The sequence below is a fragment of the Dysidea avara genome, chromosome 4 (genome assembly GCF_963678975.1).
Source record: "Dysidea avara chromosome 4, odDysAvar1.4, whole genome shotgun sequence".
NCBI classification, from domain to species: Eukaryota; Metazoa; Porifera; class Demospongiae; order Dictyoceratida; family Dysideidae; genus Dysidea; species Dysidea avara.
This window is the reverse complement of record NC_089275.1, coordinates 7413098-7472705: the sequence shown is the minus strand read 5'-3', so window position 1 is coordinate 7472705 and position 59608 is coordinate 7413098. Positions and strand designations below refer to the sequence as shown.

At 37.8% G+C, this 59608-nt stretch overlaps 4 protein-coding genes across 12 annotated transcripts; 2 read left to right on the top strand and 2 right to left on the bottom strand.

Annotated features, from left to right (window-relative positions):
• The first annotated feature begins 10837 nt into the window (after positions 1–10837).
• LOC136253495 (D-aspartate oxidase-like) lies at positions 10838–11881 on the top strand. The gene has a single exon (XM_066046169.1). The coding sequence runs from the start codon at positions 10838–10840 to the stop codon at positions 11879–11881; it is 1044 nt and encodes a 347-aa protein (XP_065902241.1).
• A 311-nt stretch (positions 11882–12192) lies between these two features.
• On the top strand, positions 12193–30421 carry LOC136253227 (tripartite motif-containing protein 2-like). The gene is made up of 2 exons (XM_066045853.1): positions 12193–12244; positions 28042–30421. Exon 2 carries the CDS (start codon positions 28576–28578, stop codon positions 30241–30243), a length of 1668 nt encoding a protein of 555 aa, XP_065901925.1. The 5' UTR covers positions 12193–12244; positions 28042–28575; the 3' UTR covers positions 30244–30421.
• A 3871-nt stretch (positions 30422–34292) lies between these two features.
• LOC136253494 (D-aspartate oxidase-like) lies at positions 34293–35856 on the bottom strand. The gene is made up of 2 exons (XM_066046168.1): positions 35787–35856; positions 34293–35703 (listed from the first exon to the last, which is right to left on the bottom strand). Exon 2 carries the CDS (start codon positions 35346–35348, stop codon positions 34293–34295), a length of 1056 nt encoding a protein of 351 aa, XP_065902240.1. The 5' UTR covers positions 35349–35703; positions 35787–35856.
• Positions 35857–41371: 5515 nt separating this feature from the next.
• Positions 41372–48230, bottom strand: LOC136252939 (uncharacterized). 9 transcript variants are annotated; one of them, XM_066045525.1, is made up of 14 exons: positions 47891–48230; positions 47685–47775; positions 46387–46504; positions 45438–45458; positions 45330–45384; positions 45139–45281; positions 44964–45091; positions 44872–44910; positions 44768–44806; positions 44677–44718; positions 44567–44623; positions 41676–41720; positions 41562–41621; positions 41372–41506 (listed from the first exon to the last, which is right to left on the bottom strand). In XM_066045525.1, exons 7-14 carry the CDS (start codon positions 44989–44991, stop codon positions 41454–41456), a joined length of 363 nt encoding a protein of 120 aa, XP_065901597.1. In that variant the 5' UTR covers positions 44992–45091; positions 45139–45281; positions 45330–45384; positions 45438–45458; positions 46387–46504; positions 47685–47775; positions 47891–48230; the 3' UTR covers positions 41372–41453. The 9 variants fall into 9 exon arrangements, with proteins under 9 accessions (XP_065901597.1, XP_065901593.1, XP_065901596.1 ...); XM_066045521.1 differs by having other exon boundaries at positions 45330–45458; XM_066045524.1 differs by having other exon boundaries at positions 45330–45452.
• Positions 48231–59608: the final 11378 nt, after the last annotated feature.

The window sequence follows — 59608 nt, the reverse complement described above, 5'->3', positions numbered from 1 at the left end:
GTGGGCCTACTTTGTAAGTTGCTTGATTTGCAATGTCGAGGGCCTCTACAGCAGTTTTACCCAACTTTGCCACTGTTCCATTAACACATTCTTAATGCTTGAGAAGTTTAAGTAACAATCCTTTATCACTATCCTCATCAGTTCAATACACATCTTTAGATCTATTGAGAAGAAGCTTTCTTGGTGTGATCACTAACATATGCACGTCTACTCCTTTAGACATCGGGCTGAGGTTCTGAAGAGGGATGGTCTACTGTTTTCAAACTGTTACAGAGACATCTTTGTGTTTAATTGTATGTATGTTGTACGCTCTTTAGATGATATTGTAAAAAGAACTCTGTATATAAATGAATCAGCTTCACTTATCTGAACACTTTTATTGGTACACAGGCATTCAGTCCAACTGTACATTTAGTATTCATCACAGTTATAGACAAAGCAAATAGAAGGGTGTTGTATATACGTTAAAAGTTTACTTGGTTATGTGTGAGTGACCCAGTCCTAGTAATAATAATACTAATATACTTGTAAATCAATTACTTTTTTCCTGGGCACATCAACAGAGCTGCCTGTCCAGTAATAATAAATAAACTACTGAGGGACAAATTACATAAACATCGGTCAGTGATAGCTACGTTCTACAGTGATGTTTCATTGTACTGGCACAGTGGCACTATAAACCGGCTGGGCTAATACACCGCCAAAATTGCATTTTGATACGAGTGTGTAACTAATGGTGATTTACCTCTCTTCACTAGTTTCAACAGTCAGTTCAATGGCTACAACAAGCGCTACAAATGAAGTTCGTTTGCTGGGTAAGTAACCACGCTTAATTAAGTTGGAATTCCTACAACTTATTTATTTATTTAGGTTTTATGGTGTGAAAACACCAAAGGTCTGTTGGTAGCAACCAACAGCATAAAGTACAATTATTACTAACTATTTAAATTACATAGTAATTATTAGTTGGTAATTGGAGGTTTTGTTTGATGACATCTGGAACATGGACATAAGTAGTGTAGAGTGCAGTTTATCAAAGTTTCTCAGAAAATGATCCCACAGATACAATTTCTGTTTAGATTTCAACAAACAAACTGACATGTTTAAGTCTAGAATTGGCATGGCATTCCACAGGGATGGTAAACAATGAAAGTAAGAATGTCGTGATAACCTTAACTAATTCGTGTACAAACTTGTGGTTTGTGGTATATTCACTAATGACATTACACAGCTGGCATAAAATGGTACGACCAAAAATAAAATAACACACTAAAGATATACAAAATCAGACACACAAACACATAGTTGCTCATAGGGTGATATGCAAGATCTTTATCTATTACTGATGTAATTTTGTCACCAACAAACTGTGATGGAAGGGGAAGAGCACACCAAATCGAAACATAGTGCATGACAGACATAAGGCAAAGTGAAAGTGTTCTGCATCTGAGATGAAACAATCTGTTAGTATGCAACTAATTAAAACACTGAAGGAAAAGGAGAACAGTTACCAGATACACAACACAAATTACAAAAATAATAGAAACCAAAACAATACACACACTGTCACACTCAGCCCAAGACTCTACCTCTGCTTACTATGAAACAAACATTACTGAAGCTCAATCAGTTGCAGACAGAAGAGAACACAACACACACACACACAAGTGCAAGGAAGACTACATTACAGAATACGTACACGTACATTCTGTGCGTACATTTATTTCATTGATTGTTTGCTTAGGTGTGACACAAATGCAAGACACTGTTCCACTGTGATCACTCTGAATAAACTTAAATACCGATGGTTGGGCGGTACCAAAATAGTTCACCTTGACCGAGCCTCAGACTGAGAAACTGGTAGTCAGCATTTGGTTTCTTATGTTTTATTAACAGTGCCTGGTTCGAGATAATACAAGTCTCAAGCCATGTTCAATCCTCTGAAATATCCTAACACTGTCGGTGAAGACAAACTATAAACTCGCTGCTTTCAACCGCCTGACATCAAATGAACTTCAAAAAGTAGCAAAGTTTCATCGCCATATAGCTAAATGTATCAACGTTGGCACTGCTGCTTTGATTCTTGACGACCGATGATTGGCAGCTGAGATATGTCCAAAGATGGCAACCATTCATCACCGTTACTACTAGAAGTATCTTTTCATTCTAAAATCTTCCCGCTCCATTCTCACTGTTACCATCACTGAATGTAGGCCGCCCTATAGAACTTTCGCAGGGTCTATTTCATTGTCCGTTTCCAATATCCTCTAGAGATATTGTAATGCTTAATTCAATAATTCATTAACAATCATTAACGGTCATATAAACAATCATACAACAATCATGACTTCACTTCTACGATCCCTATATTGTCAGTTTTTTTTTTAACGTAACCCAATAGAAATAACAAATTATACATACTGTACAAAGAAAGGAGAGAAAAAAATACAATAAGAGTTACTGCTTAATTAATGGGAGTCTTGACTCTACTTGAATGAGGTCAATTGGTGCTGATCCTAAAGAGTGGCCAAAGGAGCCCTTTGAGGATCTAGAACCCCTCAGACATCTAATTGCTGACCTCAGAAGTGAAAAGGACAAGCAGCACCGGATCCACCCCATTACAGCAGCATAATTTGAATCCCATTTATCTGATAGCAAGGAAGCAAGGCGTTTGTAAAACATGGTTGCTTCGTTAGCCGTTCCTCCTGTGGCTGAAAAGATTAAAGGAGTAAAGGAACTCTGTTCAACTTCACATATGCGAGCTTCATATGAACGCTTCTTACACAATTCATGTTTTCTGTAAATGGCACTGGCACTGGTGGTACGATTACTAGGAGCATGTGGGTTAAAGATTTTAACATCAATGTAAGTTTTCTCACAACGGCCACCCCAAAAACCATTAGCTGAAATATCTAGTCGAGCACCATCTTCGATGTTTGAAGAGGCTAACTGTAATAAAGGTGAACTGCTCACCAGTAATAGGTTGTAAATGTGGTTCAACATCCACCTCATGGCAGACCTCAGTAAGTCTTTCTCTTGACACGAGGCCGCTTCCCGCCATTATAAGAAATCAGGGGTCGTAGGCCTGATATTTGAGAAGCGAAAACAATATACAGTACTGAATGGGATTCTACAGCTACAGGTTAAACATTAACTCGGCTCTGCATTGAAAGTAATACCTGTACCACAAAATTACATGCAGTACCTTAAATGGTCGGATTGAAGGTGGTCTAAGGCTGGCAACTAAATTTTATAAATCTTTAGGAAATGCATAGGTTTTAAACACAATACACTACGCACAACACGAACTTACGTGGGTCTGTATCCAAGAGACTTAACTCCTTATCATCTTCGTTTGCACGTAATCTCGTCTCTGTTAACGATGGATAGATCCTGGTTTTCAGTTATTACTCTCTCCACACCGTCTAGCTTTTAATATTTCTGGCGGCGCTCGGTCATGGCCGCACAGTACAGAAAACTTGATTCCAGCAGTTTAGCGTCTCTCCTTTGCAGCAAACCCATTTAGACAGGACTATACGTATATTATTATTATTTACATGGATAACTCTCCCTTGTCCCAAGTTGACAGTTGCAAGTACTTAGGTGTCATCATCCAATCAGACCTAAAATGGAACATGCATGTCAACTACATAACAGCTAAAGCCAACAAAACATTGGGATTTCTCAAACGTAATATCTCATGTGCCTCAATCCATGCTAAGAAATTAGCATACACCGTATTTATTCGTTCCCAACTCGAATATGCTGCAACAGTGTGGGCACCCTGGCAGTCTACCTTAATATCCCGGTTAGAGCAGATACAACGAAGAGCAGCCCGGTTTGTGACCAATACATACACACGTGACCCTACTGTTAGCGTAACTAACCTTATGGACCAGCTGGACTGGGAATCACTTGAAAGCAGACGATTAAAATTAAGATTATCCATGATGTACAAAATTATCCACAATGAAATTGATATCCCATTTGATTTGTATACTAACTTTGCAACATATTCCAGTACAAGAAATTATCATCCTTTTAACCTCCTATCATTGCAAGCATCAAAGACCTCATATCAGTCCTCATTTTTTCCAGCAACAATTTCACTTTGGAATGATTTACCTAACCTAGCTAAAGACTCTAATTCACTTGAAGTATTTAAATCTATAATTAAATTATAATTTACTTATTGTATTGAATTATTATTATTATTTTTTTTGTGATTTGTCTGTACATTTTTCTTCATTTCTGAAGTTGTACAGTATAGGTAAATAATAATAATAAAATTATATTGGGATCACGTGATCACATATAATTAAAATTAATAAGTAATTAGTTATAATCAATCTAATGGCTGTCAGTTTAGCTGCAAGTCAGTAGCCTTCAGGAACCTATTGGGGAATAAATGACATTATTTTATGGCAGATATTAATAACAGATGAATGCAGGCACTGGTCACACGTACAAACAACAGTATGAAGAAGTTAGCAAGCAAGCACTCATCTCACTCACTCACTCACTCACTCACTCACTCACTCACTCACTCACTCACTCACTCACTCACTCACTCACTCACTCACTCACTCACTCACTCACTCACTCACTCACTCACTCACTCACTCACTCACTCACTCACTCACTCACTCACACACACACAGTTACTGCATTTAAATCAGCACACAATTCAATTCTATTAACACCTTATTTCAAGTATGTGTATACAGGGCTATTTTGTACAGAGCAATTTTGTTTCTACACCCCTGTGTCTGCACCCCTGACAACTTCTTTAATAACAAAAATCATATCCGTGTGAAGTGCAAGTTAAACTAGCAATGTTTTATACTCTGAAGGTAGATCATGTCGTATGTGAATTAGCTACATGAACTCTGACATACATGCTTGTAATTTACACACTCACCATATATATTTGCATGGATCACCAATTTTGAAGGGGCATTGAGAGGTCACCATCCTCACCTCTCGCACTTTATCAGTTAGAATTACAACATTATACTAAATAATTAGAATAAGCATAATAAACACTGCTTGAAGGTTCTTAGTTTACTAATTTGTTAAGATGCCTTACTGTAATTATACTGATAGTAAAGTGTCAGTAAACTTAAGTATATGGAACATAATTATTTTACTAAGTTTTAAACTCTCAGTAAAACATCAGTGAATGCGGGTTTACTGAAAAACTACTAAAATAACAAACAATTAACTGTTCCATATACTGGGGATATACCACTGTAGTAAACTAAGATACTTCAAGCAGTGAAATGGGCACAGTAAAGCAAACAAAATTACAGATAAACTGAAACAAACAAACAAACAAACGTAGGACTACATCCCAAACCGTCACTATAGCATCTTTACGCCACTGCTTGATGCATACATCGTGCGTGGGCGGGGCAATTCGTGATTCCGTTTGTCATTCAAATTTATGGCCCACAAAATAATTCATAGTAGTGGCGATATAATTAAGACGCCTTACCTTTTTTGTGAAGCTTATTATTATTATTATTATTATTGGGGGTACAGGTAAGGAGGCAAAGCCTGTAAAAACCTGATCTATACAATCAAACTACTACAAAAATAACTATACAATATCATACTGGTAATCATAATAAAATCTATCTAGGTGTGTCTTAAACAAATTGGTTGAATGAACATTAACTGAGTCATATGGGAGTCCATTCCAATCATTTATAATTCTTACTGAATAAAAGTGACGGCGTGGCAAGCAGGTAGCGTGTGGTTTATAGATCTTTAAATCATGACCTCTTGTTATAGAAGATGATCGAAGGGTAAATAAAGATGAGCTATCCATGTCCAGCATGTTATGAAATAGTCTGTATGTGTAAATTAAGTCCCCTCTACGACGTCGATATCTGAGAGATGGTAAGTTTAGGTGGTTTAATCTGTCAACATATTGCAAGTCTTTAATTTCGCTCACTAACTTGGTAGCTCTTCTTTGAATTTTTTCAACTGACTGCTGATCGAGTATGAACTGTGGACCCCATATAATATTTCCATATTCTAATATGGGACGAACAAAGGATTTGTACAGTTGGAGTAACACGTTGGTGTTCAAGTACTCAAACGATTTATTAATCACAGCTAGTATACGATTAGCTCTTGCAGTTACTATAGCAGTATGGTTATGAAACTTCAGAGAAGAGTCAACGATGATTCCCAAATCTTTGACTGACTCAGTAGATGTTATAACATTACCATCAATACAATAATTTCCATAGGAGTGGGTGAGACCTAAATGCAAAACATAACACTTGCTAATATTAAAATTAAGCAACCAGGTTCTCGACCATTCAAACAATATATCAATATCCCGTTGAAGTTGTAAGTAATCGGCTTCACATCTAATTGATCGAAAGATCTTGGCATCATCAGCAAATAGTAAGATTGAGCTGTCCACAGATAACGGAATATCATTAACATATAATAGAAAGAGCATGGGGCCAAGGACTGAACCTTGGGGAACCCCACTAGAGACTGTGGACCAACTAGAGTGATCACCATTAAGCACAACTCGTTGCCTTCTACCAGAAAGAAAATTCTGTACCCATCTTAGTAGAGACCCGCCCATGCCATATGCCTTCAATTTCATCAGTAGTCGATTATGAGGGACAGAATCAAATGCCTTTCGGAAATCTAAATATATAATGTCAACAGGATAGCCATCATTAAGTGATTGGGTCCAGTAGTCCATTGCTGTAAGAAGCTGTGTTGTGCACGACCTGCCAGCAATGAAACCATGTTGGCTTGGAGAAAATAAACTGTTAGTGAGCATGTGGTGTGTGATATGATCTTTAATGATTGACTCCAAAATTCGGACTATAGGTGACGTTAAACTTATTGGACGGTAGTTATCAGCAGCAGAACGATTTCCCTTCTTGTGAATTGGTGTGACATGGGCGTGTTTCCAACTACTAGGGAGACAGCTACTACTAAGTGACTTTTTAAACAGTATACACAATGGAACACTAAGTTGTAAAGCAGTTTCCTTTAATGAGAGTAGAGGCCAACCGTCAGGTCCTGATGATTTGTTTACATTGATTTTCTCTAACCTGTCAAGTACAATGGATGGTGTTATATCGACATCATTAAGTGTTGGTACTGTGTGATCAAGATGAAATGAAGGTACTGAGGATGTATCCTCTCTAGTATATACACTGGCAAAATGATTGTTGAAAACATTAGCCATCTCAGTGTTGGAGTGTGTCATGGAGCCATCAGCATGTTGTAGACAATTGATACTAGACTTTGATTTTAATCTGGAGTTTACATATTTCCAAAATACTTTCTGGTTAGTTTTAATATTGGAGGCGATTTTCTCTTCATATGACTTGCGAAGAGACCTTGTCAAACTACGCAGCTCATTTCTGGCTTTGCTATATAGTGAATAGTCTGTCTTTGTGCCAGATAGCTTATACTGTTTCCAAAGCTTACATTTTTTCTTCTTTATACGAAATGCTTCACGTGTCATATAAATGTTTTTCTTCTTCATTTTAAGTGCATGGCAGGGTATACATTCCTTAAGAATTGACTCATAATGAGAGGCAAATACATCCCATGCTTGATGAATGTCTAAGGAACTTAATGTATCATCCCAGTCAATAGCCTCCAGCAAAGTCCGCATCCTGTCAAAATCAGCTTGATGAAGGTTGTACCTTGGCTTGTTATCATGGATGTACTTACCATAACATGTTAAAACAAATTTGAGACAAACATGATCACTCAAACCAAGACCAGGGAGAGGTTGTATATCAGATATCATTCCTTCTTCATTTGTGAAAACAAGATCAAGTAAACTGGAAGAGGAGCTACGATGTCGTGTTGGTTCCAGTACATGTTGAAAGAGATATATATCTTGAACAGTATCAAGAAATAGCTGTTCACAATGAGCTGGTGCTGATGGTAATGACCAATCTATGTTAGGGTAATTAAAGTCTCCACATATTAGGACATGAGAAAACTTGAGACTAGGAATTGACTTCAGAAGCTCACACAGAGAATTAGTACTACTTAATAACTCAGAAGATGGGCTTCGATAGATACACCCAATGAGTAAATTATCACAACCTTTGAGCGAAATTGAGATCCAAATATGTTCTTGAAAGCTGGAGCCTGTGAAATGATATTCCAAGACAGATATTCTTTTTGAAATATATATACCTACACCACGAGTGCTAGTGGTTGGTTGACAGCCATCAGGATCAAAATTAAAAAACATATTGTAACCATCCAAGGATAGTCTCGAAGAAGAAATAGTGTTACAATGGCTCTTTGGCAGGATTTCGCTGATCAGAATTATATCAGGTTCATTGCCAGCAATGAACATCTGTAGTTCATCACGCTTATTAAGAAACTGATCAGCATTAGTATAAAAGACTGTTAAGGATTGAAAGTCAAAGTCAGGTGACTCACTATCAGAGTTATCGTCACTGTCATAATCACTATCTGGGGTATCAGATGTAGTGTAAATAGAGAGGTCAGGAGAAAAGTCACATTGGTCACTATAACTTAAATCAGATGTAATGGACATGGAATGGTTCATCACGCCAGTGCGAGAGTCGTCAGGAGTGTTGATTAGTAGTACCAGTGTTTGGCACTGAAGTGGTGTTACTTCTAGCAGTAGGTTTGGTGATTACAGCTCCATTACGAATTACAAGGTTGGTCTCACCTTGTGAACGTCTGCTTCTAAGTTCTGAAACTAATTTTCTGTGCTTTTCCCTCTCAAACTTGGTTCTGTCAGGGACTATGAATACATTCTTATAAGAGTCATTATGGCGCAACAGGTAAGAGCGGGAGAGTAACATAAGTTTGTCCTGTTCATTATCCAAGCACAATAACAATGGCCTATGTTTATTCACTATTTTCTTTCCCAAACGTACTGACTTTGTGATAGTACATGCACAATTGTAGACAGAGGAACAAAGAGTTGCAAAAGCATCACCATCACTTTTACCATTAGGAGCAGACTCAGGCAGGTTGTAAACAATTATATTCTTCTTCCTTCTGTCACGGTCAGCAAGCTCATCGATTATACTAAGAGCAGAGCTGGTAGGAGACACAGTTGCAGAAATAGTTTGACCTGGATTAAGAGAATCTGAGGTGGTTTCAATTTCCATATGAAGATTGTTGTTAGAAGTGGACAGAGCAGTAATCTTTGATGATAAATCATCAATAGACTGTTGTAGCTTCTTGCATGTATCCTCCAGGGATACTGCACTTGTTGCCTCAAAACATTTAGTAAGGTGCTGACCAATTCCTTTATGCAACTTATTTTCCATGGATTGAAATCTGTTTTCAAATTCAATATCAAGTTTAGAGTAGGTCTTGTACAGGAAAAGAGCTTCTGAAACTTCAGGTAAGCAGCGACAACAGAAAAAGGCTACATTCTCATAATTACACAGCTCAAAATCCTTCTCATGAATTGAAGCACAAGATCTATGTTCCCATTCAGAGCACCAGTCGCAGGAGATACAGTCCTCAACCACAGCTTCATCACATTTGACACAAAGATCTACTTTAGCTGACTTATCCGACGATTTATCTGGTGTACTATTCGGTGATCTAGGTCTCTTGAACGGCATCTCCGGTTAGTGCCCACCTGCTGTGAAAGAAAGCTACAAACGACTGTAACAATAGAATTGCGCTCGCCTTTCGTGGTACCGTTAAGTATGCCACGGTACAACAGCTTTTGGGAGTAAGGTGAGGTGTACCGTGGCGAGTGCAGAGGAGGTCGAATATTGTCACAACTCTCGAGATCACGTGATGTCATTTCTTATCGCCAGCTATTTTACTTTTACGTGTTCTTGTGCCACCCACCCCTCCCTCTCACCCCCTTATATGCTACACGTGTAATATTATGGTAGCTTGATAAAACTTGTTAAATTTATAGGTTTTTGTGCAAGTATTTAAATACTCTAATACAACAAACAGCACTTTTTGACAAATTTTGACAAATGTGCAGAAATGTACATTTCTTGTAATGCGCGCTTTCCGTGACTCTCCTCTCAGCTCCGGATCAGATACAGCCTAGGCGAAAGCATTTCTGGCGAAGCAGAAGTTAGTCCTTGGTTACTACGAATCCTTTTAACTTCTACATCCACCAACTGCCGATAATTCACTCGGCTACGTACTTGAACGCTTCCGCCTCCCTACAAAAAACCCCGGAAAATTGCCGTAATTGTAGTCTACGTTTGGTATGCGGAAATATTTTAATATGAACCACATCTGAAATCAGGAAATCACACGAAAATCGTAAAACTCCGTATACAAAAATCGTAAAACTTCATGTATTTCCGTACATTACTGACACATTATCGATGTATAAGGCTTCGAAACCACGAATCACTTCATCTGGCTGGTCATAGTACTATCTATGACTATCTATTACACAGTCTCATAGATAGTACTATCTATGTACTATCTATGACAGTGTGTAATGGTACAGAATTCCACAGGAAGACAGTGGTAACAAAGAATGAGTATCGACGAGAAATGATGGTTGACACTACTGATAACTTCTGGTAGATAACTGAAATTGATGGATTTACGATGAGGCTTGATTAAATCTGTTCACCAACTCACTGCTGCCATTTATAACTTGTGACAGTTCAAGTTCAATAGCTGAAGCAATAACTGAAGTTTTGAAAAGGTACGTAACTTATTGCTCGGCTTATTGACACGACTCGAGTCAGGTGGCTAGTACAGCTGCAAGTCACACAGCTGCACGACGAGTCTATGAGTGAATATAGCTATACATTAGCTTACAGGACATAATAGTCTACTGGCAATGCAGCATGCAATGGAGAAAGTGAAGCGACCTCGTATAGCAGTGATAGGTGCTGGAATAATCGGTCTACCTACTGCAATGATGTTGACAATGATTTTTTACAAACCGGAAGTGACGCTGATAGCCGAAGAATTTTCCCCACACATCACTAGTGATATTGCTGGAGCAATAATCCGACCTTTTGTGGACAACAACGAAGTGGGGTCACGTGATTCCAGAAGGAATCAGTGGACTAAGGTTACTTTCCAGCACTTGTACAGCCTCTTTTCATCACCACTCGCAAAGACACTGGACATTTCTTTGATATCTATTTATGACGTGTATGAGGGTGAGAGGGAAGATCCATGGTGGAAGGATTACGTTTTAGACCTTCATCATGTTGGAGAGCAAGAGATGAAAGTTTTGCAATATCCTGCTGGCAAAAACTGTTGGGCATATTCTACCTTCACAATGATCAGCGGTTCCTACCTAACATGGCAGATGGAACAGTTTAAAGCTAATGGTGGTGTAGTAGTCCAGAGGAGACTGGAGAGTCTAAAAGAAATTGATGGTCACTATGATATCATAGTGAACTGTACAGGACTTGGTAGTAGACAACTAGTGAATGATCCTGAAGTGTACCCAGTTAAAGGTCAGGCTATTGTGGTCAAGGCTCCATGGATCAAGACGGTCTTAGCCGAGGAAACAGAAGATGGCATACTAACATATATATTTCCAAGAGCTGACAGTGTAGTATTAGGTGGTACTGCTGATGTAGGCAACTGGTCCACACAAGTAGATCCATTAGTTAGTAAGGCAATCATGGAGAGATGTTGTATGTACATTCCCGGACTATCTACAGCTGAGGTGGTGAAGGAGGTGGTGGGACTTCGACCAGGCAGGAGCAAAGTTAGACTTGAAGTAGATGAAACAACTTTGAAGAAATCCATAATTGTACATAATTATGGTCATGGTGGACTAGGAGTAACTTTCTTCATGGGGTGTGCTCTAGATACTGTTAAATTGGTAGAACATTGCTTAATTCAAAAAGGGTTTACAGTAAACAGCAAACTGTAACATGCTTTTCTGTAGCTATATTTACCCCATATATTTATAGTTACTATTGTTAGTTACTATTGTTACATGGCCAGTTGCAGATTGTACAAGGAACATGTATATTGTTGTATTTTTGGCAAGCCATGCAAGTATTATTACACATGTTCGCTAGCAATGGTTAGAACATACGGCTGAGAAGATCACTCGTAAATTTGTTGCGGCTGGCGGAGAAAACAGTTGACCACAAAGGCACTCTACCCACGTGAGAAGGGGCGCGCCCATGTTCATACCCAACCTACCCAATGAATCATTTTTGATTAAAATTCCTTTCGACACTCAACAGAGCGGCGATCGTCAACTGACGTCAAGGCAGTGAAGGCATTGGTGAGTTGGATTTTGCTATCTGCTGGGTTTATTTATGTTTGTTCATCATAATCTACATGACAAAGGGACTAGCTATGACTAAGTTCCTTCAGTGACGTAGCTTCGAGCCAGAAACTTTCTTCGCATTTAATTCCGAAACTCAGCCGGGGGGTTATTTTGAATGTAAGGAAAAAAACAGTAGCCAGTGGCGGATCTAGAAATTTTCATAGGGGGTTTCAGGTTCCACTCAACTTCAGCCTAGCTGTAGTCTCGCGGCGCCCGACCCTAAAAAGTGGGTCTGGTGAAACTGTGTACAAAAAGTTTGAGCTCTGGAATGTTTATTGGATGACGTTTTACCTGTTACGTAAGTGCACTGTTTACGTCACAACATCCATTCAACCAGATCCGCTTACAGCATCACCAAACTAATAGCGCTACTTTATTTATTCAACAGTAAAACGAACCCAACAGAATTGTATGGTTGTTTTCTCAATGAGTTTAAGCGGCAGAGTCACCGGATGTAATTAACCGTAAGCCGCGAATCTTTTGAAATGTACGCATTACATAATCAATTTGAAATGGAGCGATCTGATTGGAGCTTCCAACATTCCGGCAGCGCCAAACTTTTTGTACACAGTTTCACCAGACACACTTTTAGGGTCGGGCGCCGCGAGACTAGCCTAGCTGTAATTCGAAAACAAAAAAAATAAATAAAAGGTCACTACCTGCTGTACAACGTTATAATTGTGATTTCAAAGGCTAAACTATGAAGTTTTTCGCCAGTAGAGAATCCTTCTATAACACACGTGGCGATTTTATCATTGACACGACGACTCGTCAATAAATTTGGGGCGCGCGCTATTTTCAAGGGGTTTCAACTGAAACCATTGCAACCCCCTGTATCCGCCACTGGTAGCTAAACTGAGCGATAGAATTGCCAGCAGCAGTAGCTACTAGCTAGATCGAACGAAATGGAACGCCGAGTGCACTGAATTGAGGGCCAGTGGCATTTAGACTAGACATTCGTTATTAGTATTAGAGTATAGTTAAGCTTATAGCTATATTATACAGCCTCCAACATAGTCATTGCCGTTTGCTGACGGGCCGTTTTCCGGATACCATTAAGCTACTGATAACACTCCTGATGGTAGTCAACAAGTGACGCTTGCATCTCTCCTCGTGCGTGGTTAATAGCGTCCATAGGCGGCGGAAAGGGGGGGGGGGGGCTAGGGGGCTAAAGCCCCCCTAGGTCTGCTGAGGGGGGGCTTAGCCCCCCCTCAGAATGAAATTATCTTTCTTGGAGTGGGGCTGAAAACCGTGACAAAGATCGAGATACTCTAATAGAGCAGTCACTCTAATAAAGTAGTCAGTGTGTAGCGAGCTATGTAAGGATTTTTATGTAGTTTATCAGCTAGAAATGGTAGCTGGTGAGATGGAAAGCTCTTGTGAGTTGGTTGTGACCTTTTTTTTTTTTTTTCTTTTTGGTCTCACCTTACCAAACTATAGAAATAAGTCTGGGTCAGCTCAGCAGAGCCCCCCCTCATATCAACTACTTCCTCCGCCACTGATAGCGTCGGATGTAAAGTCAGCCGGCTTGACAAAATAATTATCGTTCCTGATTTCATAACTTCTATATAGAAGGCCAGGCAAACTTGATTAATAATTATTATTTCTCATCCCCGCCCGCATCTAAATTCATTATTGCTGTTGTCAATCACGTGCAGACACATTGTGATGCTAAGAAGGCTGGCTATTATTTACAGCACAGTAAATGTCACTTGCACCGCAGAAACAGTAGTAAAACGTAATATAAGTACTAATACTTAAAAGGCTTTAGCTTACCTTAAAGTTTATAGTAACAGAGAGCTTGATTTGGAGTATTTTCTTTAATAATGAATCAGGAATGAAAAATGACTCTGTATGGAAATCCGAATTTTTTTGGATGAGAAACATGTAACCAACTTTGCCTGGCCTAACTGCTTGATAAAGCATTAAATTTCTTAGGCTTAGAATGAACAGATTCTATACATCTGTAGGGTGATTGTTTCACTCATAGATAACAAATAAACTATATAGTAGGTTCTAGTTCCAATATCACTATACGGATCCCATCCCTACCCTAAAGTTGGAAACCAGTCAGCAACTTTTTAGAACTGCCCCTGTGTAAAGACCCGGGATTTGCATTACTAGTGATTTTCTGAAATATCTAACATCACACAGTAGAATCTACTTGTTGAAGACAGTTGGATTTAAGGATATCACCAACGGGAAGCACTATTTGGAATGCCCAAGACGAAGAGAAACGGCGCGAAGGCCAGAGAGAAGAACAAGAAGGCCCCGGGTAAGCCCTACGAGGTTCCTACACCAAGGCCTTCCGTCTCTCAGAAGGACGCTGATCAGGATGAGTTATATACATGTGATAAGTGCAAGGGTTCTAGTGAGTATGTTCTACAGTGTGAATGTTGTTGTTCGTGGTTCTGCAATGTATGTTGTGATATCCCTGAGGATCTCTTTAATGGTATCTCTGGTATCAAGAGCCTCCACTGGTTTTGTACTGGCTGTGATGGCTCTGTAATGGGTATTATTAGTAAGTCCACTGGCAGTGGCTCCATTGGCGAGGTTATTGATTCTGCCATTCATAAATCACTGGACAAAGCCATGGGCCAGTTTATCGAAGTCCTAACAGAGAAAACAAAACAATTTCAACAAGCTATCCAGACGTCTATACCTACTGTGGAAGCTATGGATGCTTCTGATGTTCCATCCGGCTCAGCTCCGGCTCCGATTCCAGCTCACCGAAGTGTTGTTGCAGCAGTTGATGAGTATGTGGACAGGGAAAGGCGCAAAAAGAATCTCATTATCCATAATCTCCCTGAGCCTTCAGATTGTCCTGATACTCAACGCTTAACTAATGATCTTCAACAAGTTTCCAGCTTGTTAACTTCTGAATTTGGAGTGCCTGAGAATGTTGCATCAAAGCCAACTAGGCTGGGGGCACCTAAAGCCAACAAGCCCCGCCTATTGAGAGTAGAAATTGGGGACCTAGCTGCTAAAAGAGAAATACTTAGAAATGCTACCAAGCTTCGTGCTAGCTCTAAGTGGAGTAATGTGTATGTTTCACCTGACTTAACACTAAAAGAACGTGAGCAAAGCAAACAACTGCGTGAAGAGTTGAGAGCCAGGAAAGCATCAGGAGAAAAAGACTTGTACATTAAGTTTGGAAGGATAGTGCCACGTCCACCACGTTTGGTGGGCGGCACTCAAAAATGACTTCATGATAGTTCCTTCAATGCATCAAGAAACCTAAAAGTACTTTATACTAATTGTGATCAATTATTAAATAAATTTGATGAGCTAAATTCAACTATTGATTTAGATAAACCTGATATCATACTGTTAGTTGAAGTCATACCTAAAGCATTAAAGGCCCCAATCCTATCTCCTAGACTTCAAATTCCCAACTACACTTCCTATACTAATTTTGATCCTGATGCACCTTTACAAAACAGCCCTAGAGGAATAATCATTTATATTACTGATTCACTCAATTCTAAGGAGGTATCATTTACTACTGAATTTCAAGAGCAGTTGTGGGTTAAAATAGAGTTATTAAACTACAGCTATTTACTAATTGGTACTATTTATCGTTCACCATCTACTGATCCCAATGTTAGCATATCCAAATTGTGTTGTGTATTTAAGGAGGTTTTAGAGTCAAGACCACCATATTTATTGATAGCTGGTGACTTTAATTTGCCTGGCATTGATTGGAGTGATGATACTTTTTCTGGCAATTCGTATGAGCAGGAATTCTATGATACAGTACAAGAATGTGTTTTATTTCAGCATGTTAATGAGCCAACACGTTTCAGACCAGGTTCATCCCCCCATGTACTAGACCTAGTACTTACCAATGAAGAGAACATAGTAAAATCCATCAAATATTCTTCTGGACTGGGGTTGAGTGATCATTTGTGTTTGAATATTTCTCTTTCATGTTCTCCAATAACTATCAACCAGTCCAGTGATGTACTATCTTACAATTTTAACAAAGGGGATTATATGAAGCTTAAAAGCCTCCTTAACGAAACTGCCTGGTTGACGGAATTACAGGATCTAAATGTATGCCAGTCTTGGAATTTTTTTATGCAACGTTTTAAGTCTGCTATGGAATGCTCTATCCCAAGGTACCATAAACCCCAATGTAGAAAATTACCATATACTAATCATAAAGTAATTGATCTTAAACATAAGAAGGAAACATTATGGAAAAGGTTCCGTAGAACTGGCAATCATTTGGATCATCTTAGGTTTACTGAAGTAAGAAATTCGCTTAGACGCCTTACACGTGACTTGAGATCTAAGTTCGAGATGAGAATTGCTAAGGAAGTGAAGACCAACCCTAAAGCTTTTTGGCGATATGTAAATTCTAAGGTCAGAGTTAAACCCTCCATTCCTACCCTGGTTGATGAGTCACTTAATGATACTGAAGCAGCAACTGATGAAGGTAAAGCGGAAATGTTGAACAAGTTTTTTACCGGCACATTTACCAGAGAATCCATGGATAACATCCCTGAGTTTCAAGACCGTGACTTTGTAACTAGTCTCGATGGCATAGCAATTGATGTAGGCATTGTAAAAGAAAAGTTGTGTGATTTAAATTCTAGCAAAGCTACTGGACCTGATGAGCTCCCCCCCAGAGTGTTGAAGGAAGCTGCTGCTGAAATAAGCATACCTCTGTCTATAATTTTTAAGAAGTCATTAAGCGAGGGTAGACTACCCCCAGACTGGAAAGTAGCAACTATTATCCCAATTTTCAAGAAAGGAAACAAATCTTCACCCTGTAATTACCGTCCTGTAAGTTTAACATCTGTTGTTTCCAAAGTTTTCGAATCTATTATTCGTGAGGGAATGTTAGAGCATTTGTTTAACAACAATTTGATGTCACCATGTCAACACGGATTCCTCCCTCGCAAGTCTTGTATGACACAGTTACTGTGTGCACTTGATGATTGGACAGAGACTTTGGACAGTGGTAATTCAGTAGATGTTTTGTACCTTGACTTTAAGAAGGCTTTTGACTCTGTTCCTCATGAAAGGTTGCTCAAAAAGATTTATGCATATGGTTTTAGAGGTGATCTGTTTAATTGGATACAAGACTTTTTGAAAGGACGCAGACAAAGAGTTTCTGTGAATGGTTCAATGTCTGGTTGGAGTGATGTAATAAGTGGAATACCTCAAGGATCAGTCTTGGGTCCTCTCTTCTTTGCAATTTTCATCAATGATCTGCCATCATTATTAAGGAATAAAGTTCTTTTATTTGCAGATGACACAAAAATATATTCCAGCATTAGTCGTGCTAACCCAATATCCTCCCTGCAAGATGATATTAATGCTTGCATTGAATGGTCAGTAATGTGGCAGTTGCCTTTCAACATTTCTAAATGTAAAATACTACATATAGGTCAGTTTAATCCAAGATATTGTTATAAGATGGATGGGATGGATATTGTTAAGGTAAATGAGGAAAAGGATTTGGGGGTGTTGATTGATTGCAATCTCAAGTTTCATAGTCAGTGTTCGGCAGTGGTTAATAAGGCTAATAGACTTCTTGGCCTTATTAAACAGACCTTTTCGGATATTTCTGTAGATTCATTTACATGTTTATACAAATCAATAGTACGTCCTATTTTAGAATATGGTAACTTGGTTTGGGGACCTCACTATAAAACAGACATCAAAAAATTAGAAAAAATCCAACGGAAAGCAACTAGAATGATCAAATCTATAAGAAATCTTGACTACGAGGAACGATTGAAAGTACTTAACTTGCCATCATTACATTATAGACGTTATAGAGGTGACATGATTGCTGTCTACAATATGCTACATGATAAGTATGATATAGACCATTCTGATTTTTTTACTTTTTCACCCATTACCCATACCAGAGGTCATACATTTAAGCTATTTAAATATTTTTCAAGAACAGATGCCAGGAAATATTTTTTTACAAGAAGAGTTGTTGAACCATGGAATAATTTACCCCAAGAAGTAGCATGTGCAGCATCAGTTGATGATTTTAAGAAATTGATTGACCAATATTCATCTAACACTATGTATAAATGTATGTAATTAGTCTACTTGTACTTTTTTTACCTGTTGATCAGGTGTAACAGGCTGTTTAGCCTTATAAATTACCTGTAATAAATAATAATAAATAATATCTAATGATTGTTTTCGAGTGTGGCTATCAATGTGACAAAGTCGTGTCAATATCACAGAATGAACCAAGAATTCACTGGACGTTTGCAATGATGAACAAGTTAAGACTGAATTGTAGATTATTAGAAAATTTATGCATAATTTCCTTTGATGTCTAGAGGCTTAATGAGGGTACTAAATCCAATAGAAACCTGTTTAGCTCATGTTTGTTTACTACATTGATCAAGCGAAAATTGGCAAAGCTAAATACACAATAGCCTTACTGTTAGCTTACTTTCTGCATCATTTGGCCATGGGCCTAGTCACTGATACTATCAACTCAAAGAGTGAATCTTGGTATCAACAGCCACAGTTGCTATAACAAGTGGCAAACCGGCTGCTGGCATCAAGAGATAGCTACCCTTCAAGTCATACTAACATTGCAGCATGGTATACGTAGCTCAGTATATTGAAGCGGTGTGTCAGCTCGTTCTAAGTAGCTTAGAAACTTCCCTTAGCGAAACAAGTACAGAAAGAGTGAAAGAAAGTAGCAACTTGCTTTCTGGACTAGACAAACGTCATTGGCACTCATCTAGGCATATAGGATAACATAGCTACTATGGTGTGGGGCTGAAACCTTGAGGGGTAAATCTTGATGCTAGTACCACACAGTGCCACTTTCTCTCAATCTTTCTTGTTACTTGCTTAGAGAAAGTTTCTAAACTACTTAGAACAAGCCAACATCGATTTCTATGCTATTTAGCACCCCTCTGATGACGTGGGCTTGGCTTCGGCCTTTTGTGGGTAACACTCGCCCACATCGGTAATCAGGTCACTAAATTGCGTAGAAGCCTTGTCGGCTCGTTCTAACTATAACTTAGTGGAATTACAAACATTTGTGAATAGCCATTAATTAATATTTTGTTGTTAATTGCATTCTACGCTAATGTTGTTGACAGTTTTATTAGTGGGGCTAGTTCTAGTTGTGGTCATTCTAGTCAGAGTATCTCCGTGGGTTGTGTCACATTCACGCAAAGTGTGCTTTATTGCCATAGGAAAATAAAAGTAGCAACCAAGATCAGGGGCGGATCTAGAATTTATAAAAGGGGGGGCTAACTCAAGGTACTAATCTCTTGGGTGGAGGTGTGAAAGCACACCTCCCAGCATGCTTTACATGCAGGGGTCTGGGGCATCCCATTTTTGAAAAATAGATGTTAAAATACTGCAATTTGGAGACATTTCCACATAAAATGCATATTTCTGCCTGTAGATGTTTTATATACTGCCTTTAGATTATAGGTATGGCTCTCTGCAGCATTTACTAATGGAAAGGTTTGAGTAGGTTCAGACAACCAAGCACATGATGCATCCTCTCAAAATTATATGCATGATAGAATAATAGTTGAAATTGAAAAATGAATGATACGAGATTGCATTTTCAATGGAAATTGTGTACCTACATTAAGTACACCAGTACCGGTAATAACTACACAAGTTGATGAACCAAACCTTTTAAACAGACTAATGTACTTAATTGTATGTATAGGTGTAGGCAGATTTGGAAAAATTCCATAACAGAATCAACTATTATGCTTACACTGAATGTTCTATTAGAGTATCTCAATCTTGTACACCTCCAATCCTGATCCGGGTCCTTGTTGCATAACCTTTTGGCTAAAGGTAATGCAACAAGGACCCACAAGGATTCCATGACACAGTTCCTATAAACAACTACAGTGCCTTTTAACACAAAATGACTACTGAAGAACCAAAGCTTCTCACTATTACAGATTACATAAATGCAAGGTCCATTGTTGGTATGGTGGAAAATATAGCACACTTTGGCACAGTATGGAAAATAAACCCTTTCTCTTTGAACTTATATGGTATCATACATTAAGTGTCTAATACTCATGAGTCTCCTGTCGGGAGTGAATAAGAAACGTGTATTTCAATTGAACTTCAAGGCATTGCTCACATACCATTTTCTAGATTATTATCATACAGTGCGATAGTACTGTACAGTAGGAACACAAAGGAGTAGGTGTGGCCCACAAAATAATATCACCCAAAAAACAGCCTCAATTTCCCCTGACAACAATGAGGCAGTATTGGTTAGGTAAAACTAAGCCCAAGCAAGCTTTCAGATTGATCCAAAACGCTTCAACAAGTTGCTACGGAATTAAAAAAAAAAAATTTAACAGAAGTTTCTAGTGACTGACTGACTGACCGAGTAAGTAAGTAGCTGACTGATGCCTTCAAACAAGCATAACTTGATAACGGCTAAGGCTGCGGGCTTGGTTTTTTCACTGTTCGACGTCGCTTCGGCCCGACAGGTGCCTTTTGGCATAACGCAGTATATACAATGCATTCTTCGTGGACCTACCAGTGTCCTCCTTTGTGTCCCATTCATCTTTGCTGACAGCGAAAAGTGTCGATTTGGTGATAACACATGATGGCTTCCCTTCGTAACGGAAATTTGTCATAGTGGCTATTTTGATAGCAGAGGTGCTTTTCAAACAGTTCTTGTTTCATACTGCTGTGTAACGGGTTTAACATAGCCGACTACAAAAATAATGTAATGGATACTTCACTTTTCAGACGATAATTGATATAATTGGGGCGCACAGCACCATTTCTTTCGGTACAGTATGTGTGTGGATTGCAGAGGTGCTTTTTGAACAGTTCTTGATTCAAAATGCTACATAACAGGTTGAACAAAGCTGACAAGGAAGCATAATGGATACTTCACTTTTCAGACAATAATTGGGGCACACATACGGTGCCATTTCAGATGCGATATGCGTGGGTTCACCAGTCATAATAATTGTTTTTTTTTTAAGTTAACAAACAAGTACACAGAAAAATTTGGAATTTTCAACTAGAGTAGGGACCATAGCACATTGATAAAAGTACTCAAACAAGCTAGTAGTGCACGATATTAAATCATAGTAAAATACTAAGTCGTGTTATGTCCCTACTGTGTTCAAGATACCATAATGGAAATGCGCAATAAGGATATAACACTTCTTATTGTTTTACTGTGATTTAATACCATGCACTACTTCAACTTGTTTCAGTACTTTTATCAATGTGCTATGGTCCCTACTCTAGTTAAAAATTACAAATTTTTCTGTGTACTTGTAATATCTATTAGTTAGCTGTAGTTTCCAATAACAGCTATGCAGTTTCCGTAGAGGCTTTCACTATGCTGGAGTAGCTGCAAGTTTGAGAATGGAATGCCAAGGATGATTCACTATAGCTATTTGCATTTAGTAATCAGAAGTCAAGTGACTCAAGTCAGCTAGATTGAGGACTACGTTCATTCCAAGGTCTGAGTCCCAAGCCCAATCTATCAGAGATGTTACGTTAAAGTCTTTCCAAAAAACAAACATGGAAATCTCCTGTGAAACTTTTTAGAAATCTCAAAATCTTTGCTAATATCTGAATCTCACAGGCAGTTATTGCATGGGTGCTAATTAGTTGGTTGCTGACCCTCACACCTGTACACATACTACGCATTCCTCTGTTGTATGTAATATGTAGGAGGTGATTGTTTAAAATTTGCACCATTGAATAACTAAATGTGAACTATCATTATCTCCTAGTAACCACATGCCACACAGGAAGAAACATCACCTACAGGTGTATGTACACAAGAATGTATTATTAACCAGAAGCTACTTTTACAAAACTATATTAAACACAACAAAGCACAAGCAAAACAAAACAAAACTTGCACAAAAACCTAGTCACTGTTCTTGGAGTGAGTGAAAGTGAAGTTGACTATGTAGTTCACTGCATTGCAATAAGCCTATTTTTGGAAGAGATGGCACAGGCTTGCTATTTTCATCTTCGCTGGCACACACATTTGTACCCACAACACTGCTTTCTATTGTCGTCTTCTTTACAGACTCTACAGTTTAGCACATTCAAGTTGACCACTTACGTATAATGCCCTAACACCTTTAACAGACCTGTGTCCTATTCTTTCCATTATGCTGGCAAAGAACAGCTTGAAATTGAAAACTCTTCAAAACAGTTTATATACATCTCAATCTCCAGTTCTTAATTTTTGCTACAATCCACAGCATAGTTGACACAACGTATCAGAGGACAATAACGTTGTTTGTTGGCTTTCCTCACCTCCTTTGTAGCCAATAGCACTTATGCTTTTCCCTGGTTTCTTCTGGTGTTGTATATTTCTTGCAGTAAGTTACCCACTCTTGCCAAATGCTAGCCAAACAAGCAGTGTTAGCTTTAGTTGGGATCTAAGATTCGTTCACTTGATATATTTGAGATGACAAACAGGATGAAGAAAATCAAGTGTCACTTGTTGTCATCAAGGAAGGTGCCAGATTGCATACTGTACCAAAAAGGAACAACTTGCTATATATCACTCAAGCTTCGTAATTGTTCTTGCTAGGATTAAGTTCAAATCCTGTGATGGTTGTACAAGCAATCATATAATATTGCCACTGAGTTCATAATCATCCCTCACAGCCATACAGCATGTATTGGGGTGTTCCTGTTAAAGAGCAATGTGGCGACTCTACACATAACAGGAAGGTGTTCCAGTGTGAAATCAGAGCTTTTCTTAATTCAGAGCAGTATTTATAACTTATTATTTTGATAAGATAGTATTTGTGGTTTATTGGAATTTGTTGTAATAACCGGTCAGCATGCACAAGTTCTACATTGCATTATAAAATATTATATTCTGGAGTACTTGATAATCTGGTCTCTACCAAACTTTTGGTGGGCGATCAGTGAAAAATCTGCAAACATTTAGGGCATGGATTTCATAGAAGTTGAAGTTCATTCGCTTGCGTTCACTGCTTGTGTCATAACTCAAGAAACAAAAAGCAGAATGGCAAATGCATGCACCAACAAGTTTGTTGAATAAGAACCTTCACAACACAGAGGATAGAATTTGAGGGATATAGCGCATGAATGAAGCAAGATGTGATCTTGCACTAGGCCTCTGTAGAGTATTATACTGTAGAGAAGAATCTTCAAAACAGTAGTTTAGATTCCCCTGTAGTTTCCCTTCTCTCTTTATTGAAGGCAGTGAGAAAAGCTTTTTTGTAACTTAAAAAAGGCACTAGCACCCTTGACCATGAAACTATGCTTTCTAACAACTCAAATTTATTTTAGCCTTTATGTTACTAGCTAGTGCAGAATGCATAGTATTGGTAACTGCTATGAAGTCTAGTAAACTCTAAGGAGTGTTTTAAAGACAGTCCATGTTGGTAGCTCATACCGTAAAGTATGAAATGGACTGTCTTTAAAACAATCTGTAAGAGGTCTTGTCTTTGGTCTTTAGCTAGCAGCTGGTTAGCATTGGCCACTTGTTCTTCACAACTTCAACCACATGGGTGGTGAAAGTAATGGCACAAGGTAAACATCATGAAGTACATCAGCAAACTGCAGAGGTCTTCACAGGTCCTATAGGTTCCAGGTCCTTGGGTCCACTGTTATTACCTACCCCATGTGTTTACAAGTCTATAGAGGTGCCAAGTTTGTTCATACCTTCTGTGATGAATGGTATATACCAGCCTTATACAGAGTGTCAGTAAACCATTTAGGTTGTTGTACATGTACAAAATAACAGTGGACCAAGGGTCCTAGGACCTGTGAAGACCTCTGCATTTTACTGATGTACGTCATGATGTTTATCTTGTACCAATTACATTCACCACCCATATAGTTGAAGTTGTGAAGAACAAGTGGCCAATGCTAACCAGCTGCTAGCTATAAAGACCAAGACAAGACCTCTTACTGAGAGAGTGGGTATTATAATGCACATAGAATTTTTAATTGATAAGCATCATGTTATTCATGTAGTGCTTTAACTGCAATAATTTGTGACATACAGAGTAGGCTATGCAAGGTAACAAAATATAAATGTTATGAAGTTGATAAAATATGATGAAAGTTCAGAGAAAAGTTGGTCCATGGTCCTGGATCCTTGATTCACATGAGCACTATTTTTACCTACCACTACCTACCTTTAGTATATGGTTAACAAAACCTGTATCTAAAGTATGAATGAAGTGATGATTATTGAGCACAAAAGTTAAAATTCTACTGTTCAATTCTACTATCAACCTACACATTTTTGTAAACTTGTAATACAATGGTCATAGAATGTTCTAGAATTTCATTGTTAGAAAACTCACTTGTATGGTGGAAATAAAGTGAACTGAAAAGCCATGACAAAAGTGAATAGGAGTTAGGAGTGGAGGTCCCTCGTTCGAACCAGAACAACAGTATTTTCTTGCATTCATTAACCCTCTGTGACTGTTCTATTAGAGTACTTCAGCCCCACAATCCTCCACTTGTTTGGTTTTTGCTTTGTAACTCTTCAGCTGTTGTTATTTCTTTCAAATCACAAAAGTTTGCATCTAACAGTTAGCCTATATGTATACACCAATTTTAAAGTTTTTTCCCTAAGCAGTTTACTAAGACCTCATGGATGTCTTAATAAGAAATGAAACAATATTGAAACTTTAATTTGGCCACTCATAGCTATATCAGGGATGGCTGGAAAGATTTCAATCAAATTTGTAGTGAGCTATCTTGTGGACAGTTAAATGTTAGAAGGAACTACGGAACTATACATACATTAAAATTATGTTCTATTTCTACCTGTCAATATACACAACCGACTTTCTTGGTCACACTACTGTTTGTCTTAATTGTTAGTCAGTTGCATGATATAAAATTAATGCATGCTTTGAGAGTCATTAATCAATCCTCAAAATGTTGTGTGGCATTAGAGCTACTGTGTATCAGAACATGCATATCACAGTGTAGTACTGTATGCCAGCAGACAAATTCTTGTATTAGTGGTTGCATCAAAATAATTATGCTACTGTTCATGGTAAGGGGTTACCATGAGGTACAACATAGATCATAGAGCTATGTGAGTGAGTCTCTGGAGTTTAGATGTAAAACTGACTTTCATTACTGATTTTTCAGAAACTGACTTTTGTTACTGGTTTTTCAGATATTGTGGACTATCTTTCTTCTGTCATCAGTAGTTTATCTCTCAGTGGCTGCTGGAATTCATATCAACTGTACATGTTGCCACCATTGTGTTGCCATTAGCTCTCTGGGGAAAAGAGTCAGTTGGTGGTACCTTGAAGTTGGGGTGATCTTACAGCAACCTGACTATGCCAGAGAAGATAGGACATGGTTTAAGTGCTGCTTTATTTAATTACGTATTGGTGAATTTCAATAGTTGCAATGTAAAACTAGCAAACAATGGGTTCACCAGATGTTTATATATTGCTTCGCATAATTATGTAAGCTTTAAGGAAATGTGTCAAGCAAGCAAAGCTGTTTTTTGCCATTTTGCCTAGACGATTACATGAAACGAAGTACATAGCCTCTAAGCTTAATATAATGTGCTCCCTACATATCCACTGAGCCCCATCACTTTGCTGGTTTTGTAATGTGATTATTGAGACTCACATGAAATACCATATTATTGTTATTATTTTTATTATTAGCACTTTACAGTGACCAATTGCAATAATACATAATAGCAATTAAAGTGAGCAGCACTTGTAATGCATTCTGTCACAGTCTATACTGTTACAGCTCTTGAGAAACATTTTGGTGTGTGCATGCTGCAAGCCACTAGATTGTATTGGTGAAAGTACACATTCTTAGTGGGAGTATGGAAAATCTGGAACGCCGGAACAACTCGGATCGGTGTTATTTTTGCGATTGGATCACATGCAAGTACTATAGCATACCACAGATTATAAAGACTCCATCATGGAATAAACAAAATTTGTCTGCTAATATGTTCTATAATAATTATCCTTACTTGTAACAACTCTAAGGATGTACCACAGAGAAACATGAGAGTGAATGTTAATTGGGATGCGCATAAAATCATTAATCTTAGAACAATCTTTCTCAGCCACAACTTTGTCTTGTCATTCCTAGTATAACTGTTACAATCCCAAGAAATAGTTTTGCTACACTTACACAAGCTAGCTAACCTACTTGTGGTAGCTAGCTAACCTACTTGTGGTAAGTAACAGAAATTATTAGAGTTACACTTACAAGTACGAATGGATTGTGCAACAGTGCCATGTGGCGAGTTAGCATAGTACTAGATAGAAGTTAGTTTTCACTGAAAAAAGTATTTAAAATGATGATTTTTTCAGCACAATTAAGAAACTGTTGTAATAATTAGCCATGTCCCTAAAATTGTATACCTTTACATCCAATAATATTTAATAGCTCAAATCTTCTTCCTATTAAAGTGTGAGCCATTTGCAAGTAATTACTGGACACATATAATCTGGCATGTGACCAAAGAGCATGTTGCACAGAACCACGATCAACTATTTATCACATTCACACACTGTCTGAGCCCATTTATTGTTGCTTCCCAGTATATAGTTATAGTATAGCGGCATAGCCCCCAAAATTGGCAATACTGTGCACTTTTTCATAAAACAACGAAACTTTCCACATAAATAGTACTCCTCATGACATGTAATTTTAGATATAGTGCCATCGCTGAGTTGACCCTTGGTGACTTTTACGGCCATTTTTGTATAGAAAATTGATCATTTTTGTCTTTAACTCCCTGAGGCAGTAATTAACTTGTTAAAACATGGTACCAAACACAAGATCTTGAGGCAGTAAAGCCAGTAATTAACTTGTTAAAACATGGTATATACCAAAATAAAGATCTTGATCAGTAAGATCTTGTGTTTGGTACCATGTTTTAACAAGTTAATTACTGCCTCAGGGAGTTAAAGACAAAAATGATCAATTTTCTGTACAAAAATGGCAGTAAAGGTCACCAAAGGTCAAATCAGCAATGGCACTATATCTGAAAATATGTGTATTGAGAACTACTATTTGTGTGGAAAGTTTCATGGCTTTATGAAAAAGTGCACAATTTTTTGGTTGTGCCGCTATACTACAGTATCATGTTCCTAACACAAACAGTGACAAGGAACAATGCAAGTAATTATTGTTATGCAACTTGTAGAATAGCACAAATTATTTTTAATAAAGTCACTTTTACAGGTACAACTTCAACCATTAAAGGAAACGTTCCACTTTTGTTTAGCCATGCAGCACTGGCTGCCTGTATGCCTTAACAAATGCAGTGATACTTAAAACCTTTCTATACCAAGACATCTACTAAGGTTTGTACCACTGCTTTAGTTGCAGTGAGTGGATCATTCCAAGTTACACAATGATTACTGTTAGCAAGCAGGGTTAGTGAGTCATCTAGGTCAGCCAACCTGATCCACAATACATTGTTTTGTGTTCAAACTACCTATTTGTCCAGCAATAAGTATATCAAAGGATATAATTCTGAGAAATTTGCTAATAGCAATCAACAATATAAGCTGTGGTCATTGATGTAATTTAGCTACCTGATTGACCATTTTTTCTTTTTGATAGATTCACTTTGTGTTACCCATTCACAATTACTATAAAGTACACTGTATTACACAGTATACTATATGTAATACACTGCATTTTACAGTACAGCCACAGAGTATGTTGTTGTATCATTCAAGTTACTACATTAGTGCATAATATTTTATTATTCTTCACATTATATATAGTGAACAATGTCTGCAGTGGAGGTGAAGAAAGCTCAAAATAATTTAAGTTGTCCAGTTTGTTATCAGTTATTCAAAAACCCCAAATACCTGCCTTGTTATCATTCCTACTGTGAAAAATGTCTGGAGAAAATACAAGTACAATCCAAGATCATCTGTCCTGAGTGCAGGAAGGAAGCTAAGGTTCCTGCAGGAGGAGTGAAGGAATTTGCTACCAATTTCTTCATCAACTGACTAGTTGATGATTTGATTCTGAAGAAGAAAGTGGATGGGGAAGAGAAAGTTAACTGTGATGAATGTGATGAAGATGATCCTGTGGTATCATTTTGCCCTGACTGTAATTGTTTTTTGTGTAACACTTGTAATAACAACCATAATCGCCAAAAGAGATATCGTGGTCATGGTGTTGTGCCTTTAACTGAACTGAGATCAAACAAAGACATACCAGCCATCCAAACCAAAGTGAAGATCCCACTTTGTAAGGAACATGATGAACAACTGAAGTACTACTGTGAGACATGTGATGAACTGGTGTGTATGTATTGTACAATGAAGAAACATAATGGCCATAATCATGACTCAATGAAAAACATGGCAAGTAAGCACCGATCACAGTTAAAGCAGATAACCACTCCAATAGAAGGAATGATCCAAGATCTGTCTTGTGTACATAACAGCATTGACAAGATGGTGAACAAGATAAGAAAACAAGATGATGAAGTGAACAGGCAAATTGATCAACATTATGATGATCTGGTTGAAAAGCTAATGAAACAAAAAGGTCAACTGAAACAACAAGTACGTGACACAGTGTCACAGAAAGAGAAGGCACTTACAACACAACTAGATGAAGTGGATTTAGCACAAGCTGAACTGATGAACATGAAAGAACTGAATGATTCTCTAGAGAAGAGCTCTGACCAAGAAGCATTGTCTGCAAAGAAACAAGTGATTTGTGGTATTCAGCAGCTAACTGAGAAGTACAACAAACTGAACAAACATCCTGTACAATATGCTTCAATGGAGTATAAACCAAACAAGGTTCCATTTCCACAATTTGGTTCTTTCTCTGCAAATGCAGACCACTATGCTTCTGAGTTAGCTAATCTTCCAAAATCCATCATTGTAGGTGAAAAGGTAGAAGTCACCATTATCACCAAGGATAGCAATGGAGATCATTGTTCCACGGGAGATCACAATGTATTAGTCCAGTTAAAATCGGTTAAAGGCAATGTGACTGTTGGGGAGATAAGGGATAACAATGATGGTAGTTATGTGGCTTCATTATATTTTGTAGGTAAACAAGTTGGAGAGGCAAAGTTACATGTGTCCATAAATGGTCAGGAAATTAGGGGAAGTCCTTACAGCATTGCTGTGGTTAGGAATTACCAAGCACTTAACCAGCCTAACAAGATAGTGAATAATAATGGTAGCATGGGTCAACCCTGGGGTGTTGCATTTGGTAGGAATGGAGTATGGGCAGTAGCTGACAACACCAACCATTGTGTATGTGTATTTGATGATCAGGATAAGTTAGTTAGGAAAATTGGTAGCTATGGTAGTAATAGTACTGAATTCAGTTATCCTCGTGGTGTAGCATTTGACAATAACGATCATTTGTATGTGGCTGACACTGAAGACCACAGGATACAGAAGTTTGATGTCAATGGTAACTACTTGCTACAATTTGGAGGTAGTGGTTCAGGTAATGGTCAATTACAGCATCCATATGGTATCACAACACATAATGGTAGGGTGTATGTTGCTGAGTATAGTAACCGTCGTATATCAGTGTTCCAGTACCATGGTCAGTTTCGCATCTCTTTTGGTTCTGGTTTGTTAGGTTATCCCTATGATGTAGCAGTTAATGTTAATAATCAGCTACTTGTTGCTGACTGTAGTAATCACTGTATAGTCACTTTTACTCTTGATGGTCATTATGTAAGCAAGTTTGATACACAAGGATCTCAGTTGAGTTATCCATATAGTCTTGCCACTGATGTGAATGGCTTCATTTTAGTGAGTAATGGTAATCATTGTGTGTCTGTCTTTGACCATGTTGGCCACTTCATTCATTGCTTTGGATCACATGGATCTGATAGTGGTCAGTTTAGTTGCCCTGCTGGGATATGTTTTGGTCCTAATGGTAGAATCTATGTTTGTGACCACGACAACAAAAGGATTCAAATATTTACCAACTACTGACCTTATAACAATAATGTGTTTATATTTTACAGGAAGCGAAGTGACTATGCAAACTATACACTAGTAGTTTAACACTAACACTGTTGTGTTTTGATGATAGTTGTATTAATTTGGTATAGTTTTTTCATTATTATTTTTGTTTATTAATTTTATTGTTTGTGATTATAATATTCCACTATTACACCATACCTATTTGAAAAGTTGTTGATCGGACCTGACCAACCCAGCTAGACTTCAATTTAAAATGAGACTGCATGACACCTATAGAAATTTGTGTAATTTTTTGCAAAATGATTGCAATACTCTAATAGAACAGCAAGTGTGCAACATTTTGATTGCAAAAATTAACATAATCTGTAGGTGTAGATTCCTTAAGCCTGTCCAGTGTCACCCTACCCTTGGCTAAGAAAATCTATCCATCATTGTGCATGTGCCCAGTTATCTGAGGGTAATCAGTCATTACTCCTTAGTAACCTCTATGAGTCAACTTGTTTGAAAGTTTGACCAAGAGTTCATAATATATATCCTACTACTATATATGTTATGAACTCTTGGTTTTACCATATATGTGACCAGGCCTGCAAAAATAGGGCATGTGGGCACAAACTACACCCTGCCACATAACATCTCATATCTCAGTATTGGAAAACAATATTTTCATTCTGTAACCTGTATTTTAAAGCTAACTAAGTGATTAATAAGTGCAGAAATTTCATGGTCAAGCAAGAATGCAATACAAAGTTATGGCACATCAAACTTTGAAAAAGTAGGCAATTTTTATTTGCCCACATGCTCTGTTCTTACAAGCCCGGTCACATATGGGAATTTCTGATCTAAACTAATCATCATGTGACATTATGCCACATCGTGTTTCTTGTAACCAATTCCTTTAAAAGTCCACTTTGTTATACATCACTGGCATGTAAGACACCTACAGTACTTCGGCCTTCTCACAGCATTGTGTAATATCTGAATATCATGCAACTCTGCAGCTATTGACTAACAGAATGTAGGTTTCCATCCAGGTATGTGGATCATAATGTGAGCAGATTTGAGATGAACCAACTACAGAATCAGTTTTAACCACAGTGCTATATACACTCGGATTGCTGACCTAGTAGACTATTCCACTGTTACAGTATCTGTTCTTCAAAACTGGCAAGTATGGTTTCTGCATCAGCTTTCTTAGACTCTGAGAAAGCCATGAGTGGAGATTTGACACCCTTCAATGATAATGACCTGTTGGAATGGTGTTTACTGAACTGGGGAAGCCAGAGAGGTCACTTACACCTGCAGATACACTGTGTGACCAGACCTACAAAAACAGGGCATGCGGGCACAAACTACACCCTGCAGCTGTCCCACTAAAGGTCATCTCAGTATATTTGCATTCTGTAACTTGCATCATAAAGCCAATTGTATGCTTACTATTAAGTGTTAAAAATTTCATTGCCATAGCGTATTAGTATAAAAATTTATGAGTCAATGAAGTTTGAAAAAGTAGACAATCATTTGCCCATAATTACGTCATGTTTTCGCAGGCCCAGTTATGTATACTAGTGTACTTTCCTAGCTCAGTCTATACCCATGATGAATTATTATAGAAATATTCACTAGTATTTCTTCAGGTGTATCTTATGTGTTCACTACTTTATTTCTGTGATCCCACATTGAACTTAAATTTCTTTGTTCACTGCATAATATGACTGGTGAACCAGCAAATACTGCATCAAAAGAAAGAATGGTACCAAATTTGTTGTTTTTGCCTGAACACATGTCCCAACTACAGGGGCGTAGCCAGGATTTTTTGAAGGGGGGTTCCAGCACCAGCATTGAGTTACTAGAAGCAGGGGTCTGCGCCCCCAGCCACTGAGAGACTTTCAATATTTTAATAAATCAGAACTCAGCAAATTACTATATTTTATGCAAAAAGTACATTAATTATGATGCATTAAGTGCCCCAGGGATGAAGGTAGTACTAGATAAAGTCACCTAGTGGAAACAGACAGCATAACACATAGAGACACATATAGTAATCTGTAAGTGGTGGTTATATCTCACTGTGGTATAGGAGCCATGAATCCACTGATACAAATGACAATCAAAACAATATAACTATACAAATATGCATAGCATGAATTAATTTTGCATAACAAAAGTGATAAATTACTGGAGCTCTATATCTTTAAACACTGCACACCAAAGCTATAGCAGTATAAGGTCATGCTAAGTTTTGCATTTAATGTTGGAATGTCTGAAAAACTTCATATGGACATGGATATTTACATGCATGTTCTATTAGAGTATACCTGACTGCTCTATTAGAGTATATACCTGACTGCTCTATTAGAGCATATCGATCTTTTTAACAAGTTTTGAAGAGGGCTCATGTTACCTCTGTAAATCCTTCCCTGAGAGATGAATGTAAGTTTTATCAACTCACTCATTTTGTCCTGCCACACTAAATGGTGTGTTAGGATCCTGCTTGCAGAAGTCTAAATTTTACAGGGGGGTTCCTGAACCCCCCCCCTCCCTACACTCCTGTCTGTTGAGAAAAAATCCACTTTTAACTTTTAGCTGTTTTTCAGGATTCAGCTCAACGTGAACATACTATAATAGTTCTTGCGCGACAACAAAAACAAGCGAAATCACGTGCATAGGATTTCGATCAATCAAATCGATTTATTTTTGAACTTCAAACTATAATTACCACACGTGACTTCCGCTTTAAATTTGTCGATGCGCAAGAACTATTAGAACCTATGTAATCAAGTTTGCCTGGCCTTCTATATAGAAGTTATGAAATCAAGAACGATAATTATTTTATTAAGCCGGCTGAGTTTACATCCGACGCTAAACACGCACGAGGAGAGATGCGAGCGTCACTTGTTGACTAGTAGTTTAATGGCATCCAAAAAAACGGCCCGTCAGCAAACGGCAATGACTATGTTGGAGGCTTTATAATAGGCCACTCCAAGTAAATTCTCTGTTTCCCGTCCTGGACTCAAGCATATTTGCATGCGGGCGGGCGGTCCATTTTCATTATTTCATTATAAGATTAGCAACTTTTCAAGCCATTATTTGCCTGGCACAACCATAAAAAACTGCACAAAAGCATGCTTAAGCTTGTTCCTTCCTTTTTAAGTTGCAAAAATAGCACAAACGTGAAGTTTGTGCTCACATGATAGCACTGTTGACACGTGAGCTTACACTGTTACAAGATGGCTTTGCTGAGCCTGTTAGTATGCAAGAATAACCGGAAAATAATGGAACAATACGGAATAATGGAATATTTAGAGCTGACAGTAACTAGATGCGGGCGGTGGACGGGAAACAGAGAATTTATTTGGAGTGGCCTTATAGCTATAAGCTTAACTATACTCTAATAGCTATAATAACGAATGACTCTAAATACCAGTGCACTCGGCGTTCGATTTCGTTCGATCTAGCGGCTACTTCCGCTGTCAATTCGATCGCTCAGTTCTTTAGCTACTGATTTTTCCTTGCGAGATTCAAAATAACCCCCGGGGCTGAGTTTCGGAATTAAATGTGAAGAAAGCTCGGAAGAAAGTTTCTGGCTAACTAGCCAGCAGCTACGTCACTGAAGGAATTTAGTCATAGCTAGTCCCTTTGTCATGTAGATTATGATGAACAAACACAAATAAACCCAGCAGAAAGCAAAATCCAACTCACCAATGCCTTCACTGCCTTGACGTCAGTTGACGATCGCCGCTCTGTTGAGTGTCGAAAGGAATTTTAATCAAAAATGATTCATTGGGTAGGTCGGGTATGAACATGGGCTCGCCCCTTCTCACGTGGGTAGAGTGCCTTTGTGGTCAACTGTTTTCTCCGCCAGCCGCAACAAATTCACTAGTGATCTTCTTGGTAACTCAGCCGTATGTTCTAACCATGGCTAGTGAACATGTGTAATACTTGCATGGCTTGCCAAAAATACAACAATATACATGTTCCTTGTATACAATTTGCAGCTGGCCATGTAACAATAGTAACTATAAATATACTGGTAAATATAGCTACAGAGAAGCATGTTACAGTTTGCTGTTTACTGTGAACCCTTTTTGAATTAAGCAATGTTCTACCAATTTAACAGCATCTAGAGCACACCCCATGAAGAAAGTTACTCCCAGTCCACCATGACCATAATTATGTACAACAGTGGATTTCTTCAAAGTTGTTTCATCTACTTCAAGTCTAACTTTGCTCCTGCCTGGTCGAAGTCCCACCATCTCCTTCACCACCTCAGCTGTAGATAGTCCGGGAATGTACATACAACATCTCTCCATGATCGCTTTACTAACTAATGGATCTACTTGTGTGGACCAGTTGCCTACATCAGCAGTACCACCTAATACTACACTGTCAGCTCTTGGAAATACATTAAGTAGTATGCCATCTTCTGTTTCCTCGGCTAAGACCGTCTTGATCCATGGAGCCTTGACCACAATATCCTGACCTCTAACTGGGTACACTTCAGGATCATTCACTAGTTGTCTACTACCTAGTCCTGTACAGTTCACTATGATGTCATAAGTACCATCAATTTCTTTTAGACTCTCCAGTCTCCTCTGGACTACTACACCACCATTAGCTTTGAACTGTTCCACCTGCCATGTTAGGTAGGAACCACTGATCATCGTGAAGGTAGAATAAGCCCAACAGTTTTTGCCAGCAGGATATTGCAAAACTCTCATCTCTTCCTCTCCAACATGACGAAAACCTAAAACATAATCCTTCCACCATGGGTCTTCTCTCTCACCCTCATACACGTCATAAGTAGATACCAAAGAAATATCCAGTGTCTTTGCAAGTGGTGATGAAAAGAGGCTGTACAAGTGCTGGAAAGTAACCTTAGTCCATTGCTCCCTTCTGGAATCACGTGACCCTACTTTGTTGTTGTCCACAACAGGTCGGATTATTGCTCCAGCAATATCACTAGTGATGTATGGGGAAAACGCTTCGGCTATTAGTGTCACTTCCGGTTTGTACAAAATCTTTGTCAACATCACTGCAGTAGGTAGACCGGTTATTCCAGCGCCTATCACTGCTATACGAGGTCGCTTCACTTTCTCCATTGCATGCTGCATTGCCAGTAGACTATATGTCCTGTAAGTTTATGTATTATAATTATATCAGACACTTGAGGTCGTGCAGCTTTGTGTCTTGCAGCTGCACTAGCCACCTGACTCGAGTCGTGCCGGTCAATCAGTTACGTGCATACCCCCTTTCTCAAACTTCAGATATTGTTTCAGCTACTGAACTTGAATTGTCACGAGTTGTTAATAGCAGCAGTGAGTCGGTGAACAGATTTAGTTAAACCTCATCGTACATTCATCAATTTCAGTTATCACTGTAGTTTCAGTTTTAGTTATCTACCAGAAGTCCTCGGTGTCGGCCAGCCCTCATTTCTCGTCGATACTCATTCTTTGGGTGGGGTCTATTCTACGGGACGGAACGGAACGGAACGGAATGATAGACTAAACTACGGAACGGAATGCTTTCTCAAATTGAAGCTTGCAGCTTACCATTGCTGTACAAGTTATCGGTGGCACTTCCAGCTGGTAAACAAACGTACCCCAAGAAAGATAAACGAACTTAAGGATCGATTGTGGGTTCTTGCTGTTTATCTTCGGTTGTATCAAATAGGGAACTTATTATGCGTAACTTTTTTGCTGATATGGAGTTGTTTTTGCTTACTTTGACTTTAGAATGTACAATCTGGGGCTCAGCCTTTCTAATAGTAGGCATTCCGGTATCCGAGATTTTTTAATAAAAAATTCTCCGTATATTCCCCAATATAGAACCCTGGCACAAAATGACAACTCGTGTTTAACTTGGGGTTGTTCCGTCGTCCGAGCTCCAATAAGGATGAAAATCGCTGTGGGGTTTGTCCACACGCTGATCATCATGAAAATCTTAGTTTTATCGTGCGCGTTACATATAAGTAAGTTCTGTGTTGTTTTGTAATCTTTTCAAACCTTGTAATGTATGTAGAATACTTTAAAACTTTAAAAAACGTACTGTCGGGTGGAAGGTAGTCACTGGTGCTTACTTTAAAGTGCGTAGTTACTTCACTCGGGTTAGCAATTTTCAGCTCCAGAGCAATTTTCTGATGGCTGTGTCATCAGCTCAAAGTATAAACCACTTCAGAGTTGGCATAACAATGCCATAATTGAAACCACAACTCCACCTTAGGTATTGTTGCATCATTGTGGCACCTCCACTTTAGTTGTTTACTTTATAAGTTGCTAACTTGATGTTTTACTAACTTGAGATAGCCACTTGCCTATGGGTATACACCACTGTATTGAGAAGTGTGCAGTAGGTGAAACATATTTGCTCACCACAAAGCATACAAAGATCGCTGAGATCCAATAAGACCTGAAGTTACTCTCATTACATGTACAAATTTGCAGCTACGAGCTACTGCAGTTTCAAGATAGTCCAGATTGCTAGATGGCTTCCTGATTCAATTGTGCCATTATTCCTTGTAAAATGTATGGGGAGCCCTGGAGAAAAATGTACCTTTTTTCAGTTTTTAAGCACTGTGCATGCCAAAGTAGCTAATTCCAACCCAACAAACTATATATTTCTGAGATCGACAATCAATACTCTATCTATTTAGCATATAAAAAGCCTGTTTTTCCAAAATTTAAAAATCGGTCTGGAATGCCTACTAATAGAGCAGTTTCAAAACCATGGTAACCAAACATTACGTAATGGACCACACCCAAGTCGCTATGTTTTTGTACCGGACTGCTTGATGTTGCAAGTTGAATCCCTCGCTAAATTCATGTCAAGACTTATTAATACGTAAGTAAAATAGATGCCAGTGATAGAATAAAGTATGTAGGTGAGTTATTAGGCATTAAAAGATACGTACTGCCTCCCAACAGGGCAGTTTCGTAGGAAAGAGAAATTCGTAAAAATGGATTTGGCCAAATTGCGACCTACTATTCACCGCCCCTAGGTGGTTAAAACTAGGGGAAACTTGAAGTATAGGTCTTTATCCAGCACCACAGCAGCGTACAGCCACATCCAGCTATCCCAGGATTAGCCAGAGCTCCTGAAAGGCACGAGACCGGTGATGGCGTACTGCCAAACTGTGATAAAACGCCAGCAAAAGAAGACTCTCAGTGGTGAATTTTGCTAGAGTTAAGTTTTATTGTCGAAGTCAACCATCAGTTAAAGTTTAGCGGTCTTGTTTTGGTGTCTGCTTTTTCACACGAAGTGGGATTCCCAGCACATGAACGATTCTGGCTAACTCTGGGATGGCTGGATGTGGCTGTACGATGCTGTGGTGCTGGATAAAGACCTATACTTCACGTTTCCCCTAGTTTTAACCACCTTGGGGCGGTGAGTAGGTCGCAATTTGGCCAAATCCATTTTTACGCATTTCTCTTTCCTATACGAAACTGCCCTGTTGGGAGGCAGTACGTATTTTTTAATGCCTAATAACTCACCTACATACTTTATTCTATCACTGGCATCTATTTTACTTACGTATTAATAAGTCTTGACATGAATTTAGCGAGGAATTCAACTTGCAACATCAAGCAGTCTGGTACAAAAACATGGCGATTTGGGTGTGGTCCATTGCGTAATTTTTGGTTACCATGGTTTTGAAACTGCTCTATAGGCATAAATCTGGCAGTATGTAGCTATACTACAAAGGAAACAAGTATGGTGACAAGCTGAATCAACTCTGTCAGGCTAAACAGGGGCGGATCCAGAGTCTGGAAAGAGGGGGGGCACCTTGCTGAAAAAAAATTGAAGAGCAAAAAAAAAAAAAGGTCACAACAATAATAGCTAGTTATCCTTTACCAAATATATTATATCACGTATGTTATGTAAAATAAAATCCTATTTATAGCTTCATAAATAAGCTGCACTGCCTCATGAACATTGTGACTGCTTTATTAGAGTAATTGACTGCTCTATTAGAGTATCTCGATCTTGTATGCAATTTCTTGAGGGGGGGGGGGGCATTTGCCCCAAATGCCCCATCTTGGATCCGCCATTGCTAAACAGAATCTCAAGGAATTTTGTGCAGTGTGTGAAAAGCAAACATTCAGATACCTCAAGGAGGCTATATTGTGTGAACATCAATGATTCATTAACAGAATAGTGGACTACATAATGTCAGATATCTTAGCCTGAGTAGTGAGTTGAATCCAGGATGGGTCTATTTTACAGAATGGAATGCTTTCTGAATCAAAACTTACAGCTTGTCTAGCCGCTATCATTGCTGAAGTTGCATTCATCAGTGGAACTTCCAGGAAATGGAATAGGATAATAATAAAATATTAATAGCTGTTTCATGCAGTGCATTGTTCTCGATTGTTCTACGACCTGATATATCAAGCAGGTCTCTTCAATTCATTTATTGCATGACCAAGGCAAGTTTTGTTACTACAATACAGTAGCTGATTGGATGTCAGTTGCTTCTGGTGATCTTGACAAGATAAATAGTTTAGAAGACCACTCAGTTTCTTCAGTTTCAGAGCGTAATATCCACAGAGAAATTAAGTAGAAAGTTACTGGTGACAGGAAAAGTCTAGGTGATCATGACTTTATTCAGTCTAATAAACAGAATATATGGTTGATTGAGTGAGGTATCACTTGCAGAATGTTCTGACAACCAGCGATGAGATGCATGCATGGATTCATTGAATTTTTGTTACAGTTGGAGACATTAAATATCCAAAAGCAAACTGACTGTATAATATTAATTCACTTGCTTTATATTTTCTCAATTTTGAGCCTGTATACAAATAATTAAATTTTTCTCAGTCCTAGAATAAGATGGGAGAGAAAATTTATCTTTGTTTACCTATACTGTACAACTTCAAAGGAAATGAAGAATAAAATTAGTAAAATTTAATGACAGCGGTTGGAGATTATATGGGTGGTAACTTCTTGTTCTTAAATATGTTGCAAAGTGGAGGTACAAATCAAAATGGGATATCAATTTCATTATGAAAAATTTGTATATATTAAATAATCTAGCGTTACTGTATTCATTTGTCCTCCACTTAAATATGCATGCTACAACAGCGTCAGTACATTGGCAGTCTACCTTGAAATCTCAACTCTAGAGTAGATCCAACACAGAGCAGCCAACACTGTAAGATCCCACTGTAATTTCATGGACCATACAGCTGGACTGGGAATCCCTTGAAAATAGATGAACAAATTTAACCTGTTTTGTTTGAAGTGAAGCATGTGAAATGTTACACTTAAGAAATCTTAAGATTCTTAGGTGGTATGTAATTAATGTGAGTGTTCCATTTCCGGTCTGACTATAGATACATTGAAATTACACACACATCTTGGTCCAAATCACATTTGCCTGGTGGCTATGGGCATGGTTTCACATGCATAGCTAGGCTTATAATTTAGATTTGGTTGATCTTGGAGTTTTGGCATTTGGCCTGATTCAAGGCTAGCAGTCAGACACATCCTTGAATTTGTGCGACAGAAAAAATCAGTTTACCATTGAATACAGCATTAGTCTACTGCACCGGATGTTAATAACTCCATGCATACAATTCAGTGATGTTTGCAGAATATAGCCCCATTGCGATCTGCCAAAATATTTGCTCCTCTCACACTGCACAAAATTCTTCATGTTTTAATTCAGCTGGCTCTTTCCTGTTACCAGTGTCTTCCTGCTTGCTTTATTTGTACACTGACATAGACTTGAAAAGCTGGCCCAGACTGTTTTCTAAAGTCAAAATGAGTAAACCAGCTCAGATAAAGTGCCCTTCTTGGTATATCCGTAGATGAACCAAGGATGAACATCACTGATACAGCTCATCCCACAATTAATACTTCGTTACTAATGACAACCAACAAGAACCCACAATCGATCCTTTAATTCTTTTTATCTTATGTTTAATCACCCACTGGAGGTGCCACTGATAACTCGTAAGGGGAGTTTCAGCAATGGTAAGTTGCAAGCTTCAATTTGAGAAAGCGTTCCGTTCCGTAGTTTAGTCCATCATTCCGTTCCGTTCCGTAGAATAGTCCCCACCCATTCTTTGTTAATACTGTCTTCCTGTGGAATTTTATACCATTACACACATTCAAGATTGGCAGCCGAACCAGTGCCAGATGATTAGCTAAGTGACTCAGGGGTTTCGAAGCCTTATACCGTTTCTGTTAAGTTTAATGAAGCATATCAAGTCACGTCAGTTTTATGCGTCAGTAATTTACGGATATATACGATTTTCGTGTCATTTCTGATTATTATTGTTATGGACCTTATCCGCAATGACGTCATAATTGACAAAATGGCCGTGTATAGTGTGGGCGGTCTGGGCACTTCGTATGTAATCACTAAAATGAACTTTGTTTGTGGATGTCATTATTATTATTTAATGGGCTTGGTCACGTGCATATACTGTGGTCACCTGCATATACTGTGGTCACGTGCATATACTGTGGTCACCTGCATATACTGTGGTCATGTGCATATACCGTGGTCACCTGCATATACTGTGGTCACGTGCATATACTGTGGTCACATGCATATACTGTGGTCAAGTGCATATACTGTGCTTCTGTTGCATGCTGCCGCTGCATGAATTTATTTCCACTTCATGAAATGTTATATGGCTGCTGTAAGAACATTTACTATGTACCTTCCATATTGAAGCTATCAAGCCAGCTCAGTGGCTATCTGGTAACTTTGCTGATCTCATAAAACAGATATCACCTTGTTGTGATCATGTTAGACTAGATACCCATCCTGGCCATGATTAAAACATAGTCACCAAAAGGTGACTCGTAACCACAGCGAAAGCGAATCAAAAACACGGACGGTTTTGTCGACAGTGTATCAACCGCTCACCTCGCTGATCCTGAGTCTGACTGCCATCAGTTTCGTCAGCAAAACTATTACCGTTTATCTCCAGTAGTGGGACAGAAGTTACACTGACCAGCAGTTTTGCCGGCAGTCTTTTCCCGCCTTCTTGAAGTTCATCCTCAGTTTCACCGGACACAGTACTCAGTTTTCTCGTCGATTGATCGATAGTATCCGGCTCCTCTAAGCCTCCGTATCTAGCAATGTGCTCTTCCGTATTTTGAAATAGCGATCGTAATTCAGTTAAATTTTAAAATACTGATCATAATTCATTTAAATTGTATTTAATGAAAATCACACTATTAGCAGTAGCTGATATGGTCGATTAATAAGTCATCATTATCAATCCCTTGCAAAAGCTGAGATGAGCTGATCTGACTAAAAAATAAGAGTACATATAATGTGTAAATACTACAGTAGAACAGCGAAATACCTGTGATTCCTATTAGTAGCTGGGTCTCTCCTGCTGCGGGACTCATGCAACAACAATTCACTACAATGTGAAAAAGCTTGAACAGCAGTTTATTACAACAAACACAATACTTACCGTTGTAGTGTCTCCCTGTCGTCATTTGATCTTGCACGCAAATCACTAAAGAACAAAAAAACAAAAGGTAACAGTCTAATGAACTACTTAAGGCGTAACTAGCACACAATAATTTAACTATCATATAGAGAGTGAGAAACTTTAGCAGAGTTAAACTTAGTTGGTAAATTTCTATTTAGTGAAATATGAATTTCTGTTATACAGTTACTCTGCTGCATACAATTTTGCATACAATGATTGCATGCTCTAGCTGTTCAGTCAGTTTGCAGTTTGACTGAGTACATCCGTCCTTCTGTCTCTAGATTTTTAATTGATTCCAGGTCATAAAGTAAGGAGTGTTATATTTGATGTCTACTTCTAAAAACCAGGTGCCGCGCAGCTCTACTTGGACTTAATCGCCAATACATAAATATTACATACATTGTACTTTGGGCTTTTGTTTTGTAATATTCACATACAGAGTTTTAAATCACTGCATAGCTACGTATGATCCCTACAGAGTCTTGCTGGCCAGACACTATTCTGCACAGGGCATTATCCTGTGCACAGAGTAGTATCTGGCCATTGAGACTACCCAATAGAATACAATCACAGGTGAAAATAATGCTTCCTACAGTGGAACCGTGTTAACAGTACTGAATCAAGTGGTCAACTTTGTATATTGCAATGGCCACTATCACAAGGTATTTCCAATGCATTGTGGGCTGTGTTAAGCGGTCACCTGTCTAACACTTACAAATTGCTGTACACATATTTTCAACTCTCACAGAGTGGTTGCTGCCTTATAAAGAGAAGTTGGGGCTCTGTTTCAGTAAACTCACAATTATCACAGTATAATCCATCTGGCCTCAACCATATGCATGCATGCACACTCATACACACAAATGATCAATGTGAATAAAGTAGTTGTGAAGTTTAAGTGGTAGGCATCAGGAACACAGAACAATTGACTGTACAGCAAAAAAATTTATAGGTGCTCTTCAGTCAGACATAAGTAACAAAGGAAACAAGCTGATATGCTGTATAGAATGAGATGGCAAAAGCAAAACCAGATGTCAACACCTAAGTAGGCAAGGTCAGTTGGACATTGATGAAATAGCTGGGTGGGCTGCTTCCCCAGTTAACACCAGCTATAAGTTCCCCAATGAACCTTATCCGCAACTACATCAAAACAGAAAAATAGCCGACAGAGTGTGGTAGTTTGTACAGTAAGCCATTGGGAGAGATGGCGTTTTGCTCTGATAAGTTGATAATGTTTATGCAGTTCAGCATGGGGCCAGGTGAGGCATACATACTTACCTAAAAGACAAATTAGTTGTCTGGTCGGATTATTTCACACCACAAATTCATGCTAACTAGTCTTTTACCTTCATTATCCCATGGCTCCATGTCCAGAAAGTTGTAAACTAGCGATGCACCGATAATTGGTGGATAATCAGAAATTGGCTTAATCGGCAATATTTTCAATGTTGGTATCAGCAGGAGCTCATCGAGTCCGTAGAACGAGGGAGCATGTAACTCCGTAAACGGCGAAATTCAAACATGGCGTCGCAATTTATTAATAGTAATTTAAACAATAACCGTATAAGGATAAACACATACCGCGCATACTCGCTAAACCTATTACTACTGGCACAATAGTTATACTGTAGTCTTCTTGCTCCAGCAGTGAGCGATAAAACTTGATTCCGTCAGTGTTTACTGCAGATACTCTGTGCTGCCGCCGTGGACTGATAGCCGGCCCACTTGCATTACGCGGTAAGCAAGAATGTTTCCTAGCAGTCTCCAAAACATCTTGTCACTATTTCACTCCGTTAGTTAAGCCTTTTCCTCGACATTTCCTTCCTTGCCATTCCTTTCTTTCACGAATTAATCCAGGCGCTGCATATTTGTGGCATGATTATTACGTAATTCATTACCCTACGATACAACCTTTACTATATAAGGAATATACTATGTTAAGAAAAGTCCGCCATGTTTGAATTTTGCTGTTTACGTTGTGAGTATGCGGAGTTACATGCTCCCTCGTCCTACGGACTCGATGAGCTCCTGGTATCAGTAATTATTTTGCCAATATGTTTTTGCTGACCCAGATGATATTGCTTTCATAGAAAGTAGATCAAAATAGTGTTTTTAAAATGACAATTTCATCAAATTCGTGTGAAATCTTGGGAATTATAAACATTGGATCGGTTATAGGTATCGGTCATCATGTGAATTATAATATCAGCTAATTGGATAATCAGAAAAATCTCATATTGGTGCATCACTATTGTAAACAAAGTCTATTTTGATGAACACGCTACAAAGTATCGCCGATCACACCGCCATCTTGTCAATTGTGATGTAATTGTGAATATAGTTCATTCATACAGTAATCAAATTCTTACTCAAAATACTACCAAAGTGACACACATGCACGAATTTTTGTACATGTACACCCCTGTACAAATTGTTGTATACGTATGTACAAATTTTCCAAGGGACGTAATTTTCTACAGATTAACTTTTCAGGATACTTTGCAGGTTTATTTTTGAGAATCACTCGTACTTCATTGAGGTTAACTGTCGATCCTAAAACAATTGTTAATTTTTGAGGATGAAAAAATTCGTAGACAGCTAGCCAACCAACCGTAAAAATGATATCCCTTGAAAATTGTATGCACACGGTACATGTACACTACACACTAAACACACATGCACGTATGCACACACAAAGTAATCAGACACAACAACACTGAACACACACACACACAGCCCTTGATTCTTATTACATATATACCAGTCATTTGAGGACACCATGCCATGTTGTATGCTTCCTCCCCTGGACCAAGTATTAAAAGACCAGACTTTGAAATAATGTTTAGTAAATATATAGTCACATACTGTACCTGCTGGGTCACCTAGGTGTAACACTGTTATGCCTAGGGTTTCTGCTAGTATGTGGCCTATGCAAAACAAACTCCATAATACAAAGTAGAGTGTTTGTTTGTATACTTACGATTGTTGCTGTAAAAGTATCTGCACAGATGCCAATGATGAACTACAAATATTGACAAATAAACCTAATTATTCTAAAGAAACAAAACTACCTTTGTAAAGGTGGCTGACGGATTGCACTAGGACTACTGCTGATCGGTGTCAGTGGATTTGTAAGAAACATAACACAAGTACGGTATATCCTAATTTAGCTTACATGGTGGAATGATTGCTTCTAGGTGTTGGTGTTGGCTGACTGTATTAATATTAAATTGAACTAAAATACACGGTTACCCTAATTTAGCTTACATGGTGGAATGATTGCCTCTATTTCCATTAGAAGTTGGTGTTGGGTGACTGTATTATTATCAAATTGAACCAAAATATACAGCTACCACAGCATGTTCTGTTCTGTCTGGCTCTTGACGTAAAGTACTGCAAACAACAACTTTAATAATAAAAACTTCCAATCTCATGATCAAATTTTCACTGCCCATTGAACTGCGTTCCTTGGAATGGGAAGTGAAGATGGAACGCCTTCTATCCTAGGCTTGGCGGAGAAGTGACCAGCACACACTTCCTTTTCTTTGATGCAGTTGTCTAAAACTTGCTTCAGTTCTTCTAACTCTGCCAAAATCATTGTATAATACAGCAATTTAACCACACATACATTACCATCGGATTGCCATTCAAGATGGTGAAGCTTCACTCTCTTCGTCACTGCTCTCCTCTGTCATGTACAGTGGATCAATTTGCTCCCATAAATTTCACTCTTCATCTGACCTGATGACCTTTTCTCTTCTCCTGTACAGTTGTATATAAGCAATTAACATAAACAAACAGATTTATCATATTTAGCTGGTGAAACAAAATTCTAAAACATGAGAATTAATCCCTAATGTTTGCACAAGTCTTGACTATCTAATAAAATACAGGCCATTGTAATAATATATTAGATATGAGATTTTATTGAAATCACAAATTCTCTTTGGCTTTAACAAACTAAGCACTAAACAGCAGAACCATTGCTTGTTTATCATATTGAAAATCTTTTGTGTTATCGACCCTGACATTGTGTTGAAAGCTCACTAACATTATCTCGTAGATTGCAGTGAGCATCTAAAGGAACAAGTTGATGTTGTGCTACTTCTAAAAACCACGTGCCATGCAGCCACTCTACTTAGACTTGTCACTACACTCAGTTTGAACAAAGAAGAAAGTTATCTTGAGCTAAAGCTTAGCTACAGTTTAATATACGGTTTATTTAGCCAGAAAGTTGCTTTGGCACACAGGTGCAGGTGTGGAAAGACAAGCATACACACACTTTTCGTAAAACAATTTCAGTGAACCAGGCACACTGCGGGTGCGTGACTGGTTTAAAAACTAGTTGTAGGAATGTGATGGTTTAATCTAAAGTTTACATTTAAACTTTGAAATTCACTTCTACACTGGATTCCTCAACTGTTAGTTATCTAATCAAAGATAAAATCAAAGAACAAAGCTAAGACCATTCTAATAGAGTTATTAGTGATAAGATTTAGAGTCTCCAACACCAAAGACTGTTTCGTTTTTTAAGGATACTCTTCTCAAAATACTCTTATGAACATTCTGTCATCATAATTGCTCGGTAGAGTCGGCACTACAAAAATGCTATACAGGAATGAATTTTGATTTACAAATCATATACACAACACTGTGCGAGGTAGTCAGGTACAGCATGTATAATGTTTACCCCTGTCCTGGTATCCTCTTTTTTGCCTTCTTCTTATTCTCAGCAACCTTTGCCACTCTATGAGGTAGGGAGTCATTGTATGTTCTTCTCCTGGACTCATAATAGCGGTGTACTGCAGCTAGGAAATAGTTATCAACACAGTCAAATTCTACTATACCATGAGTATTTATATACACAATAGATAGCATGCACCACATACACAAACACGCACGCACGCACACAAACATGCACACACTACACAAAGATTTATGTATTTATAACATAATTTGACTACATGTCAAGATGGGTGCATCTCAACAGTATGCTGCCCAAGATAGGTGCATCTAGCAGCATAAGTCAATACTGTGAATATTCAAGCACACACACAAACAGCACACACACAAACAACACACACACACACACTCGGTGTGACTCAAACCCATACACACACAGACCACACACAAAGGTATTTACGTAACATAATTTGACTACATGTCAAGATGGGTTCATCTCAACAATATGCTGCCCAAGATGGGTGCATCTAGCAGCATAAGTCAATACTATGAATATTCAAAAACACACACTCCGCGTGGCTCGCACCCACGCTCCGCGTGGCTCACGCCCACTCTCCGCGTGACTCACACCCACACTCCGCATGGCTCCCCACCCCCCCCCCCCCCCCCACACACACACACACACACACACAAACATGTAAACAGTTAGTAAAATGTGGTGACCAATTTGTCAAGATGGGTGCATCTCAACAATATTTCGCCCAAGATGGGTGCATCTAGAAAAGGATATGAACACACACACACACACATACACACACAAACATGTAAACAGTTAGTAAAATGTGGTGACCAATTTGTCAAGATGGGTGCATCTCAACAATACGTCGCCCAAGATGGGTGCATCTAGCAACATAGGTCAAAAGGATATGAACACACACACACACACACACACACACACACACACACACACACACACACACACACACACACACACACACACACACACACACACACACACACACACACACACACACACACACACACACACACACACACACACACACACACACACACACACACACACACACACACACACACACACACACACACACACACACACACACACACACACACACACACACACACACACACACACACACACACACACACACACACACACACACACACTAAACAGTTAGTAAAATGTGGGGACTGATTTGTCAAGATGGGTGCATCTCAATAATATGTTGCCCAAGATGGGTGCATCCAGCAACATAGGCAAATATATGCACACACATTGCATACCAATGCAAACAACTATTTGAACACGCAAGAAGATACTTCCTTTTTATCCAATAGACTAGTGTTTTATCAGCCATTACTTACAGTAGGTAGCCTAAAAGATAATATAGCACTATTTACCAATTGTACTGCATAGAATGGGTAACGAAAATAGTGTCAATAACTGTACTTTACTTTAACCAAGGGCGTTAAATAGAAAATAAACTAACCTTTAGACCTTTCGCCGTCTGCTAGTGAGTTATACGCAGAGAAGACCATTCCTTACATCTGCTGCAACGGATTAAGTCTTTCCTTGCCTCCTAAAACTAATATAGTGAGCCACACGTGTTGACTTTGTAGATTGGCACCACCAGCTGCGGTATCACGCGATTCATCAATTAATGGGTGTGTCCAGTAAAACTGACGAACGTGTTTTTCCAGTGCCTGTTCACTGCGGTAGAACGAACTAGAACTGCTGCAGTATCACAGGTAATCAGTGTTCCTGATGTTGTTTCACAGTTTAGGTGGAGAAGACTGTGTATGCGTTTCGCTCAGTTCAACGCCGTTTTTGCGATAGCTTTTTGCTGTGAACACTGCTTCAAAAAGGTTCTTAATTTACTAATTTGTTAAGGTGCTTTACTGTAGTTGTACCCAGTTATACTGATAGTAAAATATCAGTAACTTTTAGTATATAGAACATATTGTTTTACTAAATTTTAAACTCTCAGTAAAACATCAGTCAATGTGGGTTTACTGAAAAGCTACTAAAAGAGTAAATAATTTATATTCTTGTTTTTAACCCTGTTCCATATACTGGGGATATACCACTGTAGTAAACTAAGAAACTTTAAGCAATGTAATATTTTGTTACGTAGAGACTGAAACATGATTGACCATAAAGGTACTGAATCCATGTAAGTAGGGGCGCGCCCATGTTAAACACATAAAGAGACTCATCACATATATTGTCAACACTGAAGAGAAAACATTACCCATTTTGCTTGATGGATACAGTGAATTGCCATCTGAAAAGCCCCAAGGAACTTATAAAACTCCCTTAGAGGTGCCCTATTTAAAAAACTTTAATGAGGTTATTTGCTAAAATCATGCACCATGTTATCTTTATCTACTGCAGTAAGTTCTTCTCGTCCTCATGCCTTCAGGGAATTGCATGATAGCTATTATATTGCATGCCATGTGGATATCTTGGGGTGTACAAAGAAAGATCAGGAATGTTTAATCTTCAAAACTTCACTAGAAGATCAGTCAGGAAGGTTTGACTACTTGATGGAATAACTTGAAAAGTATCCTGCCATTAGCAGCCTCTGCTACATTCCATTCATTATGACAGTGTTGTTATGGCTATTCAAATATAAAGGGCACAAACCTCCCTGCAGAGCTGTATGATCACCTTATTTTCCATACCATTTATCATTACCTCAAGTCAGATAAATATGCAAATCAGATGAATACTGCAAGTCAGATGAATACCACAAGTTAGGTGAACTGAAGCCCTTTGAAAGCATTACCCCTGGTACATCAGAAAATTCTCTGGGAGGTAAAGCAACAGCTTTCTGAAATGTGCCTTACAGCTATGAGTAGGATCCAACTTGTCTTTTCTGAGGATGAAATAAAATCTGCTGGTCGAAAAGTTGACAGTGTGTTCAAGCAGTAAAACATATCAGCAGTACTAGTGGAATGCCAACTAAGACTTTTAGCTATACATTTTTCTGTTCAAGAATTTCTTGCAGCCTACCAAACAACTTGCCTTGATCCTAAGAATGAAATGCATTTTATCCATATAATTTTTTTCTGAATTTTATGCCAACACATTTACAATGTATTTAGGTTTTACAAAAGGCCAATGTTCTTCTTTTTAAAAGTTTCTTTCTACATATAGTGAAGGTGTTATTGATCATGCGTTGTCATTATTTTCCACAAGAAAAATTACTAAAAGATTTTTTGATGATCACCGTAAATCTCTTTGACTCTTCTAATGTTTTCATGAAACCAATGATCAAGAGTCGTGCAAATAGCATTACCGAAGGGTTATGCGTTGGTGGAGCAATTGATCTGCATCGCTCAGCCATCAATACATTACTTCCCACTTGTTCCTAGTGAATTACATACCCTTATAGTTTTCCTTACAAACTCAAGAAACAAGAAATGGTTGAAACCCATTACTTCTTTGTCACATTGAACTGTTGAAGATGCTGGTCTGAAGTTGCTCCATCAAGCACTACATGCTAACAACATAATCATTGAGGAGATTTCATTGTGTCACAACTCACTAACTACAAAATTAACATGGGAAATTGCCGACGTTGCGACTTTCTGTAAAACAAAAAGGTTAAATGTTTCATATAACCAATTATCAGATGGGTTTAAACCTATCCAACAATTCTACATTAGTGGATCTATATGTGGAAGCAATCCAACTAAATTCCAGGTGAGCCAGAAATTTGTTTTCGTTATTATCAAAAAACAATAGAAACACTAAGGTAACGCTACTTGATCTATGTGGCAATTGCATCACTGATGAGACCTTGCCTGAGCTAGTATCGTTTCTAACCATTAATAAATCACTGGAGAATGCACTTGGGTGGAAATTATTTTACCAAAGAAGGTCACACAGCAATAATAAAATCACTAGTGAATAATAAAACTTTGACATTTTTAGGGCTCAGAGCACCAGATTGTTTTCAAACAACCATTTTTGGATTGCTTGTATCACTCCCTGAACGCATCTTAGAAAGTCAAAAACTGGTAAATGATAAGAGGGAGTTCAATTTAAAATTAAAAATCAATTAGTTTTTATACCACACTACAGCATTCCAAGTCAGTGACTGATATTGCTAAAGCTAATGTTACTACTTACTTAATAATACATTAATTTTTCAGTGTGCATGCACAAATAAGTATCATTACTAGTCTTGCTGTATTATATATAATATTTATATGCATAGAATTATAATAGATAAGTTGTATTATGATGTATACTATCATCATGCAATCAAGCTTTATAATAGTGCTCACAGTGGAACAAATATAGCTATGTGTTTGATTTTTTTAAGGCATTCAATGCTTTGCTTAGCTCACTTACAGTAAATCTTGCAAAATGTACAGCAGGTTCTGTCTATAATTATAGGGCACTGCTTTTTAAGGCAGTAATGTATTTGAACTGAATTATTTTTATTAAACCATTAAACAATGAGCAATCTAAAGGTACACCTACATTCTAATTGCAAATTTAATCCCTATGCATATACGTAGCAAGCCATGACTGAAGCAGTGATTAAATTTTTTACTAGCACAAAGTTAACGAACATGTAAGTGGGAGGAAAATTAGGAGTTTTTAAATGTGAGTAGGCAGAAATAAACAGCTGTGAACACTTATACACCTGCAGTCATAGTATGTATGACTTTTGGTGTAGGCAGCCTCCCTTGTTTCATTGCATTTTATTCTATGATCTCTATCATGTACCACGGTAGTGGTACATAATAGGGATCAGGCAGAAATTTTTCAAAACACTCTAATAGAACGCACGCCAAAAGCAGCCTTCCGGGCTTTAAATTTTATTTCTAAAACATTCTAGACCTTTCTTTTGTGTTTACAACACTAGCCAGCAAGTATTAAAAGTAAGGGAAATGGTTTTAGGTGTTTTTTAAAATTTTGAAAATGGTTAGATTCTCCATCTTCTTCTTTCTTTCTTCTTTCTTCTTTCCTTCTTGTTTCGCGCGCCTACAGCTCGTAGGAAGTAGATATCAGCCCTAAAAACGTATGGCGTATTTAAAAAACAATCGTACCCAGGTCTGTGTGGTATTAAAATCTTCCCTCTCTAATGCGATTGCGAGATATAGAGCAAGAATCACTCTTCGAGACGCCATTCGATCGAGAAGCCATACAGATGATAATATAGAATTGTTTAAAATTCCATTGCTTTAGCTCACAGGACTAAAATGCATCAAGTTGTATCACACTAAACATTAAACATAACTATTGTTCACTGAAACTCGGGTTTTAGACTTCCTTCATTACGAGACAGTGAAGGGGGTGTGGCCCGCACCTCGTCACTTAAACTATTACTGTACGCCTTTCGTGTATACTTTCTATTATATTCTTCAGCTGTTTACCAGCTAAGAGTCGACATAACAAGGCTTGTAAGCTATTGGAACACACTGGTAAATTTCGAATTGAAAAGGGGTGTGTCCCTTCCGTACGCGATTGAAAAATAAAAAGCGGGATACTCCGTATACTCAGCACTTTAATTGGAGTCAACCACGTTTTGTCAAGCGTGTGTTTTACTCGTGTTGAGATTTCGCACCGCTTCGTTGCAGTAAACGGTCACACTAGTAGATTTATCTACTCGTCAAAGGAAAGTGGTATTGTTTACTGTATTGTTAACTGTATTGTTAACTAATTGTTTATTAAACTTATTTATGTAATTGTTTATTGCCAGTTGATATTACAATGGGTTTCTTTATTAAACAATCATGTACTGTTGAACGTATATTTAAGAAGTAGTCCATGTGCATGGACATGAAAAAAATCATGAAACTAGTGGGGCAAAAAAATTATTAATTTTCAACAAGTAGAATAGGGATCAAAGATTTGATTTTGAAAAAAACTGCGTAAACAAGAAGTAATAGGGATGATAATCCACAAAATTCTATGCATCATCAGTTCAAAGCAAGTTATTTGAATAGTGTACACTCAATTTGCGATTCCTATTTCAACTTGTGGTTAAATTTTGTTAAAATGTTGAAATAGGAATCGCAAATTGAGTGTACACTATTCAAATAACTTGCTTTGAACTGATGATGCATAGAATTTTGTGGATTATCATCCCTATTACTTCTTGTTTACGCAGTTTTTTTCAAAATCAAATCTTTGATCCCTATTCTACTTGTTGAAAATTAATAATTTTTTTGCCCCACTAGTATCATATAGGTCCAGCCTATATACAGTATATAATAGTATAATGGATAAAACTTTGGCAAAAAATCTTTGGTGAATCACTTTGTTTCATCACATGTCACTAAACACCACATAAAGATAATCATGACTGGAAATATAAATTGGCAGGAAAAAGTTTGGCAAATTAATTAGGATAATTCACTAATGTTTTACACCGCCAATGTTTCCTTCTGTACAGTGAATGATGCATTCAGAAATTAAATGTTAGAAAGACACTGTCTTCAATTTTCTCTGTAGAAATGTAGAAATTTAGTTGGCTTTATAACAGGTGTTTACTCATTCCCAGATAATACGTAGATGTTTACCTTGGTGTATGACATAATTGTTTATAATGTATATTAAGCTGAATTCTCAATGGAGAGGTACCTTTAAATGCGTTTGCACCTTCAAACATGACAAACTATAAATCATTGATTAGCTGAATGAGTTAATGAACCCTGCATATGGTGCATGGAAGAACAAGTATTTGGTAATCTGATGAGAGTTAAAATTTAGTACTTCATTGGCATGTAATTAAAATATACTCACGGTGTGGCGCGCCGGCTTCTTGGGCCGCACGACACACTACCGTCTGTCTTGATCTTACATTTAGCAGGTAATTAGGTAAACACATGTATATAAGCCTAAGCCTAACTCTACCACCAAATTTTTAAAGCACTGTAGCTCCTATACAAATTCAACCAAGTTGTCATCATTGAATGTATGTAAGTATTATGCATAGTGCAAAATGCAGTTCATATTATTAGGAAGTAGCTGTTAATATCCAACACAGGGTATATGGCTACACTTATGTGTAGCTACATACTAATTGCAAATTACGTGCAACGTAAATCAAAGAGCTGGCAACTCAGAAGTATTATCCCACTGGGGACCCAATTCTAAAGCTTGTAAATGCAGAGAATCAGAATCAAGACACTGACAAAACCATGTTAAATGTTCCAGGATAAGTGGTCAGTTGATTCACTATGGGGCCAGGAAAATCCAGTCAGATGAGGATGCAATGAATCCACTAAGTCCAATGTATATACGCCAGATAGCTGCATCATCCAAGTGACAGTCAGTACAGCAATATTCCATATCTTTTGATGATACACTATTGCTATATAAATGTCACAAATGTGGAATAGTGAATAAACTATTGGTTTTGATACCATGTAACATGGTTTGAGATCAGTGATTTTTAAGGATGTATACACAGTGTTGCTAGAACAGTTACTGTAGACATTAGATTGACATATGTAATAATGAAACTTGGAGGAACTTTTGACCCCTCCTTCCCATCTGCCCACAAAAATGCATTGCTTAATTGTTGCTGTGTACATAAAAGGTGATGACAGCTGGTGGGACAAAATGCCTAGTTACACTGTTACTGTAAATAGTGTATGCAAAAGAATGTTCATTTAATATAATATTGTTAAATTCAGGCAGGTGAGCTTATTCTGTGGCTTCAATATCCTGGAGGGACAAGATCATGTACAATATAATCGATGTAGCTACCCTCTATGGCTCTATGACCCCAGTGGCTTGATTATCTGTTGATGTTCCATGCCAAAATTCCTTACTGGACATCAGATAAGGCCAGGCAGGAGCTATCTTCACTGATATTGGATTATGATTAGGAAACTTCATCAACATCTACTCTTGCTCAGTCACTACTTCTCTGCCCAGAAATTGCCCTACAGAAAAATCACATATACTATAGTCTATATAATGCTGCATACAATGATGCACTCACATACCAATCAAGCCATGTGCATCCTTTGTGAGCCCAGTAGTATTAGTTGGAAGCATGTCTAAATGCTTTTTATAAAACTTAATCTAAAATTCAACTAATATCGCTGTTTCATTGGTTAGCAAAGCAGATGCATCTTTCAGTTTAGGCTTCACATCACCATCAATATGGACCTCAACATCATCAGACACCTTCAACTTTACTGGTTTATCCTTGACAATGGTGAGACTATTACCAACCATGACACTGTGATCTTTAGCTGATGTTTTAACAACAGTAGTATTTCCAGTTTTAGGATTCTTCACCACCACTCCAAGATCTCCCAGGAAGGTAGAAACATAGGCAATAGTCTGGCTCTCATCCTCACCGGGTAACACAAACTGAGCATTACGTTGGATGTACTTATCAGAGATCAAGTTAAAGGCAAAGTCAGGTATTCCTTGTACACTAAATCACATGTAATCACCATTACTGAGTGGTACGAAGAAGTGCGGGTCTTGTGCTGCACCTGTACGTATATTGAACATTGATAAACCTGCAACTGAGTATGCTACTTATGCATTTGTATCATACTAAACTGTACCTATAATTGTAAGCATACAGGCTATTTAAAAATCTTACAAGAAATTCCTTCCTACATTATTATGATAATGAATCGATATACTTGCAGTTGCAGGCTCTTTCAACATCTTTTACCTACTTTTACTTATAGGCAAGTACTCTCTAATGTGAATAATAAGTACGTAGCTACTGACTACTTGTGTAGTTACACCTATTATGTGACATGTTTTATACTGGATCATATATATATATATAACATCAATGATAAACACATGCTGTATTTTGTGTGCTTATTTTAATGTTACTGAAGAGCAAAAAGTGCATTTAAATATTTCACATATCACATTCCACATGCATCCTTCATGGGGTCACTTCTATGTGACAAATACATCATGTGAGCTGGCAAAAGATGGATCATGTGATCTTAACAAGTACTCAAGTATCAATTTTAGTATCCGAATAGCGAATTCCTTTAAAAGTATCATTTCAGCCATTATACTTCCAAGTGTAACATTGAACCTTCTTGTTCTGCTAGTATGAGCATAACTACCACTATATAAACCATGCAGTATGTAGCTGTAATCAGTTATTGAATTTGTTAAGTGTAAAGTAGAATATCCTTTTTTTTTGGAGATGGGCTGACTGCAATGTTGTTTTGGGATTTTTCTGATTTTGTGCCTCTAAGATTCTTGTTTAAACCTCCTGCTATTTATCCCTAGAGTTATTTATTTATTTATTTACTTATTTATTATTGAGGCTTTGTAGCATACATGCTGATATATGTAGCTTAGTTCTTTTAGGTATCTCTCCTGTAGAAATATATTTCACTTTAGTTACTTCTTGAGATAGAAAGAGAGGGTCATTAGAGTCACTTTGGCAGATCACTGAGGAAAGCAAGGGTTTGTGTCATTGTGAATAAATAATGCAATGGTACACCTGTTTTGTGAGTGTCTTGAACAGTAGACTACACTGTAAACACCAAAAATGCTGTGAACATCATCTAACTTTCCATTCAGTTTTAATGCACCAGTGAAATGATTTGCTAAAGGCTAAATGGGTTGACTAATTATTGCTGACAAACCATGAAACATCTTACTGTACAAGGTGGTCATTATATTGTTGTAAACAGAGTTACGATACATTATTACATTATTTCAGTAGCAACACAGATCCATTACTTACGATGCTACACATTGTCTACACACACCACGGCTGTTATCCTCAATTCCACTGTATGGTGATCCACCAGGATTGCAACAGCGATCTTCAAAACTTCCAGTAACAAATTGTGTAGTATCAGCAGAATCACATGACTGAAATTGTGAAACAAAGTACACTGTTACTTATATAGATTGTATTAACAATACATTTTTAACAGTCTGTATAATATTGCAAACAAGCTCCCTCAGATATAACACAGTGCTGCCCGTTTTGTCACAAATGATTTCTCTTATCACAGTAGTGTGACTACCATGCCTTATTTGAACACCGGAGAAGTTTCTTAAAACTAGTTATGTTTTACAAAATATTACATAGTCTTGTTGACATCACAATTACCCTAACACCCCTTACATCATCTACCTGTGGACACAGCCAGTACTTCATTATTCCATTTGCCAGAGCTGACATATTTAAATTCTTTCCTCTCTTCTACCATCAAATTGTGGAATTCTCTACCTGATTCTCTAGTGGAACTGGATGATATTAATCAGTTTAAAGATGACTTATCCTTGCACCTCTTTCCTTGACTGTTGTATGTATAATTATCTGTGTTTTTATATTATTTTTGAGTCATACTTGATCACTTTTGAATTGTTAACACTTCTCAGTCCCTTTATATAACCACATTGTGTGGAATTTGGTGGTTATACTCACACTAGACAAGTGTAGGAAAGAAATTAAAATTGTACATTTGAGTAGGAATCATAGAAATAAGAAGTAATGATACAGTAATGATACAGTAATGATACAGTAATGATACAGTAATGATACAAGAGAGTTCATCTACACCTGTAGTTAACTAATAGTTGTTTAATTCCAACTTCATGCGGTCATATACAGCCAGTCAATTGTATGGTCATAAAAGAAGATCATGATTAAATGACAACTAGATGACATCCCTTAATTGTTTCATTACCTTTTATTTCTATGATCTCTATTCAAATGTAAATTTCTAACACAGACTTGTTTGTTAACTTTCTTGTAGTAACAATTACATAATTCATTTCTGTTGCATACTGCATCAAAGAGGAAAGAATAATGCCATGCAGCCACACTGAAAAATTAATTGTGTGACTGAATGTACAATAATTTTTTAAACTATTAATTGCTACAATCCAAAGTTGAATGGCCATCCTGCTTCTGTTCAATCTATGTTTCATCCACCATATACTGTGTTAAAAATAAAGAGCTGTACGTGAAGCACCTCTGCAATAAATCCAGTCACATGGAAAATAAAGCACTGACGCAATGCCATATATTACTGCAAATCAACACCAATATGGTAGTGGAGAAAGGAATGAGATACAAAGAAGGGCAAAGGTAGGTTTATGATGCATGCAATGAAAAAATTGCATCTTACTTAAGCTTGGCTATAGCTAAAGGCATCAGACAGGCAGTCAGTAAGTTAGCAGAAAATTCAGTTATATAAAATAATCAAAAAAGATTTTAAAGAAACTTGTTGAAAGGATTTGTGGTCACTCAGAAAACAATATGGACTTTGTTATGCCTAACCAATACTGCCAATCTGTAATGAAGGAAAAGTGAGGGTGATATTTTAGAAAGCTCAAACCTCCATCATCCTTATTATACAGTACTACTTATTGTACTGCACGATAGATAACCTGATTGGGTTTATTCTTCAACAGAGCTTCCCATGTGGTGGACTATGCTGTCTGTTTCTTCATCTTGACCTCTTGTATAAACTGGTCAATTTCTAACCAGGCAATGAAAACTTAGATTTCATGACATTGAAACACCATCAAAGCTACAGCACCAAGACCATTGCTTCCACTTATTCTATTGCAAAACAACTACCACACCTTCATCATTAATTGTCTGTGCAACAAACCATATTTTACTATTGCAGAATATGAAATTTGTAGATAGCTACACCCCGTGAATATTACATTTATTAGTAAAAGTGACAGTTGTATTAGACTGCAAGAGACAGTGATTATGTATGTAAGTCCCAAACACCATCATAGGCTAACTACGTATAATTCTTGTTAATTAATTAATAATGCTTAAACTAAAAATTAAATTAAATAAAGCAGAGGTGTGGAAATGGTACAAATGCTGACATTAAAATCCTCCCATATTTTGATACACATCCTAATTAATAACACAAGAAATGTCAGTTTCCTTTCACAGCCCTGTTTTTTTATTCAGGTCAAGCATGCAACAAAATCCAATATACTTACGGCTACAGTTGAAACAGGAAGAAGAATCGAGAAAGACAGAAAAAAAAAGGAAGACATGGAAATGGAAAAATAGAAATGGTCAATTGGTTGTTACACTTAGTAAATAGAACTGCATTACTGAGAATAAAATTAATATGTGCGAGATTGTGAGAGACTCGACATGTACCTACACATATTAAATCACACACACCACTCAATACACTACATCAGTGTTCATACAAATTACTTGTTGGGTTACTAAAAGTGAAGGCTTAAATTAAAACAAGACGTGACAGACTGGGTGTCTAAAAAACTGTATACATCGAGGAAGAATCGAGGAAGGAACTACCACCACCATTACAGTAGGCTTCTCCATCGTCAGTGTATGACTGTGAGCCACCAGACGTGCATTCTGATCTTGCTAAGAAACATGCTAAAAATACAGTAAAAAAGACAGTATAGCTAATATATTTGTGCATACCAGCAAATACAAAAATAGAATATTTTATCAAGATACAGTTTTATTTCCATATTTTAAATTCACATAAGCACTATATATTCAATTGCAAGTCAACATTTTATGTCAATTTTTCAGTACTTTTGTGGAACAATGTTACAGAACTTTTGTTGCATTTTTAGAACTGGCGATGCAAAGTATTAGAGCATTCAACTTTGTTACAAGTCACCTTGTAGAGAATTATAAGCCACCCTGTATACAGTTCAGCTACTGGACAAAAAAAGTCACCCTGTAAAGAGTTCAGCTACAATCCAGTCATCGTGTAGAGAATTCTTTTTTTTTTCAAGTCACCTTAAGGAGAGTTCAGCTACAAATAATTCACCCTATAGAGTGTTCAGCTACAAACCAAGTCACCTTGTAGAGAGTTAGCTATATACAACAATTCACCTTGTAGAGAGTTCAGCTACAAACCAAGTCATCCTATAGAGAGTTCAACTACAACAAGTATAGAGAGTTCAGCTGGAAGTCACCCTGTAGAGAATTCAGCTACTGTAACAAACATACTGTAGAGAGTTCAGCTACAAATAAACCAACCAATGTGATAAGTTTCATACGGTATTGATTTTTTAAAACTTGCATATTGTAATGAAAAACTGATATCCACAAACAAAAGTTGATTTCTTCCTTCTTTCGGCAGTAAAGAAAAAATACAAGTAAAAAGCCACACAGGCCAGCTTTGAAGTATACAAATACAAAAAGAAGTAATATCCATACCAAAAAAGCCAAGCTGTAAAAAAGATTGTCGCCCCAAAAAACCAG

What these genes read in the sequence shown, in the direction of transcription:
- LOC136253495 (XM_066046169.1), top strand. Translation starts at nt 10,838, where the DNA reads ATGGAGAAAGTGAAGCGACCTCGTATAGCAGTGATAGGTGCTGGAATA.
- LOC136253227 (XM_066045853.1), top strand. Translation starts at nt 28,576, where the DNA reads ATGTATTGTACAATGAAGAAACATAATGGCCATAATCATGACTCAATG.
- LOC136253494 (XM_066046168.1), bottom strand. Translation starts at nt 35,348, where the DNA reads ATGCAGCATGCAATGGAGAAAGTGAAGCGACCTCGTATAGCAGTGATA.
- LOC136252939 (XM_066045521.1), bottom strand. Translation starts at nt 44,991, where the DNA reads ATGGAAATAGAGGCAATCATTCCACCAT. An exon ending in CGTCAGCCACCTTTACAAAG is followed by an intron (nt 44,719 to 44,767) that starts GTAGTTTTGTTT and finishes CAATATTTGTAG; the next exon opens with TTCATCATTGGCATCTGTGC. An exon ending in ACACCTAGGTGACCCAGCAG is followed by an intron (nt 41,721 to 44,566) that starts GTACAGTATGTG and finishes TTTGTTCTTTAG; the next exon opens with TGATTTGCGTGCAAGATCAA.